The 72,089-nt window shown below is 45.9% G+C and overlaps 1 pseudogene across 1 annotated transcript; it reads left to right on the plus strand.

Annotated features, from left to right (window-relative positions):
• Positions 1-26,145: 26,145 nt before the first annotated feature.
• LOC309617483 (thimet oligopeptidase-like) lies at positions 26,146-51,326 on the plus strand (annotated as a pseudogene). The gene is made up of 8 exons: positions 26,146-26,169; positions 47,909-48,044; positions 48,245-48,620; positions 48,700-48,895; positions 49,890-49,947; positions 50,054-50,182; positions 50,819-50,957; positions 51,171-51,326. The product of its transcript is annotated as a thimet oligopeptidase-like (transcript).
• Positions 51,327-72,089: the final 20,763 nt, after the last annotated feature.

Raw genomic sequence — 72,089 nt, forward strand, 5'->3', positions numbered from 1 at the left:
ACCACAACTTGCAGCGAAGTTCTGTTTCCCTAGCAAGCAGAGTTGGCAACGTAGAAATCCTGCCACCCAAAAGCCGTTTCCTCAAACAGCAGCTTTAAATCTACTGCTAATGGTCACTAATATTCACAAGGACTGCAGGGCTGTAAATGACTCATGCCCTCAAAAAATGTCCTGGGGAAGGGAATGGCCAAAAAAATCCAAACGCAGCAAATTTTTCAAGAAGGCAGTTAGAAGTTGTACGTTTCGCTCAATCTTAAAAAAAAAGTGAAAAGGACACTGATAAACGCAAAACATCAGGAAATATGAGACGCATGCAAATCCAATCTACACAAAGGTAATCACCTCACACCAGTCAGAATGACCATCAGCAAAAAGTCTACAAACAATAGATGTTGAAGAAGTTGTGGAGAATAGCGTAACCTCTCGGTCTAAGTGGGATGTAAACTGGTAACGGCCAATAATAGGAACAGAATGGCAGCGCATTTAAAGGTAAAAATTGAGTCACCATATGATCCGGAAGTCCCACTATTGGGCCTTTCACCTGTGAAAGTCAGAATCAAAAAGACACGGGATGGGGCTTCCCTGGTGGTGCAGTGGTTGAGAGTCTGCCTGCCAAGGCAGGGGCCACGGGTTCGATCCCTGGTCTGGGAGGATCCCGCATGCCGCGGAGCAATTGGGCCCGTGAGCCAAAGCTGCTGAGCCTGCGCATCTGGAGCCTGTGCTCCGCAGCGGGAGAGGCCGCGATGGTGGGAGGCCCGCGCACCGTGATGAGGAGTGGCCCCCACTTGCCGCAACTGGAGAAAGCCCTCGCACAGAAACAAGGAACCAGCACAGCCAAAAATAAATAAATAAATTAATTAATTAATTTAAAAAAAAATCTTAAAAAAAAAAAGACACGGGATGGAAAATCGTGTATTGCAGCAGTATTTACAATAGCCAAGACATGGAAGCAAACAAAATGTCCATCAACAGATAAATGGACACAGAAGAAGTGGTACACATACCGAATGGAAGAGTAGCCTCGGGAAAAAAATGAACAATGCCGTTTTCAGGACTACACATGAGCCTAGAAATAATCATATTAGCTTAAGTAAGTCAAGAGGGAATGATAAATATCCTATGATATCTTGTATACATGTTAGCCTAAGGTTGCTACCAATAAACATATTTTCACAGAAAAAGACACTCACAGACTTATAAAACAAACTAATGGTTAGCCAAAATGAAAGGTGGGAGGATGGATAAATTAGGACTATGGGGCTAACATAGATATACTAATGTATGTTAAATGTATATAAACATATAACATATAAACCATATGAATTATATACTCACCAATACATATAAAATATATAAAGACAAAACACCTACCAAATACCAAGGGAGGTCTACTCAACATTCTGTAATAACATACAAGGTAACAGGATCCGAAGATGAACAGACATATGTATGAATCATTGAGCAGATTCTGTACAGCCAGAAAACCACAACACTCTAATCAAATTTACTCCGATAAGAAATAGAAATTAAATTTAAAAAACAAACATAAGTAAGGTGACATAAACTTCTGGGGGCTTGTCCCAGCACATTCCACTCTAATTTACAACCTTGGAACACTACTTTCAGGAAGACTCTTTTGCACTAGTAACAAGCGTTGAGAACGTAATAATGCTGCCGCCTTGTGGTTGTTTCCCATAACAGCAGCTTTAAACCAAGTGCTAATGGTTGCTTAATAGTCACAAGGACTGCAGGGCTGTAAATGACACCTGCCCTCAACAAATGCCCTGGGGTAGGGAATAGGCAAGAAAATTCTACACATTACAACTTTTTCAAGAAGTCAATACGAAGAGGGAAGTTGTAGTCACTCTTTAAAAAAGAAGGAAAAGAAAAAAGAGGACATGCCTAAAGTTCAGTATAAGGAATTATTAGCCACATGCAAATCCAACGTGAAAACGTTTCAGCTCACACCAGTCAAATGACCATCAGCAAAAAGTCTACAAACTATAAATGCTAAGGGCTTTTAGAGAACTCTGTAATTTCTAGATGCTGGTGGAATGTAAAGTGGTAACAGCACTAACGAAAACTGAACGGAGCTGCTTTAAAACGTAAAAATTGAGCTACCATATGATGCGGCAGGGCACCTTTTGGGCCTATAACCTAAGACCACAAGAATCGGAAAGACAGAGGCAGGCAAATGTGCACTGCAGCAATACTGAAATAGCCAAGACATGGAAACACAAAAAAGGTCCATAATCAGATGAATGGACAAAGAAGAAGTGGTAATATGGACAGAATGGAATATCCGTCACGGAAAAAAATAAAAGAATGGCATATGCAGCACCACAGAGGAGCCTAGAGATAATCACACAACGTGAAGTAAGTCAGAATGAGAAAGACAAATGCCCTATGATGTCCCTTATGTTATCTGAAAATTCATAAAAATGAACATATTTCCATAGAGAAAGGCAATCTCAGATTGAGAAGACAAACTTATGGTTAAGCCAAAGAAAACGTGTGAGGAATGGATAAATTAGGATATTGGGGTTAACACACATATACTAATACATATAAAATATATAATCCCCAAAGACCTATGGAATACCAAGAGTGGTCTACTCAACACTCTGTAACAACCTACATGGAAAAGGACCCAAAGATCAATAAATATAGGTATATGTGTAAATGAACAAGATCCTGTACTCCTACAAAAAAAAATTTTTTTTCAATCAAATTTGCTCTGATAAAAACTACAACTTAAAGAGACAGACAAGAATTACGGAGGTTAAACTTATGGGGGTTTGTCCTGGCACATTCCACTCTAATCTGCAACCTAAAACCACAACTTGCAGCGAAGTTCTGTTTCCCTAGCAAGCAGAGTTGGCAACGTAGAAATCCTGCCACCCAAAAGCCGTTTCCTCAAACAGCAGCTTTAAATCTACTGCTAATGGTCACTAATATTCACAAGGACTGCAGGGCTGTAAATGACTCATGCCCTCAAAAAATGTCCTGGGGAAGGGAATGGCCAAAAAAATCCAAACGCAGCAAATTTTTCAAGAAGGCAGTTAGAAGTTGTACGTTTCGCTCAATCTTAAAAAAAAAGTGAAAAGGACACTGATAAACGCAAAACATCAGGAAATATGAGACGCATGCAAATCCAATCTACACAAAGGTATCACCTCACACCAGTCAGAATGACCATCAGCAAAAAGTCTACAAACAATAGATGTTGAAGAAGTTGTGGAGAATAGCGTAACCTCTCGGTCTAAGTGGGATGTAAACTGGTAACGGCCAATAATAGGAACAGAATGGCAGCGCATTTAAAGGTAAAAATTGAGTCACCATATGATCCGGAAGTCCCACTATTGGGCCTTTCACCTGTGAAAGTCAGAATCAAAAAGACACGGGATGGGGCTTCCCTGGTGGTGCAGTGGTTGAGAGTCTGCCTGCCAAGGCAGGGGCCACGGGTTCGATCCCTGGTCTGGGAGGATCCCGCATGCCGCGGAGCAATTGGGCCCGTGAGCCAAAGCTGCTGAGCCTGCGCATCTGGAGCCTGTGCTCCGCAGCGGGAGAGGCCGCGATGGTGGGAGGCCCGCGCACCGTGATGAGGAGTGGCCCCCACTTGCCGCAACTGGAGAAAGCCCTCGCACAGAAACAAGGAACCAGCACAGCCAAAAATAAATAAATAAATAAATAAATTAATTAAAAAAAAAAATCTTAAAAAAAAAAAAGACACGGGATGGAAAATCGTGTATTGCAGCAGTATTTACAATAGCCAAGACATGGAAGCAAACAAAATGTCCATCAACAGATAAATGGACAAAGAAGAAGTGGTACACATACCAAATGGAATAGTAGCCTCGGGAAAAAAATGAACAATGCTGTTTTCAGGACTACAGATGAGCCTAGAAATAATCATATTAGGTTAAGTAAGTCAAAAGGGAATGACAAATATCCTATGATATCATGTGTACATGTTATCCTAAGATTACTACCAATGAACATATTTCCACAGAAACAGACACTCACAGACTTATACAACAAACTAATGGTTAGCCAAAATGAAAGGTGGGAGGATGGATAAATTAAGACTATGGGGCTAACATAGATATACTAATGTATGTTAAATATATATAAACATGTAACATATAAACTATATGAATTATATAGTCACCAATACATATAAAATATATAATGACAAAACACCTACCAAATACCAAGGGAGGTCTACTCAACATTCTGTAATAACATACCTGGTAACAGGATCCGAACATGAACAGACATATGTATGAATCATTGAGCAGATTCTGTACAGCCAGACAATCACAAAACTCTAATCAAATTTACTCCGATAAGAAATAGAAATTCAATTTAAAAAGCAAACATAAGTAAGGAGAAATAAACTTCTGGGGGCTTGTCCCAGCACATTCCACTCTAATTTACAACCTTGGAACACTACCTCCAGGAAGACTCTTTTGCACTAGTAACAAGAGTTGAGAACGTAATGATGCTGCCGCCTTGTGGCTGTTTCCCACAACAGCAGCTTTAAACAAAGTGCTAATGTTTGCTTAATAGTCACAAGGACTGCAGGGCTGTAAATGACACCTGCCCTCAAAAAATGCTCTGCGGTAGGGAATACGCAAGAAAATTCAGCACAAGACAAATTTTTCAAGAAGTCAATAAGAAGAGGGAAGTTGTAGTCACTCTTCAAAAAAAAGGAAAAGAAAAAAAGGACATGCCTAAAGCTTAGTATAAGGAATTATTAGCCATATGCAAATCCAATGTCGAAAAAGGTTTCAGCTCACACCAGTCAAATGACCATCAGCAAAAGTCTACAAACTATAAATGTTGAAGGGGTTTTAGAGAACTTTGTACCTTCTAGCTGCTGCTGGGATGTAAAGTGGTAACAGCACTAACAAAAACTGAATGGAGCTGCTTGAAAAGGTAAAAATTGAGCTACCAGATGATGCGGCAGGGCACCTTTTGGGCCTATTACCTAAGACCACAAGAATCGGAAAGACAGAGGCAGGCAAATGTCTAAGTCTGTATCTGTTACCATGTTACCATGTTACCATGTCTTTAACGAGGAAATGTCAGAACTGACTTACCAAAAAAAAGTGTTTTGTTTGTTTGTTTTAATTACAGTCACGGTGAGTAAGACGTAGCTCAGAACAGCTAATGTGACTTAGTGATTCTCTCATCAGGAAATACAGTTTCTACTTCCCTGTTTATTCTCCACATCCTCTAGTAAGCAAAGTTTCAATGAAAGATAAATCTACAGGGCGAAAAGAAAAGAAAACTTACATGTGTTGATAAGATCATTTTGACAGGTTGTACCACGTATGTTAGTGTTTCTGGGGGTGGACACAAGCCAGAGCTCCTTACTCTGACATTTTCACTGATGTCATTCCCTTTGATCCTCAATTTGAAAGTGGATAAAAATGTTTTCTATGTTTTCTTCTTTAAGAAATTAAATAAAGAATGCTTTCTAGACATGACTCTCTAATGATTTTCAGTCAGTGGTCACCAACGGAGGTAAAGCACAGAATCTCATCACCACAGAAGGGTGACATTCAGTCAGGTAAGAAAATTCTACCCGAAATCAGAGCTTCATCTTTAACATGAAATCAAAGGCTTTCACAGGTTCTTCATCATTCTGCACTCAGCCCTACCATATGGGATTGGCTCTGAGAATCTCACATCAGATGACTGACAAACATGTCATAGTACACTGATCTGGTACCAGATCCTACCTCTGTTAATGATCTCCTGCAGGGACATTGGAATATTCTAGGATATTTCCTGGAGCCCTCTACTCTATACAGGTACACTTCTAAGTAGAAACAGAAGCTTTGATTTTCACTGGGACCCCTGCTCTGTCCAACCAACCTCTCTAGAAATATGATGTTCTAATGTCTCCTGATTAGAACATTTCAAGGTCTCTCCCTGTGCTAATTTAGTAAAGGTAAAAGAGAAACAAGAAAGAGCAAACGGGCTTCCCTGGTGGCGCAGTGGTTGAGAGTCTGCCTGCCAATGCAGGGGATGCGGGTTTGAGCCCTGGTCTGTGAAGATCCCACATGCCGCGGAGTAACTGGGCCCATGAGCCACAATTACTGAGCCTGCGCGTCTGGAGCCTGTGCTCCGCAACAAGAGAGGACGCGATGGTGAGAGGCCCGCGCACCGCGATGAAGAGTGGTCCCCACTTGCCATAACTGGAGAAAGCCCTCGCACGGAAACAAAGACTCAACACAGTCATAATTAATTAATTAATTAATTAATTAATTAATTAATAACGTGAATTTCTTTAAAATAAAAAAGAAAGAGCAAATTATGCAGGGAGCAATATATAAGATTCCTTTACTTAATGTATTTACCTGATATACCCAAATATTGAGAAATATAGATTCATTTCATAATGGTCAAGAAAAGAGGAGGAGGAACCTCCATGCCAACAGTATATATAAAATGGAATCAATATTGCATAAGCTCCAGCTTAAGCTTAGCTACGAGGTACTAACTCTTCTCATAAAGAAACAATAGTTCTCCATCATTTGAAGCACACTGAGGACTCAGACAGCTGGACACTGAGGGTGTAGTCTCCTCACTCGAATTCTGTACCTGCATCACAGAGCCATGAAATATTCCCAAAGAATTATTACGGATGAGGTGGGGGGCCGAAATGAAAAAGATGAACCCATAGTCTGCCCTACCATCTGTTCTGCTGGATATTACCACCATCTTGGCCCAATATGACCTTCCCACTTCTCTCTGGGCCTCCCTACTTTCCACCTCCATCCTCTCATTATATCTTACCTACACTTGGAAACGACTCTAGTTTTTCCACTTATCTTTATCAACAAGTAATCCAAATAGCAACTGTGTATATAACTCCTTAGAAACCTCAGGTCTGACTCACTAATACATGACCTTCGAAGTCCACAGTTTTCCTAATTCCCTTTATTATTTTTTTCTAATTTCCATGTACTTACACTCTCAGGACCTTCACTGTTCTCAAGTTCGTCTTCCCTGCAAAATCTGTCAACCTAGACATAGACTTAAGTACCACCATCTAATTATCTCCTAGGGAATCCAGTTTTTAAAAAAGCCTCAGCAAGCCTTATGGACTTTATTAAAGACTCTTTAAGATAACCCATGGGAGATAGCAGTGTACCCATAGATATCTATTTAATACACCCTCAGAGTAATTTTTTTTTATAAAGTCTCTTCTGGCCAATGAAGACTCTCAGTTCTTCTTCTTCAACATATGCAGGGTCTCACCCTTCTGATTACTCTCTGCTCTACCCCAGGTCCACTCCCTTTCCTGATATTACATTCTTTCCCAATTGTGTATGTTGGTAAAATCAAATAACATAAAATATAACATGTTAATTATTATAAAGTGCACCGTTCAGTTATATTAAATACATTCATATTATTGGGTGATCAACATCACCATTTATCTTTCTAATTCTTTTCTACGTTTTAAAACTGTAACTCTGTATCCTTTAAACATAACTTTCCTTTTTGTTCCATAACCACCTGAAAAGCATCATTACCCCCCCAATTTCTATGGTTTTGACTACACTAAGTACCCCATATAATTGAAATAAGTAGTTATATTGTTATGACTCACTAAAAGTCACAAAAAATGGCATTTTTGGTAGCTCAATTTCCTCAAGATTCATCCATGTTGTAGCATATTCCTAGATCTTTTCCTTCTTAAGGCTGAATAATATTGTGTTATATGGTTATACCACACTTTGCTTATCCAGGAACTAGTGGATGAACACTTAGGTTGCTTTCATATTTTAGCTACTGTGATTATTACTGCTCTAAACACTGGAGTACAAATATTTAAGACTCTGATTTCAATTCCTTTGGGTATACCTCATAGTAAAATTCTTGGATCATGTAGTAATTCTATTTTTCAATATCTGAAAAATTGCCATATTCTTTTGCAAAGCAGCTGTATCATTCTACATGCCCACTGACATAGCACAATGGTTCCAACTCCCTCACATCCTCACCAATACTTGCTTTCTGCTTGTGTATGTGTGTGTGTGCTTGTGTGTGTATGCATGCACACAAATATATAAACATGCATTTAGTGATATGGAGCATCTATTCAAGTGCTTAGTCATTTGTACATCTTTTTGAAGAACCATCCATTCAAGTCTTTTATCCATTTTTGAATCAGGGTGTTTGCTTTTTGTTGAGATGTAGGAATTCTCTGTATATTCTGAATAGAAATCTCTTGTCAGATACATGGCTATCAAATATTTTCTCCCATCTTGTGGGTTGCCATTTTATTCTGTTTACATTTCTTTGATACACATTTTTTTTTTAAATTATGTACTGCACATTTTTAATTGTTTTGTTAGCTGTACCTTTGTTGTTCCGTCGTTTCATATTGAGGAAAACACTGCCAAATCCAATGTCATAAAGCCCTTGTCCTGTATCTTCTAATAAGACTTTTTATTTTATTAGGTCTTATATTTAGTTTCTTGATACGTTTTCATTAATTTTTGCATATGATGTTAGGTATGGGTCCATCTTCCTACTTTTGCATGTTGACAACATGACTTCTCAGCACCATTTGTTGAAAATACTATCCTTTCTACTTTGAAAAGTCTTGGCAACTTGTCAAAAATCATATGGCCATATATCAGGGTTTATTTCTGGGTGTTCTATTCTATTCTATTGGTCTTAAATAAGGGAGAAAATAGTATAACCTATCCAGGTTGATGAAGAACATAAAGAAAGACCAGGACTGAGAATTAGGAGGGCAATATAAAACAGCAGGGAGTAAAAGACAGTGTGAGAGAAGGTCTTGTATTTGCGAGTTCATGGAAATAGGATCATGCTAAAACCACTAAACGCCTGACTTTGAACAATACGGTAAATGTGCTAGCAAGAAACATAACACTTACCCATCTCTGGGAAATATAGTATGGGCATAAAGATAAACTACACACAAATATATTAAACAGGGAAGGGTTTTCATGGTGTGAAAATACTGTGGGATTTGAAATACAATTCACTTCTGTTCTACCATTGTCTCTAAAATTTATCAAAGTGTATATACAAGCAATTCCAATTCTAGTAATGTGCTTGACAGGTTTATATATGAACTCCAGCAGACCACTAAATGTACATTCATAGTAGGACTCTTCCCTAAACCAAAAAACAAAACTCAAAAACTCGAAAGACTAGAGTTCACTTTGTCAACACACATACAGATGCAATGATGGTTAATGGTCCAAAAAAAGAAAGTGAGCATGGGTGCAAGAGGTTAATCCCCAGGCTGGGGTGGGGTGCAGAGTTTGAGGGTAACACAGGTAGAAAAGGCTTTTGTCCTATCCTTGATTTTTGAGGTATGGAAATTCACAGGTCACTACCTTCATTTCAAAATGAATGAATGCACTATTCAATTTCTTTAAACAGGCGAAGTAAACATGAGTGATAATAAATTTCAAACTGTCGCTAATCAAATAAGATACTAAGAAAAATTAAATAATATGATTTAAGAATGAAGTGGACAGATTGTCCAATATGGTAGCATTCAAAGACCCAGAGCTTGATGCCTCTCATGGGCACACCAAAGTCACAACAGTTTACAGAACAGCAATTGATGAAAAAAACCGGGACCTACCGTAAAAGATGTTTTACAGCTAAAGACATAAGGACGGCACCTCGACAAGACAGGAAGGAAGGGCAAAATCTCAGTAGAGTCAAGACCCATACCACCAGGTGGGTGGCCCACAAATGGGAGAATAATTACAATTTCAGAGGTGCTCCCAGGTAGCAAGGGGTATGAAGCCAACATCAGGCTCCCAAGCCCAGGGATCCTGTTCTGGAAAGAAGAGTTCCTCGAAAGTTGGGCTTTGAAGACCAGTAGTACTTATTTTCCAGAGAGCCAGAGGGTTGTGGGAAATAGAGATTCCACTCTTAAAAGATGCTCACAAAATCCCACATGATCCGAGAATCAGAACAGAAGCAGTCATTTGAAAGGATCCCGGGTCACACCTACCTCCTGATCTTGGAGAGTCTCCCAGAGAGGCAAGAGGCAACTACAGCACAGCCTCAGGGACAGAGACACTGGCAGCAGCCATTCGGGGGAGCTCCTTCTACCTCGTGGACACTGGTACCAGCAAGCATAATTTCAGAATCCTCCCTCTATCTTTTTAGCCTCAAGACCTAGCCCTACCCATTTCCACCAGACTAGAGACACAAGTACTAGGATGCTGCAGGCCAAGCAACTAACTGAGCAAGGGCATAGCCCCACCCACCGGCAAACAGGCTGCCTTCAGACCCTCTCAATGCACAGCTGCCCCTGGACATGGGCCCAGCCACCAAAAGCCCCAGGACCAGCCTCCACACCTCAGTGGACAGGCACCAGCCCCAGAGTCCCTGGCCCCTCTGACAAGTGAGCCTACTCTGGCCTTGGAGTCAGCCTCACCATCGGCAGGTGATAACTGCACAGGGACTGGATGGAGCTTGGACCTACCCAACAGCAAACCTGCTCTAGCATTGGGATCAGCCTCATACACCAACAGGCACACACCAGCTCCAGGAATACCACAGCTCAGCAGCCTGTGTGACCAGAACACTCACTTGCAGGCCAGAAGCAGCCATGGACTCAGCTGGGTCCTGACCCTGCCCACCAGAATGCCAACACAAGATTAGGGATACCCCAGACCCTGGAGATAGCTGTGTCAGGAACAGTGATCCAACACCAACTTTGCGACTCCTGGGCCCTGCAGCCAGAACTCAGGACCTGTCTCTTCCTCCCAGTAGCCAGCATAGCCCCAGGACCAGTGACTGGGCACTAGCCCTGATTATCACCTGGACTGCAGTTCTACCCATAAGTGAACCAGCACTAGATTTGGTGTCCCCCAGAGTTGTGCAGCCAGCTGCCTTATGATTTAGTCTCACCAAGCAGCACAGACAGCCTCCATACTAGGCAGAGCCTGGCAAACGAGCAGTCTGGGGGCAGCCAAGCCTACCAGACCACCCACAGTAGTCAGCCCACCACAACAGAAGAGCCCAAGCAGCCCACATAGGGGGTACACCTAGAACATATAGTTCTAGTGACCAGGGGACACTGGGTTGCTGGGACACATAGGACCTCTCCTACAAAAGGCCACTTCTCCAAGGTCAGGAAATGTAACGAACCTACTACATACATAGCAATAAAAACAGCAAGTTAAGAAAAATGAGGTGACACAGAAACACGATCCAAATGAAGGAACAAGATAAGAACTCAGAAGAAGATCTAAGTGAAGTGGAGATAGCCAATCTACTCAAGAAAGAGTTCAAGGTAATGACGGTAAAGATGATCAAAGAACTCAGGAGAAGAATGGACGACCAGAGCAAGAAGTTAGAAGTTTTTAAAAAAGAGTTAGACCATTAAAGAACAACAAAACAGAGATGAGGAATGCAATAACTGAAATGAAAAATACACTAAAAGGAAACTACTGTAGACTAAATGATACAGAGGAATGAATCAGAAAACTGAAGGACAGAGTACTGGCAATCACTGAAGATGAACGGTAAAACAATAGATTAAAATGAAATGAGGAAAGTTGAACAGACTTGTGAAACAACATCAAGTGTACTAATATTTGCATTATACTGGTCCCAGAAGCAAAAGGGAAGAGAAAGCAGTGTAGAACCTACCTGAAGACATACGAGCTGAAAACTTCCGTAACCTGGGAAAGAAAACAGACATCCAAGGCCAGTAAACACAGTAAGGCCAAAACAGGATCAACCCAAAGAGGACCACACCAAGACTCACTGTAATTAAAATGGCAAAAAAAATAAAGATAAAAAGACACTATTAAAAGGAGCAAAGGAAAAGCAACAAGTTACAAACATGGGAACTTGCATAAAGTTATCAGCTGACTTTTCAGGATAACCTCTGCATGCCAGAAGGGAGTGGCATGGTATATTTAAAGTCATGAAAGGGAAAAGCCCATAACCAAAAATACTCTACCCAGCAAGGCTCTCCTTCAGATTTGATGGAGAGATCTAAAGTTTTACAGAGAAGCAAAACTAAAAGAGCTCAGCATCGCCAAACCAGCTTTATGAGAAATCTTAAGGGGGCTTTTCTAAGTGAAAAAGAAAAGGCCACGACTGAAACATAAAAATTAGGAAAGGAAACTTACTAAAGGAAAAACCTCATTGGTTAAGGCAAATATTCAACAAAGGTAGTAAATCAACCATGTACACAGCTAATAGGAAGGATGAAAGAAAACAGCAATAAAACCATCTATATTCACAATAAGAAGTTAAGGGACACACAAAACAAGTAGATGTAAAATATAAGGTCAAATTCAGTAACTGTGGGGGAGGAGAGTAACAATGCATGGTTGGTAGTGTCCATGTGAAATTAAGAGCTCAGCAACTTAAATAATCACACACATACACACTCACACAAAACTGAAAGAAATCCAAACATAATATTAAAGATAGTCCTCACGTCACAGATGAAGGGAATAAACAGGGAAGAAAGGAACACTGAAGAAATTAAAGAGGGATTCTAAAAATACCCAAGACAAATGAAAATGAACACACAATGATCCAAAATCTATGGGACACAGCCAACGCAGTTCACGGGGGAAGTTATAGTGATACAAGCTTTTTCTTAGGAAACAAGAAAAATATCAAATAAACAACCTAACACTACACCTGAAGGAATTAGAAAAAGAAGAAAAAACAAAACCCAAAGCTGTCAGAAAGAAAAATTAAGAAAACTATGCCATTTGCAATCACATCAAAAAGAATAAGATACCTAGGAATAAACACACCTAAGCAGGTAAAAGACATGTGCTCAGGGCTTCCCTGGTGGCGCAGTGGTTGAGAGTCTGCCTGCCAATGCAGGGGACACGGGTTCGAGCCCTGGTCTGGGAAGATCCCACATTCTGCGGAACAGCTGGGCCCGTGAGCCACAACTACTGAGCCTGCGCGTCTGGAGCCTGTGCTCCGCAACAGGAGAGGCCACGATAGTGAGAGGCCCACGCATCGCGATGAAGAGTGGCCCCCGCTTGCCGCGGCTGGAGAAAGCCCTCGCACAGAAACGAAGACCCAACACAGCCAAAAAATAAATAATAAATAAGTAATAAATAAATTAAAGAAATCACTATAAAAAAAAAGACATGTGCTCAGAAATCTATCAGCCATTGGTGAAAGAAGTTGAAGGCAACACAAAAAGATGGAAAAACATAGCATGTGCATGGACTGGAAGAATTAATACTCTTAAAATAACCATACTACCAAAGACAGTCTTAATGCAACAGATTTAATGCAATCCCTATCAGAATACCAAAGCATTTGCACAGAACTTGAAAAAGTAATTTTAAAATTTGTATAGAAACACAAAGGCCCCAAATAGCCAAACAATCTTGAGAAAGAACAGAGCTGGAGGCATCACGCACCTTGACTTCAGACTATACTGCAAAGTGACAGTAATCAGAGAGAATCGTACCAGAGCAAAAACAGACACAAAGATCACTGGAAGAGAACAGAGATCCCAGAAATAAGCCCACACACTTATATTTAATTGATTTATGACAAAGCAGGCAATATGGAGAAAAAACTGTCTCTTCAATAAGTGGTACTAGGAAAACTGGTCAGCTACATGGAAAAGAATAAAATTAGATTATTTTAGAACACCATATATAAAATAAATGCAAAACTGAATAAACACCTAAATGTAGGACCAGAAACCATAAAACCCCTAGAGGAAAATATAGAACATTCTTCAACATAAATGATAGCAACAGTTTTAAGTTCAATCTACTAAGGCAAATGAAACAAAAGCAAAACTAAAAAAATGGGACTTCACTAAACTTAAAAGATTTTGCACAGCAAAGGTAACCAAAGACAAAATGAAAAGACAACCTGCTGAAGGAGAGAAAATATTTGCACATGATAAGAGGTTAACACCAAAAAGATGACTAAGCAAGGGTTCATAGCTAAACTACAGAAAGAGCACATACAACTCAGTATCAAAAAACACCCAAAATCTTTTTTTTTAAATGAGAAGACCTAAATAGACACTTTTCCAAGGAAAATATACAGATAGACAGCCAGAACTCACAAAGATGCTAAACATAGCTAATCGGCAGTAAAATGCAAATCAAAACTATGAGATATATCACCTCAGTCTTGTCAGAATGGCTGTCATCAAAAAGATCACAAGTAACAAAGGTTAGTGAGGATGTGGAGAAAGGGAAACTCTTGTACACTCTTGATTTGAATGTGAATTAGTGCAGCTACTGTGGAAAGCAGAATGGAGGTTCCACAAAAAACTAAAAATAGAACTACCATAATATCCAGCCGTTTCACTCTTGGGTATATCAGAAGAAAACAAAAACACTATTTCAAAAAAATAACTGCACCCCAATGTTCATAACAGTGTTATTTGCCATAGCCAAGATACAGAGTCAAAGTAAGTGTTCATCAATAGCTTAGTGGATAAAAAAGATTTTTTATGATGACTTCAGCAAAAAATGAAATTTTGCCATTTGCAAGAACATGGATGGACTTGGAGGGTATTATGCTTAGTAAAATAAGCCGCAGAGAAAACAAGCATGGTATGTTATGAGAAAAAAAGCATGGTATGTTATGAGAAAACAAGCATGGTATGTTATCATTTACACGTGGCATCTAAAAATTTGAATACAACACAAACAACAACAACAAAAAAACAGACTCACAGATTAAAGAACAGACTAGTGGTTACCAGCAGGGAGAGAGAGGGTGGAGGAGCAAAATAGTGGTAGGAGATTTTGAGGTACAATCCACTATGTATAAAATCAATAATCTACAGTGGTGTACTGTATAGCATGGGGAATATAGCCACTCTTTTATAATAACTATAAATGGAGAAGAACCTAAACATTTATGAATCACTGTTGTACCTCTGAAACTAATATAATAATGTAAATTAACTATAGATCAATAAAATATAAAGTAAGAAACAATAAAGGGGAGACAGATTATTAGATAGAAATCAATTAAATAAACACAAGTTTTGGAAATCAGGAATTAAAACACAACATGTAAGACACAACATTGGCATTTAAAGTGTACAATCTATTCATTTAAAAGAAATCATTTAAGTGGTAAAAAATGGTACCCATTCTCACAATTTTGTATATCTAGGATAAATTATTATCTACAAAAATATGTTACAAATATTCACTCAAAAAGAAAGAGAAAATTTGGATAAACCCATTTCAGTATACAAATTTAATATCAAAGTCTCTAGGTAAAATTGATTTGAATAAGTTCTGTTAGCCACTTCTAGTTTCTTTGTGATGTAAAATCTTTTAAAGCATAAAAATCAGCCTTTCTACATTATTCCACTAGACATACATGGAAGTTAAAAGAAATGAGAAGAGAGAACAATCAACCAGGAAGGTGAATTTACTGAGAAACAGTCATTCTTTCTCCCTCCTCCTTTTCTTTTCCTCCTTTTCCAGGTCTCTTTCGGTTCCAATCAAGAGAAGTCTTGAGAGTTCTGAGAATATTTCTTTGACGGCTTCAAATCACCATACCTACATCCTCTGACACAACTACACACACGGGAACAAAAATAAACCTCTGCTATCTACTCATGTAGGAGGGATTCATGCAAAATTAACTCCTACATGGAGACCAACAGGTGAGTTTTCTACCTGTTCTTTATAATGTCCTTCCATTATAGTAAATCCCACACATTATGAGGCAGAAGTGGTTACGTGAGCTTTTCCTTGAAGTCAAAAATCTTGCATTCATTCCAAGCACCTGGTGATCATAGGGTACAGCCAGGGAAGGTGCCATCCCCCCTGGGGGTGGGGGGTGGCGGTGAATGGGCTCCCACACCCATGCACCTCCTGATGTACAGATTCTGGAGAAAAGAAGGGCGATCATACCGCAGTCAGCCTGTCAGGCTGTCGGGCCACTGGGCGACCCGACCAGCCTGGAAGTGTCCCATCAGTTGCTGAAAGCAAAACTCTGCCCCCCCCCCTGTGACGTCAGGCAATTTGGGCCAGAGAGTCAGAGGATAATCAAATCAGAGAGTCAGAGGATACTCAGAGGTAATCAACTCCTCCTCTCTGCTCACCTCCTTGGGGTTACAGCAACCCCATCTCCAAACCCAAATCTGACCCTGGAGTGCCAAACTGGGAGTGGCAGGTGGGCTCTGCCCGTGCTTCAGCGCCCTCTGGAGGTTGTCTGCTCTAAAGCCAACTCTCAGCCCTTCCTTCTCCTTCCCTAGTCATGAGGGCTGCCTTGGTCTCCTGCAGCTGCTGGCCTGATTTCATTCTTCTTTTTTCTCCAATTACAATGAAGTGTCTTACAGAAGTTTGGAATCTCTTGAAGAAGGAAGATCTTTTAGTCAATACACCTTAACTGTGAGAAGTTGGTATCAAGAATGAACCTGAAATACTGTATTTTTCTCCTGATGATTCCAAGGAGAGACAGCACAAGTTTTCTAAATCATAAGAAGAACCAAGGTAAATATGATATTCTGAGCCAGAGATGAAAAAGCAGTTTCTAGCACCCCTTCCTCATGTCATTTAACTGGGATTTAAATCAAACAACTGCCACTGGTTTTTAAATCACATGACCCAACTTTAAATCAATCAGCTGCTTCCCTGTAACTCACGTGACTTGGCTTTGAATAGTAAGAAATTCAGAGGTATAAAAAGGATGTTCTGAACAATAAATGGAAAAACAACATTTTAGAAAGTTTTTTTCTTTTCGAATGGACAATTCATTGCCTACAGAATAAAGGATTCTCTTGTGGATTTCTTGAACTATAAACACATACAATGTCTCCATTGGCTTGATTGACTTAGATTTGGGTTTTTTTGTTGTTGCTATTGTTAACATATTTCTTGGAGTATAATTACTTTACCTTGTTGTGTTAGCTTCTGCTGTATAACAAAGTGAATCAACTATTCGTATACATATATTCCCATATCCTCTCCCTCTTGTGTCTCCTTCCCACCTTCCCTAACCCACCCCTCTAGGTGGTCACAAAGCACTGAGCTGATCTCCCTGTGCTGTATGCAGCTGCTTCCCAATAGCTATCTATTTCACCTTTGGTAGTGTATATATGTCCATGCCACTCTCTCACTTCATCCCAGCTTACCCTTGCCCCTCCCTGTGTCCTTAAGTCCATTCTCTACAGCTACGTCTTTATTCCTCTGCAGTGACTCCTGCTAGGGATGGATACTTCCTTTTATGCTCAGGGAAAGCCCCTAGTTTGAATATGACTTGAATTTGATCCTGTGAAACCATCAGAACTTCCCACCAGAGATAAATGAGGAGATTCTGGCCTTTATTAGTATGCACGATGAACACGGGTGTCCTGGCTGTACTTGCCAACCCTCCTATTTACCCACCTATTTTTATCCACCTTCCTCCCTGTGAGTACCTTTGACCAACCCTGAGCTCAGACTCCTGACCTATTCCAGTGACTTTGTCAGTCTTTCTTTAAAAATGGACAGGTAATGAAATGAAATTAACCTAGAAGCAGCAGCTCAGTAAGGGAAATAAAATCATCAGAAGTTATCTAATCACAGCCACAGCCATCCAGGGCTCTGTCTTATCTCCTGGGTCATAAGAATGGTACCTTCCTAAACTTGAAGGACATCCAATCAACTAAGCAAAGGTGTTGCTCACCTCTGGCTCTTGGAGGGATTGCTAGGCACTCTACCCAGTGTATACTAACTGCAAAACACTGTCATGGTTGTGAAACACCTATGATCCAGGAAAGCTTTTTGGGGTGCATGGGGAAGGTTTCTTTTTGACATCAAGCAAAAAATAAATCACCAAGCTCTTTGAGCACAGGGGTTCTTAAGAGGGCAGTAGAAGGAAGAAATGGGCAGAAAAGATGATCTCCAATGAAGTTAAGGACATTTTCCCAAAAGAGTAGGATTTAGTCTCAGTTTAAGGAGAACACTTTTAAATAGCTGGGACAGCTCCAAACTGCAGTTTAGGGAACGAGTGCTTCAAAAGAACAGTGCTTTAAAAGTCCTGGCAAGGCAGCAAGAGGATGAAGAGTTGGTTTTGCATAGTTTTGAACACAGGAGTAAAGAAGCAGAGGCATCTCTGACTAAAAGGCCCTGAGATCCTATGGCATCAATGGGTCAGTTGCAGGGGCAGGGGTGTGGGGGGCGATATTTCTCTCTCAATGACTCCCAGGGCAGCCACCCCTCCCGACCCTAACCCCCAGTCCCTTCACCCTTCCTCCCTCCACTGTTGGGTCCCCAGGGACAGCACTTCTTACGCTGGAGTGCTCAGGCACCATTTCTGCAGTCTGGATTCTTCCTGGAGCCTGGCAAGTTCTGGGACAGGAAGACAGGTCTGCAAGCCCGCTGCGGTGCAGTCGGACCTGGAGGCCTGGAGAGGAACTGGAGCCCTGAAGCCCACCCACGTCCTTGAAGCTGAAGGAGGAACACATCCTCCTAACAGTACTTCTCAGGGGTGAGCGTGCTCCCCACCCGACGGTGATCCATACTCACTTGAGGCAGCAAGCACTGCCTCTAACTGGCCCCCTGGATTCCGCCTTAAGGGTCCTCGCACACGTGTGATAGCGCAGGCCCCGGATCTCTTTAGTCAGCTGAGGCCAGTGCTGCCGGGATCGCTCCAGTCCCATCCCCCAGCCCCTCCCTCTCGGACTGTATGTAATAGAAGAAAGAGCACAGAGGAATAGGCTGAATCAAGGGATCTGGGAGCCTGGGTATGAGTTTGAAGACCGAGAACCTAAGGCGCAATTACATATTACTGAAAACTCTTGTGGGGTGTGTGAGGGGAGGTTAGGGGGCTGAGAGGCTGAGTCAACCTGGTGAGTCCAGCCCCAGGACACCACACAGCCCCGCCCCCCTTTCCTTGCCATCAGACAAGGGTGACGCAACTCCAGCTGGGACTCTGCACTTCCCCCTCCCTGATTCTCCAGAAGAGCAGGTGGCCCCCCTCTGAGGGCAGGGGCAAGACCACGGACCAAGTCCCCCTGCACTAAGGCACTACTGGAAGCTCTTCCTGAACAGCAGTCCTGGCTTGGAGCGAACCCGTGCACCGCCAAAGCTGGTCTCGTCTTGCAGCTGAGGGACGCAGGCTTTAAGTCAGCTGCCTTGGCTTTAAATCAATCAGTCCCCCCTTTAAGTCAGGTGACCTGATTTTAAATCACTGTATGCCCCTCAAGCCTGCAACTTCAAAAGTTGGGAACTTCACTTTGATCCCAGCACCTCACACAGCTGAATGCACACTGTAGTCACCCCCAACCCTGGCTTAGAGGCAGGATATAAGGTAAGGGGATGGGCGTGCACACATGGTGATGAGGGTGTACTTCATGTACCAGAAGGGTCCAGGTACTCTGGGCACAGCAAGCAGTGCACGATACAGCAGCTCCCTGGCAAAGCTGGTGATGCACAGGGGGAGCAGGCACACCCAGGCATGCAGAGGTTCCAGGGCGGGAGCTAGGGCACAGCCAGCCGGGAGGGTGTGAAAGAGGAGGATCTGAGCCTTCTGGAGAAAGGCAGACACAGAATATGGATGAGAAACAAAGACCAGATGAAACATGGATTTGAAAAACACACCATGCTCTTGAAATTGGGGTGGGGGGCACCCCAGATTTGAGTCTTCTTACTCCCCAGTAGCTAGTGCTTTGGCATTTGCCCAATTACTTATAAAATGTGACTGATAATATCTAACCCATAGAATACAGCATTTGGAGTGGTTTGCGTGTTTATGTTTCTATAGGGGAATAAACTTTTCTACAAGAAAAATGTATATTTTCTGAAATAAATTAAAACCCCTTTTTAAAAAGTACTATATTGGACTTCCCTGGTGGCGCAGTGGTTAAGAATCTGCCTGCCAAGGCAGGGGACCTGGGCTCGAGTCCTGGTCAGGGAAGATCCCAAATGCTGCGGAGCAGCTAAGCCCATGTGCCACAACTACTGAGCCTGGAGGCCACAACTACTGAAGCCTGCGCGCCTAAAGCCGGTGCTCCACAACAAGCGCAACAAGAGAATCCACCACAATGAGAAGCCCGCGCACCGCAACAAACAGTAACCCCCGCTCACTGCAACTAGAGAAAGCCCACACGCAGCAACGAAGACCAAACGCAGCCAAAAATAATTAATTTTTTTAAAAAACTACTATATCCTTCTATACATCTTCTTGGGGAAGAACAGAGGGAAGGAGTGGGAGAGTGAGAAAGACCAATACTTAGTGCACATCCCTGATGCAGGTGCTCTGCTGGCTCAGATAGTTTTATCCCCACTTTACAAAGGAGGAAGTAAGCTCAGAGAGGTTTAGTAATTTTCCCAAAGCCAAACAGCTATTGAGTGGCAGAACCAGGATCTGAACCAAGTCTGTAACCTTCAAAGCCTAAGCCCTCATCACAACAAAACTCAATTAATATTTACATTTATCAAATTACATTGCAACCTGGGGAGTTCTTGGCACAGTCCTGAATAAGAGTGAGAAAGAAAGAAATAGCGTTGTTCATCCAGTCAACCAAAATTTTTTTTTTTATTTTTTATTTTTTTAATGCTATTCTTGTCTGCTTACATTCTTTTTATGTATGTATGTATGTATGTATGTATGGCTGTGTTGGGTCCTCGTTTCTGTGCGAGGGCTTTCTCTAGTTGTGGCAAGCGTGGGCCACTCTTCATCGCTGTGCGCGGGCCTCTCACGATCGTGGCCTCTCGTTGCCAAGCACAGGCTCCAGACATGCAGGCTCAGTAATTGTGGCTCACAGGCCGAGTTGCTCCGCGGCATGTGGGATCTTCCCAGACCAGGGCTCGAACCCGCGTCCCCTGCATTGGCAGGCAGATTCTCAACCACCGCACCACCAGGGAAGCCCAACCAAAATTTTTGAAGCAGCTGCTAGATGCCTGGCCCTGTTTGGAGTTCAGCAGTGATCAAGACAGGAAGAGTCCTACTTTCATGAACCATGTAGTGGGGAGGAGAGACAGGTGCAACTTAGGTGAGGGATTTCACCTTGCTGGGCCTCTGTTTTCTCATCTGGAAAATGGGATGGGTGTTTCTCATTTTCTGGGATTGTCCAGCCCTCACATTCTCTGATTCCATAAGAAGCATTTGTTTTCCTGTTTCTTTAAAATTCAATCAGGCCATGAGCTGTGATGAATGTCGTTAGCTGCTCCCCAAATCACTCTATTTCCACCCATTTCCTGTGATCAGGTCTATCCCCCAACATGACTCAAAATCAATCAAGTCACAGAAGCTAAGGGGCACCCAGCAGAAGAATTCCAACCCTGGCTTCTCAGGAGCTCTGCGGTCTACCTGGCCAGGTAAACTTCACGCACCTGGCACAAGGTGGCCATCCCTGGTTTCACATCAACATGATCTCAGGCACAAACCTCCTTGTTTTTCCATTTTGTCTTTAAGTTACTTGCTGAAACAACTGCACAAATATGAAAAAGATATAAAAATCAGGCATCCTCTGCCCTCACTGCCTACTAATAAATGATTTTCTGCCACTTTAATGATAAAGATACAACATTTCAGCATTCCGTTGCCCTTATTATTTTTCATTTTGTTGATATTTCTACTGAATACATCTTTCAATATTTTAACAATGGAACATGTATTTAGGTTGTTCCACACACAGCCTTTGGTGGTAAGGGTTTTGTTGTTATATTTCTATTATGTTTCCTTTAAAAATCATTATCCTGTTTAAATGGATTACGTCAACTTTATAGGCATTTATCATATGATATTGATGAAATTAATACATAGAGGGCAGTAGTACAAATTGATTGGAATTGAGAGCCTCTATTAGCACAGTTAAATATAAATATTTATATATATATATATATATATATATATATATATATATATATATATATGCCAAATTACATGCTGAGTGAGATTCTCCTACTCTTTTTCACTCTCTGCCCCTCAAGCCTGTAAGAAATGGAATATTTCTTGCCATATCAGTAAAAAAAGGATGTCACAGTCATCAGCACTTGCAGCCCTCCAATGTGAGCCGGTGGGCCCTGAGGAACTCAGGATATGCAAATACAGAATGCTGGCCCCAGAGAGCTGAGGTGCATATCAAAGGAAGGATTTCAGTGAGCCCAGACGCTTGCATCTTCCCATACAAAGAAAAGCGCTACATTCCTCACCTTGGGAGAGCTGGTTTTCCTTAGTTAACAATCACCTTTTGATGTTCCCCATTACCTGCGCCATTCCCCTCCCCTGTCCCCTCCCCCCAGTACTTTAGCTCAGGGAGGAAGGAGCGCAGAGAGACTCGGCTGAACAAGGGACCTCCGAGCCTGGGGATGCGTTTTCAGCCGCTTTCCCCGCAGTCAGGAGGAGGGGCGCTGACGCTCCAACCGGACCCTGCGCCTCCCTTTCCCCGTTTCCCCTCAGGACGCTCAGGCCGACCCACTCCCCACGCCCACCAGGCCCCGCGAGCCAGGCCGAGGGCAGGGGCGAGAGAAGGGACCGACGTTCCCCGGGACCAGAACGCTAGGGGCTGCTCTTTCTGCACAGCAGCGGTGGGTGGCAGCGAACCCCTGCCCCTCAGAAGCTGGTCTTGCACTGACGCCCGGGCACCAGACCAGGAGGAGGGTTGGCGCCCACTTACCCGGCCCGCGGTCCCCAGGACTGTCGCGGCTTTGGCGGCCGGGGCCCCTCCAGAGCCGGCAGCCTCAGTGAGGCCGCCCTCCCCTCGGGCTCCGGGGCACTTTAGTGACGGCGGAGGCAAGAGACCCCGAGCCGGGAGTTCCAGCTCTGCGGAAACGCGGGATCGTTCTGGGCGAGGAGGTGGGACCGCTCTGCCCCCAGGCCTTCCGGGAGGGAGGGCGGCGCCGGGGGAGGAGCCGCCTGGAGCCTCCAGGAGCCCTTCCGGGGGTCCTGGAGGGGCGGCCCGGCCTGGGGGCCCCGCCCACTGTGGCCGCAGCCCAGGCCTTTTTCCTGGAATCCTACACAAGAAAGAAAGATACAGTCTATAGTAAATATTCACAAATGATTGTTGCTGCTGTGCTTACTATTCTATTAAAGGTGTAAAATCCATAAAACACTTTAAGTTCAAAGCTAAATACGAATTTTTACCTTTCTAATTATGTCTCTGCTATTCCCAACTGTGGTTAATGAATCAGAGACTGTGGCATCACTAGTTAAAAATGAGCTTGAGGAAAAAATAGAACTCAGGCCCACCAGACCTACTGAATCACGATCTGCACTTTTACAATCTCCCCAGTGTACTTGGGTACCCATGAATAGTTGAAAGGTACATTTCTACCTCGACATGTCTTTTCTGTCTGAGAAATACACACATTTTATCCAGTTTGATATAAATAAAACACTCAAAAATGCATATGCCTGTGTTGAAACCATCATTTTATCATTTCTTTTCCAGATAAGTATAGTCTCTACACTGGTTTTGTGGATCACATGCCATACTCTTTTCTTGTAGTTACAAATAAGGTAGAGAAAGTTACTTTGTAAATATATATATATTAGTGGATAATTGAAGACAGTCTTCTAAATTAAAAGCACTTCTCTTAACTTGCTGTTTTCTTCTTGGGTCACATTATGAACTCTTCCCGTGGCCACATGGCATGTGTACTTTTAATTTCAGGGACTGCTGCCATTCCAGGATGTGGCCATAGATTTCTCTCAAGAGGAGTGACAATGCCTGGACCAAGATCAATGGGAATTGTACAGGGGTGTGATGTTAGAGAAGTATAGGAACCTGCTCTCCTTGGGTGAGGATACCTTCCTTCCAGAATTCCTTTTCCAACCACAGGGTTTAGGGTCCTTCATTTGTAGAATGTCTCCTGGAATCTTCTGCTTCCTACAATAGGGTTTCAGATTGCAATGTTTCAGGAAAGACTAGGAGTTTGTGGGTATAATTTATCTTATTTTTTTAAAATCGCAGTCTCCCTTTTAATATACTTTGTAACTGCTTGGGATGTGTCTATATGAACTGTGTACTATATGCTTCTGTTATAGTCCTTACAATATTTTTTTGTCTTATTTTCTGTAACAATTTTCCATGGATTCTTTGGGCTTAAGGTATATTAAAAGGGAGACTGCGATTCTGGGACTTCCCTGGTGATGCAGTGGTTAAGAATTCGCCTGCCAATGCAGGGGACCCGGTTCGATCCCTGGTCTGGGAATTTCCCACGTGCCACGGAGCAACTAAGCCAGTGGGCCACAACTACTGAGCCTGCGTGCCACAAGTACTGAAGATGGTGTGCCTTGAGCCCATGCGCCATTTATTTTTTGGAGAATAAAACTGCCTCTGAGTGATTAAAATCTAGACCAGCTAGTCAAAATGCTTTATCACCTGTTCTTCTAAACCACTGATCAACGGAACAAGTTTTACTAGGGATAACAGAGTAATTGTATTCTGGAGTTCATATCGGCAATATGTTTTATGACCTTGATGCTGGATCACGACATTTCAATGGCATAACTGCTATTAATTGTCTGTTTGTTCAACGATTAAAGTCTCACGTGATCTGAGTTCAGACTGGAGTCATCCTGGTTGGTTTCTGTCTATTGCAGATTTCTTCCAGTATGAAAGGACAAGAGCAATACGGCTTACTTTACAAAATGTCTTCAAACCAAATGATGATATAATCTACATTCAGTTAATTTATACATACCCTACTGTAGAACAGGGTTTGTTACGGTGGCAGAGCCCGGTAATTAGGTAAAACTGAAACATTTATCTGCAGTGGTTCAAGTTCTCTTCCTAAGAATATGTTTATAATCAACATTCTTTCACAAAGTACCCAATTTAATTCACCATAGCAGTCCTCATATTAACTAAATGGAGAATCCTAGGCTATATACAAATCCAGAAAGGGCCAAAAGTCATCAGCCCCTATGGATTATTACAACCCATTACTGAGACATTCAAATTATTTCTTAAAGAACCACCATGACCATCAACATCATCAATTTATATATTATTGCCCCAATGCTAGCCTTAACCATGGCTCTCACAACATGAATTCCTCTTCCCATATCTTATCCACTAATTAATATAAATGTAGGCATACTATTTATGTTAGCCATATCAAGCCTAGCCATTTATTCCATCCTCTGATCTGGTTGAGCTTCAGATTCAAAATACTCACTCACTGGAGCTCTACGGACAGTAGCACAGACAATCTCATATGAAGTCTTGCTGGCAGTTATTCTATTCTCAGTCCTAATGCTAAATGGATCATTTACACTTTCAACAGTAATTATTACACAAGAACACCTATGACTAATTTTCTCCTGACCCTTACCCAGAATTTGATTATCTCCGCAGTAGCAGAAATCCAATGAAGCCCCACTTGATTTAACAGAAGTAGAATCAAAACCTGTATATGTCTTCAATGTAGAAAATGTAGCAGGCCCATTCACCCCGTCCTTCCTAGAGAATATGTCAATTTCCTTATAATAAACATTTTCACAACATTCTATTTTTAGGAGCATTTGACAATCCCTACGTGCCAGAATTATATACAGCCCAAGTCATCATTAAAACACATCTAACAATCTCCTTTCTATGAATTCAAGCATCCTACCCACAATTTTGATATGATCAACGTATACATCTCTTATAAAAATATTTTTTACTACTAACATTAGCCCTATGTATATGAGAGTTTTCACTACCTGTCATCATACCAGGCAACCCACAGCAAACTTAAGAATTATGTTTGACTAAAGAGTTACTTTGATAAAGTAAATGATAGAGGTTTAAATGCGCTTATTCCTGGAATTGAACTTATTTCTAAGAATTTTACATTCTCCATGCTACCACATTACACCACAATGCTATATAGTAAGGTTCTCTAAGAAAGCTTCAAGGCCCATACCCCCAAAATATTGTTGTATATCCTTCCTGTACTAATAAACTCTCATTGTTTTTACTATCATTCTACTGACCATTATTTCAGGAAATATAATTGTAGTAACAAGCTCACACTGGTTAATGGTATCCCCATTCTAATAAAAAACATGAACCCATAAGCTACAGAAGCATCCAACAAATATTTTCTAAAACAATCCACCACATCAATACTACTTATAATGGCTATTATCATTAATCTAATATACTCTGGTCAAAGAACACAATGAATTACAAAAATCTTTAATCCAGCAGCATCCACTATCATGACAATCGTCCTTGTCACAAAAGTAGGACATTCCCCATTTCACTTCTGAGTGCCCGAAGTAACTCAAGGCATTCCATGAACAGCAGGCCTGATGCTATCAACATGACAAAATTGCACCCCTATCAGTTTTATACCACATGTCACCATCCATCAACCTAAACATACTGTTAATCATAGTGATATTATAAATCATAGTTGGACGCTGAGGCAGACTTAGCCATACTCACCTGGAAAAAATTACAGCCTCCTCATCAGTTGCCCATATAGGATGAATAACAGCTATTATAATGTATATTCCAAGTATAACAATCCTAAACATACTAATTTATATCATAACAACACTATCTTCTTCCTATTTATACCCAGATCATGTACTACAAGGGTATCATTATCACACACATGAGATAAAACACCTCCCATCAGGATCCTTATCCTCAGCATTATAGTGTCATTAGGAGGTCGCCCACCATTATCAGGGTTTTGACCCAAATGAATAATTATCCAAGAGATAACAAAAATGATAACATCATTCTACCAACACTAATAGCCATCACAGCAGTCCTCAGCATATATTTCTACTTGCAGCTAACATACTCCACATCACTAACTATATTCCCTTCATTAAACAACACAAAAGTACAACAATTTGAACATACAAAACAAATAACTTTCCTATCATTACTCATCATAATAGCCACACGGTTACTACCCATAACACCCATCCTATCAGTGCTGGACTAGGAATTTAGGTTAGTTTAGACCAAGAGCTTTCAAAACCCTAAACAAGTACAATTTACTTAATTTCTAAAAATAAGGACTGCAGGACTTTCTCCTATATCAATTGAATGCAAAGCAAACACTGTAATTAAGCCAAATCCTTACGAGATTGATGAGTTTTAACCCCAGGAAATTTTAGTTAACAGGCAAATCCTCTAGTCAACTGGCTTCAATCTACTTCTCCTGCCTTTGAGAAAGAAAAAAGAAGAAAAAAAAAGGCAGGAAAATCACCAGCAGAATTGAAGCTGCTTCTCTCAAGTTACAATTCAATCTGTTGATTCACCACAGGGTTTGCCAGAAAGAGGGCTCAATCTCTGTCTTTAGATTTACAGTCGAATGCTAGCTCAGTCATTTTACCTCTGTTCATACACTGCTGATTATCTTCAATAAATCACAAAGATATCGGCATTTTATCTTTACTATTTGGTGCTTGAGCTGGAGTAGCAGGCAGCGCCTTAAGTATATTAATGCTGGCTGAGCTATGCTAACCTGGAGCGCTACTTGGAGATGCCCAAATCTGTAAGGTAGTCATAACAGTCCCTGCACTTGTAATAATTTTCTTTATAGTTGTACCCATTATGATTTCAGGGTTTGAAAACTGACTTGGGCCACTAATAACTGGGGCACCTGAGGTAGCATTTCCCCCAATATATCATATAAACTTTTGACTACTTCCCCCATCATTCTTACTCCTACTCATATCACCAATAGTAGAAGCTGGTTCTGGTACAAGTGGAACCCTATATTCAGCTCTAGCCTGCAATCTGGCCCATGAAGGAGCCTCTGTCGACCTAACCATTTTCTCCTTACATTTAGCAGGTGTCTCTTCAATTCTTGGTGCTATTACTTTTATTACTATAGTCTTTAATACAAAACTAGCAGTCATATCCCAATACCAAACACCAGTATTTGTTTAATCTTTCCCAACTATAGACATATTACATAATTACCACTCTCAGTCTGAGCAGCCAGAATTGCCATATTGTTAAGAGATAGAAATCTAAACACTACTTTCTTTGACCCTGCAGGAGGAGACTGAATCCTATACCAACAGCTATTTTGACTCTTTGGTCACCCTGAAGTCTGTATTCATGGCCTACCAGGCTTTGTTATAATCTCACATATCATTACATACTATTTAGGACAAAAAGTGCCTTTCAGCTATTTGGGACTAGTATGAGTCATGTCCACTGGCTTTTTAGGATTTCTCTTGTGGGCCCATCATATGTTTACCATAGGGATAGCTGTTGACTCAGGAGCATACTTTGCATCAGCTACCATAATTACTTCTATCCCTACAGGAGTAAAAGTATCTAGCTGATTAGCAACTCTTTATTTAAGTTTTCTTTCTCGTTTCTTTTTTTTTTGGCTGCGTTGAGTCTTGGTTGCTGCACGTGGGCTTTCTCTGGTTGCGGTGCACGGCCTTTTCATTGCAGTGGCGTCTCTTGTTGCAGAGCACAGCCTCTAGGCGCGTGGGCTTCAGTAGTTGTGGCTTGCGGGCTCTAGAGGGCAGCTCAGTAGTTGTGGTGCACGGGCTTTTTGCTCCGCGGCATGCGGAATCTTCCCAGACGAGGGCTCGAACCCATGTCCCCTGCATTGGCAGGCGAATTCTTAACCACTGTGTCACCAGGGAAGTCCCTGGTTAGCAACTGTTCACGGAGGTAATATTATATGACCTCCCACTATACTATGAGTTTTAGGCTTTAGTTTTTCTTTTTACAGTAGGTGGTTTGACAGGAATCATCTTAGCCAACTCATCCCCAGACATTGTCCTCCAGGATACATACTATGTAGTAGCACACTTCCATGACCTAATGTCCATGGGAGCAGTCTTCACTATTATAGGAGGCTTCCTACACTGATTCCCACTATTCTCAGGTTATACAGTTAACTCAGCATGAGCAAAAATTCACTTCACAAGTATATTTGTAGTAGTAAATATGACTTCCTGCAGCACTTTCTTGGCCTCTCAGGGATGTCACTACATTAGTCTGAGTACCCTGAGGCACACACAACATGAAATATTTTATCTTTAGGCTCATTCATCTCAGTAGCAGCAGTAATGCTAATAATCTTCATACTTTGAAAAGCATTTGCGTCTAAACAAGAAGTCTTAGCAGTGGAAATTGCTACTCCTAACCTAGAATGGTTACACGAATGCCCTCCACCATATCCTATGTTTCAACATCCTACCTATGTAAATGTAAAATAAGGAAGGACTCAAGTCCTTCTCAACCAGTTTCAAGCCAACACCATAACAATTATGTCTTTCTCAATAAATGAGATAAAAGTAAAAAGTGATGTAGCTTTGTCAAAGTTAAATCATAGGCTAAAATCCTGTATATCACTAAGGCATATCAGTTTCATCTAGGCTCTCAAGATACAACATCACCGATTACGGAAGGACTTTTACATTTTCATCATCACACATTAATAGTGATTTTTAAAATAAGTTCTCTAGTCCTCTATATCATTTCACTAATATTGACATCTAAACTAACTCATATGCATAGAATAGATGCACAGGTAGAGAAAATGTGAACAATTTACTAGCCATTATTGTAATCTTAATTGCCCTATCATCATTGTGAATCCTTTACATGACACATGAAATCAATAACTCTTCCCAAACCATAAAAACTATGGGTCAGTAATGATACTGAAGCTACAAATACACAGATTATGAAGATTTAAATGTTGACTCCTCTGTAATCCCCACATCAGAGCTAAAACCAGGAGAATAATGACTAATAGAAGTCAACAACCGAGTAGTTAGAGATAGTCATTGAATATCAGTTTCATCTGAAATTGTTGTACACTCCTGAGTTGTTCCTTCTCAGGCCTAAAAAGAGCTATCCCAGGATGCCTAACTTAAAGAATCCTAATACCAACAGGACCAGGCCTATGTTGTGGACAAGAGAGCTCGTTTTCCTGAGTTCAAAGACAGGACAGAGGGATATGGCTGAGATATGGGGTGAATCTGGAGCCCATGGGGATGCACTTTCCAAACTCCAGGATAGGAATGGGGCCTCTAGGGTCCCAGGCCACCCACCACACCCTCCCGAGCAGGATCTGGACAACATTCCCTGTCAGTGATGAGGCAGCCCTAATACTGGTCATGCCCCGATGTTGTGTCCTATGTGGGCCCCATGCTCTTGGGACCACATCCCACACTCTGCAGGTCCATGCTACAGGGTCCTTCGTGCCTCAGGAGTACAGACCACACAATAAGCAGTTCCCTCCCCAACCAGCAGGAGGAGGGGAGGAGAGCAGGGGCACCAGGGGAATCTCACTCAGACAACAACACCCCAGGGGTGCCAGCGGGGACAGTGATGATGCAGATGAGGCACAGACCAAGAGATGGGACCAGAGGACACAAAAGGCAGCTGGTCAGGTCCTGGCTCATCTGCACCCAGGACACCTTTGTCCCATACACCCCCTTCCTCATACACCCTCTCCTTAAATGCAGATTCTTCAGATGCAAACAGGCAGAGCTTCAGACTGAAAGTCAGCTCTTCCAAAATGACCCATCAGCAAACACTGCAGGATTCCACTCCCTGTGCTTTGTGGCTGCTTCCCACTAGCTATCTAGTTTACATTTGGTAGTGTATATATGTCCATGCCACTCTCTCACTTCATCCCAGATTACCCTTCCCCCTCCCTGTGTCCTCAAGTCCATTCTCTATGGCTGAGTCTTTATTCCTGTCCTGCCCCTAGGTTCTTCATAACCATTTTTTCTTTTTTTTTAGATTCCATATATATGTGTTAGCATACGGTATTTGTTTTTCTCTTTCTGACTTACTTCACTCTGTATGACAGTCTCTAGGTCAATCCACCTCACTACAAATAACTCAATTTCATTTCTTTTTATGGCTGAGTAATATTCCATTGTATATATGTGCCACAGCTTTATCCATTCATCTGTCGATCCTGCCAACACTTTTACTTTACTCAACTGAGACCAATGTCAGACTTGTAAGGTAATAAATTTACGATGTTTTGAGTCACTCAATTTGTGGTAATTCGTATGAAAGCAATAAAAAACAAATACAGAGGTCCTACAAGAGCCAGGCTATATATTTATATTTAAGTATTTCTAAAATGAATTTAACCCTGTGATTCACAGCAGCAGCAGCTTCCAAGGGATCCCACCACACACCTGAGGCGAAAGCAGCCTAATAAAGAAGCAGTGACAGCAGCAGGTCACTGCCCCACACTTGGGGTAGAGGGGGATTTGATCTACTGTAGCAGCAGCATAGCCTGAATGGGAATGCATCCTCCTGTGGCACTAGTCCCATCAGCATTAGTCTAATCTGCTAGCATCTGCTGTGCCAACAGGCCCAACGTATACAAACCCTCCAACTCAGTAGCATTAAGTGAGCCAGGCTCAGTGTTTCCTGAAACTCATATCCAATGGCACTGGAAAGCCCAGATATCACCTAGTGTTATGAAAACATAAAAAAAAAAACAATAACAGAAGACTGGCAACTTCAGAAAGAAAAGGGGAACAATGGAATGGGTGAAAACAAGTGGGATAAATATAAGAGACTATCATTAGTCTCATGAGTTTCTTAAATTCCCTATGATGGTCAAAGCAAAAATTATGACACCATCTGATGTGGTTCCCAATGTATATAGAGGAAATACTACAGAAAATCATACTTTAAAACTGGGGACTATTAAGAGACCTAAATGGAAGTAAAATTTTGAAACTTCACTTGAAGTAATAAAAGACAGATTCCAGTAGGCTATGATAAGTTACATATGTATAGTGTAAGGCCAAAAGCAACCACTAAGAAAACTATACAAACAGTATACACAAATGATTATAAATAAATTAGATTAAAATGGACTTACCAAAAAATGTTTAAGTAACCCACAAGAAGGCAAAATAAGAGAAACACAGGATTGAGAAACTAAGGTAAAAGACAAAACAAAAAATAAAATGGTAGACCTAATCTTTAACATAGCAATAATTACATTAACTGTAAATGATCTAAATAACCAAGTCAAAGACAGAGATTGGAAGAGTAGATGAAAAAATCACAAGCATGATCCAACTCTATACTGTCTATAAGAAGCTTACTTTAAACATCATGATATAGGTAGTTCAAAGTAAAAGGATGAAAAAGGTATATCATGTGAACATTCATCAGAAAAAGCAGGAATGGCTATATTAATATCAGATAAAGTAGATTTCAGAGCAAAGGAAATTATTAGGGGCAAAGAGGGTCATTACATAAAGATAACAGGAATAATCCACCTAGATGACCTAGTGATACTAAATGTGTGTGCACCAAACAACAGAACTTCAAAACACATGAAGCAAACACTGAAAAAGGTAAAAGGAGAGAATTTCAAATCCACAATTATTATTTGAGACTTCAACACAGCAATTTATAGAACTCCCAGAGAGAAAAATCAGCAAGGGTATGGAAGAACTGAAAACATCATCAATCAACAGGATATAACTGACATTTAAAGAACACACTCAATAAAAGCAGAATACATATTCAAGTGTCCATGGAACATTCACTCATATACCATACACTGGGTGATAAAAAAAACATTAGCAGATTTTAAAGAATTAAAATCATAGAGAGTATGTTCTCTAGCCATAATGGAACCAGACTAGAAATCAATAACAGAAAGACAACAGGAAAATCTTCAATCACATGAAAACTAAACATCACAATTCCAAATAACTCATGGGTAAAAAGTCAAGGAAAAATGTTTAAATGCATAGAATAAAAGAAAATGGAGATATAACAGATCAACATTTGTGGAATAAAGTGAAAGCAATGCTGAAAGGGAAGTTTATAGCACTAAATTGGGAAAGAAAATATTTCAAAGAAATAGTCTAATTTTCTATATTAAAATAGTAAAAACGGAAGAGGAAAAAACACTAAACAAGCAGAAAGAAGGAAATAATAAAGATGAAACAAAAATCCATGAAACTGAAAACAGGAAAATGGGGGGGGAGGAAATCAATGAAACAAAAGGCTGGTTCTTCAAAATAAACAATCTCATCAAGAAAGATGTAGCAAGACTGATCAAGATAAAAAGAGAGATGGCACAAATCACAGATATCAGAAATGCAACCAGGGATACCATGACATATCCTGCAGGTTAATAAGGGACAAGTTATTATGAACAAGTCTACACTATAAATTCAAAAATGTGGATGAAATGGACCAATGCGTCTACACCCAAAACTACCAAAACTCAGCCAAGATGAAAGAGACAATCTCAATTTTCCTGTAACTATGAGAAACACTGATTTTTCATTTAAAAACTCCCAAAAGAAATATTCAGGCTTAGATGTTTCACTTTTACCCAAGACTTAAAGAATTAACACCAATTTTACATGACTTGATAAGAAACAGAAGTAGAGGGAACAGTTCCTAATTAATTTTATGAAGCCAGTATTACCTTGATACCAAAACCAGACTGGGATAGTATAGAAAGAAGAAAACTACAGGCCAGTAGTTTTTATGAAATTGGCTGTAAAAATCCTCAGCCAAATATGAGCAAATTAACTCCAGAAATATATAAAAAGAATAATATACCATGACCAAGTGGTATTTATTCCAGTTATGCAAAGTTGGTTAAATATTTGAAAATCAAACAATGTAATCTACCATATCCAATAGACTAAGGGGGAAAAGTCATGTGATCCTAATCATTAATGCAGAGAAAGCATTTGACAAAATCCAATCCCATTCATGATTTTAAAAAAAGAAGAAAAGAAACTCCAAGCAAACTAGGAATAGAAAAGGAACATACTGAAACTCATAAAGATGATCTACAAACAACCTATACCGACATTATATTTAACTGTGAAAGACTGAACGCTTTCTCTGTAAGATCAGAAACAAGGCACCGATATCTGCTCTCACCACTTTTATTAAATATATTACTGGAGGTTCTAGTAAGAAAATAAAGCAAAAATAAATAAACAGATAAATTTAAAAGTTAAATTTTTAAAAAGTTTATTTAAAAGATGAAAGAACTATTCCTACTATGTTGAATAGGAAGGAATATATCCTCCTGAATGTTGAATAGTAATATATCCTATTATATTGAATAAGGAAAACTAAAACTGTCTGTATCTGAAGATGAGATGATAATCTAAATGGAGAAAATACCAAGGAATCCACATAAAGCTTGAGAAATAATATTAGTTTGTAAATGTTTTAGAGTACAAGATCCACACAATTTTATCAAATTATATATTAATAACAAATGTGTAGAAGCTTAAATAAAAATATGTGATGCCATTTACAACTGACCTAAATAAATACTTAAATAGAAGCCCAATAAGACATTTATAGGACCTCTATACTGAAAATTACAAAATGCTGATGAAGAAAATTTTAAAAGTCCCAAACAAATAGGGAGACATACCTTGTTCATAGATTAGAAAACACAACATAATAAAGCTGTCAATTCTCCCCAAGTTAAGAGGCTTAACACAATTACTCTTAAAATGCCCTCAAGGTTTTTGTGGATATAGACAAGCTTATTCTAAGATTTATATGGTAGGAAGAGGCTGAAGAACAGCTAAAACAATTTGTAAAGGAAGATTAAAATGGGAGGAATTAATCTACCCAATTTCAAGATTTCGCAGTAATGATGGAGGGTAGATACATAGATCAATGGAATAGAACAGAGAACCCAGCAATAGACTGACACAAATACATTTAACTTGGTTTTGACAGCAGTGCAAAAGCTATCAAGGAAGAATAGACTTTTCAAAAAATGGTACTGAAACAGTTGGACATCCCTCGACAAAAACAAACAAACAAACAATGAACCTTAACCTAAACCTTACACATCTTACACAAAAATTAAATCAAAGTGGATCATAATCTTAAATGTAAAAGCAGGACATTTTTAGAGAAAAAAAATAGGAGAAAATCTTTGGCATCTACAACTAGGTGAATAATTCTTAGACTTGACACCGAAAGTATGATCAATAAAAGCAAAAACTGATCAATTGGATCTCATCAAAATGAGTTAAAAATGCTTCATAGAAGATCCTTTTAAGTGGATGAAAACTCAAATTACACAGTGGGAAAACATATTTGAAAATCCCATAGGAGACAAATGACTTGTATCTATAATATACAAAGAACTCTCCAAACAACTTAAAAAAATCCAACTAGAGAATAGGCAGAAGACAGGAACAGACATTTCATGGAAGAGAATATACACATGGCAAAGAAGCACATGAAAAGATGTTCAACATCGTTAGCCATCAGGGAAATGCAAATTAAGACCATAATGAGATATCAGAGAATAACTAAAATTAAAGTATAGTGACAACATCAAATGCTAGCGAGTACGTAGAAAAATTATATCACATCACTGGTGGGAAAATAAAATGGTTTAGCCACTCTGAGAAACAGCTTGACAGTCTCTTTTAATCCTAAAAGTAGATTCACCCTACAATGCAGTAATTGTACTCTTGAGCATTTATCCAAAAGAAACAAAAACTTAATGAAGTTCCCACAGAAACTTACACATAAATGTTCATAGCAGTTTTATTTCTAATAGCCACAAACTGGCAACTCCCCAAATGTCTTTCAATGGGTGAATGTTGAAACAAATTGTGATAAAATCTTATGATAGAATACTACCGAGCAACAAGGAACAAATTATTAATATATGCAAAAATTGAAATGAACTTCAAGGGAATGATGCCGAGGGAAAAGTTTTTAAAAGCCAATCTCCGAAGATTAAGTAATTCATGATTATGTTTACATATTATTCTTAAAATAACAAAACTGTGGAGATGGAGAACAGATTAGAAGTTGCCAAGGGTTAGAGATGGGGGTAGAAGGTACAGCGGGGGAACTTTGTGAGGTTTTTGTGGTCCCAGTACAAATAATACAGCAATCTTGGTTTTAATCCCTAAAGATTTTTAAAAGCAATTCCTAGTAAGAGGTGTCCAGATATTTAGCAATGGCAGCAGATTAGAGGTATAGCTCCCCAACATGACAACTTCGAAAGAGATCTATACTATCAATACTAATTTAATGCATATGTTAATTTTTAAAAGGCCAGTCACAATACTTAAATGGTACATATCTTAACGATATTACTCTGGGTATCCAGCTATACCAGATGGACTAGCAGGATTTTCTGTCCATTCAATCTTATTTAAGACAGTAAATCTTATAATAAGACAGTTAAAAAAAGAAAAAGAAAAACAACAAACCTCAACTACAGTTGGATATTCTCACAGCAAGATGAGGTGAAAATACGTAGCAGCGGTTCAAAAGCTTAAGCAGTGGCACCTAAATTTGGCTGCACATTAGAATCCTCTGAAGCACTTTTTAAAAACCCTCACACCGACGGTTGGTCATGCTAGACCAATACTATCATTTTAACTCTCCTCAGACGATGCCAATGTCTAGCCAGAACGGAGAACCAGCGGACTAAGCAGAAGGGGATGTTTCTACAAAGATCTCTTAACAATAAGTCCTCTCACCCAATCAAGATTTACCTCCCCGCAAAAGGGTAAAGAAGGCTAGATGTTGTCCATACTTGCTTAGCTTTAATTAGCACTTGTGACTTGCCCAAAACCTAGATCATGTTTCCCCTAAATTTCATGTTATTCCCTAAGTTTTTCAAACCCAAGGCTAAGGGGTTTGCCAGGATGAGATTTTAAGCGCTCACACAGGGGAAGTCCCTGGCAAACCAGGACAGCGGTCACTCTACACTGCAATGTAAAGCATCCTAAATAACCCTGCCACTGCTCCCAGATACTAGTCTGTGCCAACCAGTGGAGAAAAGGCATTCTCCATTACTACCATGGCAAATGCTACTGTACTTACCTTGGCTAGTCCCTATCTTTTCCAGGCGCCACTCCCCTTCACCTGCTGGTGGACGCTTCGGCCAGCTGACAATGCAGATATTTTCAAACTTTAAGGTGAATAAAAATCATCTGGAGGGCCTGTTGTAACAGAGATCACTGAGCCCCACCAGAGTTGCTGATTCCATAGGGCTGGGACCAGGCCCTAAAACTTGAATATCTAACACATTATCAGGGGATGCTGGGAAAGCTGGTCAGGTAATGGTAAAGCTGGCCAGGAAAAAGAAACCCGACGTGTCAGATCATAAAGTACGGAAGGGCAAGCCCGCCGGCAGTCCAGGCCGGGGGAGGGGGGGACCTGGGTCCCCAGCCCTACAGGGCCAACGGCAGACCGGCTCGGGAGCACCTCGGAAGCGCGGGGTCCCCGCGGCCGAGTCTGTGCCCCCGGCCGGCCCCGGCTCCCCTCTGCCCACCCTGCGCGCGGGGGCTGGAAACGGCCGCGGAGAACCAGGCAGGGCGGGAAGGGGGGCTCCAAAGAGGGTCTGGCGACTCGAGTCGCTCCGTTACTCGGTGGGCTCAGCGCGCGCCGTGGGGGAAGAGAGGTGGAGGTCCGGGAAGAGGGGACGGGCGGCACTCACGTAGACCAGCAGCAGCCATGGGTAGACGGCGGGCTCGGCCACCACGGGCGACTCCAGCCTCAGCTTCTCCCCCACGTTTTCGCGCGCGGCCCCCGCACCAGGCTAGTCTGGCGGTTGGGGGAGGGGCGGGGCGCCGCCGGCGGGGGCGGGACAGGCGGGCGGGCGGGCGGGAGGCTGAGGGGAGGGAGCCTGGCCTGGGCCTCAGCCGGCGCCGCCGCCGCCGCCGCCGGCCTGCTCCCGTCCGGCCCCCGGCTCCCTCTTTGTGGTCACAGGCCCGGGGCCTCCAGCGCTGCTGCCAACTGGGGCCGGCGTGAGGCAAGCACAATGAGCCGGGGCCCGGCTGAACCACTCACTCGCGGCGAGCGCCTCCCGCCCCGTGGACCCGCCCCCACGCACGCACGTACGCACGCAAGCACGCACGCACGTCTTCAGCTGCCCCCCCCGGCCACACCCACCGGCCCGAAGTGGAGACCCGGGGAGACCCCTCGGGGCCTGGGGTGGCGGGTTCGACTCCCGCCCTTGACGTACCGTGACACCTCCCCCCCAATATGTTTCTAGGTATTATATGTATATATGAATATACTATTATATACACACTTGCGTATGAATTTATATGTGTATGTACATGCGCATATTTACATATAGGGGTGTGTGTGTACACATTGTATATATGTATGTGTATATATCTTATATATATGATATATGTATGTATATATACGATGAATTTCTATATACAGTACATATATATTTTTATGCTATATGCTTTTATATGTAGGTGTATATGTGTGTCTATATGTACGTACGTGTATGTATTGCATATATTATATGTGTATGTATGTATACTGTCTATATGCACACCTAAATATCTTTGTATGTGTGTATATACGTATGCTATATATGTACCTAGGTGTGTATATTGCATATGTTATACGTATGTGTACATACTGTATACATACCAACTATGCATTTTATATGTGTGTATGTATAGTGTATATGTATGTGTGTATTGTCTATATTGTGTGTATATGTGTGTATACATACTGTATATATACAAACTGCATTTTATATGTGTGTATATATGTATGTGTGTATTGTATATACTATATGTGTATATGTGTGTACGCATACTGCATATGTACACAGCTGTATATTTTTGTATGCTTGTACATATGTACATGTGTGTGTATATACACACACACCCCATATGGATTCTGTTTGTCTGGAGAACCCTCACTGATACGGACACTTATGACAATTGAGTACCTGCTCTTTGCCAGCCAGGGAGCCAAAGGCTTGTCTTTTGGTGTCTCCCTTAAGTATCACGAGTCCCAGGAGGGAAGGTGATGCTGCTCCTACCAGTTGAGGTGCCTCAGGGTCAGTTAGGTGGACAGGGCGGGGGGCTGGAGCCTGGTGGAGCCCAGGTGGAGTTCTAGCAGCAGTACAGCCTAGCAGTCCCACTTCCCCGGGTGCTTCTCACAAAGACGCCGAGGGAGAGTCGGGACCTGAAGGAGGGAATGAGGAAGCTTCCGTGGGTCCGCAAGCCCAGACCAAGGCTGACTCGTCAAGAGTGTTAGAGGTCAGGACTGTGGTTACCCTGGGGGTGGGCTTACACAGAGCCATTCATATCCTGAAAAAGTATCCATTCTGCTCTTGTTTGTATGGTTACCCCCCTCCCCCAAATCTTTTAAAAACAGATTCTCTTGGTTGCTGGGAACACACACGGGGAAGTTGTGTGTGAGGGGGTATGATCCAGGGGACAGGGAGGATAAGCCCCCCACTCGTAGGGCAAGGAGTGGCTCAGCTTTGTGAGCTGAGGATGGCCCACGAGGTTCCAGAGAGAAGGGTCCCTGCTCCGTTCCTGCTCTGTGCACCCCATTCCCAGCCTGAGAAGCCCAGAGCCACCCACCCCCCCGCAACACACACACACCAGGGAGGAGAGCCAGTCACCCTGGCTCCCAGCCTCCGGCTCCAAGGCTCCCGGCACTAGGAGCTATTTTCAGCTTTCATGCCCTAGGACACGGCCAGAGCTATTGTCTCCGGAAACTCTCTGTCTGTCTCTCGCCCGGCCTCCCTCCCTTCCTCCCTCCCTCCTCCGCTTCTTCCCCTCCAGCTCCATCTGTCCTCCCCTCCACCCTGCATTTCTACCCAGGATGGCTCACAGACAGCTGCTCCCCGTGCCCACCTGCCACCATTCCATGGATGTCAAAGCAAGCCCTGGGGACTTCCCTGGAGGTCCAGTGATTAAGACTCCGAGCTTCCACTGCAGGGGACGCGGGTTCGATCCCTGGTCAGGGACATAAGATCCCACATGCCACACAGCACGGCCAAAACAAAATGAATAAATAAAGTTATAGTGATGAAACAGCCCTAGTGGTGCAAGGATGGGACGTATAGCTCTATGGTATAGAAAAAAGGTCCAGAAACAGATATATGAGAACTTGATATGATAGAAAGTGGGGAAATTAAGGAGTTTTCAATAAATGGCATTAGGACAATTGCATATCCATGTGGGGAAAAGTAAATTAGAAAAAAAAAAAGCAAGCCCTGGTCAGGTGTGACCTTGGGCCCAGGGCCATTGGCACAGGTTGTCATGTGGGATGTTCTTCCTTAGACTCCTCCCTCCCTCCTGTGTCACTGTCACTTCCTCCAGAACCTTCCTGGACTCCCCTCCACAAGCCCGGGGTGTGCCCTCACCCGCCCTGGATCACCAGAATTCCAATCCCGGCCCACCCTTCCCCGCCAGGTAGAGAACTGTGCATGGTCAATAAGACCGTAGAGGTCATTGGCCATTGCTATTGCAGCTGGAATTGTTACTGTGTTTAGATAGGGTGACCAACACCCGCCCCCAGTTTGCCCAGGACCGCTCAGGTTTGAGCGCTGGAACTCTGGGGAAACTCTCAGTCCCGGGGAACCCCAGAAGGCTGGTCAGCCTATTTAGGACAGATCTTTCACTTGATCTCCCAACCCCCGAGAGCCAGAAAGGGAATCTCCCCCCTCCTTCCATTGTAACCTTCATTCATTCATCCACTCATCCCTTTATTCAACTCCTTTATTCAGCAAGTATTTATGAAGCATCTACTACACAGCAGACACTCTTCTAGGTGCTGGGGACATAACAGCATCCCTGTCCTCAAAGAGCTCACGTTCTAGCGAGGGCAGCAAACAGTAAACTGAGAAGGTGTGATTTATTACATGGGGATGATGTCTCGGAAACCACTGCAGGGCAGGGGAGGTGGGAGAGGAAAGGGGCAGTTCTAAATGCAGGCGATGACGGGATTGGGGCAGACCTTGCCCTGGGCCAGGCTGGTTGCTTCAACACAGCTGTCCTCGCCCAGAGCCATCCTGCCCCCGCCTCACCCAGTTCTTCCGTGATGTGTGGGGAAAATCTGTGGTTGTCACAACTGGGAGGGAGGGCCCCTGGAATCAAATGGGTGAGGCCAGGGATGCTGCTAAACCCCACACAGTGCCCAGGAGGGGCCCTCAGCAGAGGATGACCCGCCCCGAATAACCCCAGTGCCACGGGGGAGACCCTGCACTAATATTATTCAGACCGGCTGGTGCCCCGATTCCTGCACAGGCAGGGACTCTAACCGGCTCACCTCTGTATCCCGAGGTGACCTAGAGTGGGGCAGCCACGAGGGCTGAGATGAGTATCGGGGGTGAAATGACAAACCTCTGCACCCACTCTCCCCTCCGCACCCCAGGGGCGATGGTCTCTATCTCCTCCCCGTGCAGGTAGCTTTTCCCTGAGCCATTTCTTCTTGTCAAGGTCCCTGTCGCAGGTTGGGTTCCCCGAAGATGACGTTGAGAGCAAGGATTGGAGTGCAGGTGGTTGATGTGAGGCGTGCAGGAACAGATACAGCTGCCATAGGGTCCCACAATTCCACTCCCGGGCATAGATCCGGAGAAAACTCTAATTCAAAACTATACATACACCCCTGGCATTTCCCTGGTGGTCCAGTGGTTAAGAATCCACGCTTCCAGTGCAGGGGGCGTGGGTTCCATCTCTGGTCAGGGAACTAAGATCTCACATGCCGTGTGACAATAAAAGAAGAAAGAAAAAAGAAAGAAAGAAAGAGAGAAAGAGAGAAAGAGAGAGAAAGAAAGAAAGAAAGAAAAAGAGAGAGAGAAAGAAAGAAAGGAAGAAAGGAAGAAGGAAAGAAGAAAGAAAGATACATGCACCCCAACGTTCATTGCAGCACTATTTACAGTAGCCAAGACATGGAAGCTACCTAAATGTCCACTGATGGATGAATGGATAAAGAAGATGTGGTACATATATACAATGGAATATTATTCAGCCATAAAAAGAATGAAATAATGCTATTTGCAGCAACGTGGATGGACCTAGAGATTATCATACTAAGTGAAGTAAGTCAGAAGAGAAAGACAAATATCATATGATCTCACTTATATGTGAAATCTAAAATACGACACAAATGAACTCGTCTACAAAACAAAAACAGACTCACAGACATAGAGAACAGACTTGTGGTTGCCAAGGGGGAGAAACAGTGAGGGAGGGTTGGATTGGGAGTTTGGGGTTAGCAGATGCAAACTATTAAATATAGGATGGATAAACTACAACGTCCTACTGTCTAGCACAGGGAACTATATTCAGTATCCTGTGATAAGCCATAACGGAAAAGAAAAAAGTTTTATTTATAGGTTCCATCCCTAACTGAGCTGGCCCATCGCCTCCCATGGTTCTAAGTGCAGCCCGAGGCTGCAGACTTCCCACCGTGGTCTTCAGCTCCAGAGCAAGCCACCTGCGAACCACCCACATCTTCCCAGCGGCTGGCAACTCTCCTTTGCTACTGATTCCAAGACACATCCAAATAGCAAAAATGTGACCATGAAAAGAAACTCAGGCATGTTCAAATCAGGGAAATAACATTCTTAGCTCTGTTCAGTACTCGCTTAATTTTACAAGAGCTTAGAGTTACAAAAAAGTTGCAAAGATCTGTACAGAGTGCCGTGGACCCTGACCCAGTACCCCTATTTCCAACTCGTTAGTACCTTAGTACGAGATGTTTATCCAACTAAGGAACCAAGATGGATACATTGTTATTAACTAAAGTCCACACTTTATTAGAATTTCCCTAGTGTTCCCCTAACATCCTTTTTCTGTCCCAGTCTCCTCTGGGCTGTGACATTTCTCAGACGTCGCTGGGTTTTGATACCTTGAAAGTTTTGAGGACTGGTCAGGTGTTTTGTCCCTCAATTTGTTTGTCTGTTTGTTTTCTGGTGTTTTCTTATGGTTGGTCTGGAGTTACGGGGTTTGGGGCGGAAGACCCAGACAGAGATAAAAATGCCATTCTCCTCAGGTCACATCAAGGATACACACCATCAACGGGACTTATGACAAACGATTTTACCCTTGATCACCTGGCCAGTATCGTCTTTTTTTTCTTGCTGCGTTGGGTCTTCGTTGCGTGTGAGCTTCAGTAGTTCTGGCTCCCAGGATCTAGAGTGCAGGCTCAGTAGTTGTGGCCCACGGGCTTACTTGATCTGCGGCACCTGGGATCTTCCCGGACCAGGGCTTGAACCTGTGTCCCCTGCATTGGCAGGCGGATTCTTTTCTTTTCTTTTTTTCTTTTGCAACCAAAACTTTAATCCCAAGGATTCTCACAAAACATATTACAAATGACAGCATGAAAAAAAAAATTGCACAGTAACTCAAAGTTCAGCTCTATAATATACTCTTAATCTGGCAGGACATTGGTATCTTGATAATCTCAAATTTCCAAAAAATATTACAAAGAGCTATGTATTCATGTACAGCAATCACAGAGGGGATGTATGACCTAACTCAAAGGTAAACTAACTTCCTTGAAACTTCTTAGATTTTAAACTCCCTGGACAACCTCTTGTCCGGTGTGAAGACTAGTGGAATTTTTAAACCTCTAATCTAGGGTAAGGGTGCGGCTTTCATTTTTACCTGCTGGCTTGGGTTCACAGCACCTTTTAAAGACTGCTTGCTTAACTACAGCTGCATACCATATCCCAGCTACAGAAAGTCTTTTCAATGTTTGCCAGTGTTGTTTCCATAATAGTAAACATCACACTTTAGGTGGGCAGGAGTTAGAGTTTTATTATCAGTCTAGGCAAGACCAAAAATTCAAAGCAAGTTCAATTTTGCTTAAGGGAACATTGTAAGGTAACAATTCTTCATATTACATGCCTCACAGGACCCATTTCAAACCATAGAGAATGACACCTTTATGTGTCACTCTCCCAAGAGACAAACAAATGTGAACAACTAAAACATTTAAAAAGTGCACCAAGCTTCGGAAGTCTCAAACAAAACTTGAATTTTCTGTACATACTCCTGCCAAATGAAGTTATTGCCTGTACACCACTCCTCTTGCAAAGTGGTCTTCTATTTCCTTTCATCTGACCTAGATCGGCTAGGAGACCTAGAGAAAGATCAGGACGGCTTGTGATTTCTCTCTTGGGACAGGGATCTCTCTCTTCTCCTATATCTAGAAAGGGACCTGCTCTGGCTGACGGAGAAGGCTCTCCATCTTGGAGATGTGTGGGAGGTGGAGGACTCCTCCTCCCATAATCATCTCGAGGGCGACGACCCCAAGAAGGAGGCAGTCACGATTTCGACTTCTCTTTTCCCATTCGACAGGTCCACTCTTACTCGGCAGCCACATAGTGTTCTCCCATCTAGTTCTCGGACAGCATCGGCTGCATCTCGGGGATCTTCACATTCAACGAGAGCGAAGCCGGGAGGGTTTTTAGCAACCCACACACTTCAGAGTGGTCCATAATAGCCTAAAGCTCGTTCCAATTCAGCCTTGTTACCACTGTTTCCAAGATTCCCTACATAAACTTTACAGTCCAACGGACAGGAATCACGTTGCAAGACTCTCGTGGCTCCTGGGTTTCACGGGCCACAGGGTGGTCCCGGGCCTCTAGAATCTGGTAGCTGAATCTGCTCGCACAAGCTGTCCTGTGGGGATGCGTTTCCCCCTATGTGTCCAGCCCGGGGCCCTGCTGTCTTGGCCCGGCCTCCCGGGTGAGAGGGTGAACCCCAGCTCCCTGGAGCAGACACTCAGAGCCCTGGTGACCGGACTCACGGCTGATGGGGCTGGAGCGGTGGCTGGATGCGTGTGGCCAGCCTGGTGGTGTTTGGCCCCGTCTGCAGTTCCAGCTCCAGCTGAGAAAGAGCCTCCCTGTGTTACTTTCTCCTGGTTGTGTAAGGATCCCCGGTGTCATTTGACAGAAATGTAGACGGTGTGTTCTTTCTCTCTTTTCTCCCTGCTTCCTCTCCTCCCTCTCTGCCTCCCTCTCTCCCTGTACCTCTTTCCCTGTTCCGCTCTCCCTCTACCTCTTTCCCACTCCCCCTCTCTCTCCCTCTCTGTCTCTTCCTCTATCCCTCCCTCTCTCCCTCTCCCTCCCTCTCCCTCTTTCCTCTCCCTCTCTCCCTCTCCCTCTCTCCCTCTTCCCTCTCTCCCTCTTCCCTCTGCCTATTTCCTCTGCCTCTTTCCTCTCCCTCTTCCCTCTCCTCTTTCCCTCTCCTTCTCTCCCTCCCCTCTCCCTCTGGGAGGGAGTGAGGGAGATGGAGAGATGGAGGGAGCGGGAGAGTTAGACGGAGAGTGAGAGGGAGAGGGAGAAGAGGGAGGAAAGGGAGGGAGGAAACGTCTCTCCCTCCCTCCCTCCCTCTCCTCCCTTTCCCTCTCCCTCCGTCTCTCCGTCTCCCTCACTCCCTCTCAGAGAGGGAGAGACGGAGGGAGAGGCAAAGACAAGAGAGAGGGGGAGAGGGAGAGAGGGAGGGGGAGAGAGAGGGGGGAGAGAGGGAGAGCTCTCTTCCTCCCTTCCTCTCCCTCTCTCCTCCTTCTCTCCCTCTCTCCCTCACCCTCTCTCCCTCTACCTCCCTCCATCACTTTCCCTCCTTCTCCCTCTCCCTCTCTCCCTCCCAGAGAGGGAGAGACAGAGGGAGAGGGAGAGGGGGGAGACAGGGACACAGAGAGGGAGGGAGGGAGGGAGGGAGGGAGACAGAGAGGGAAGCAGGCACCCTCTCGCCTTCTCCCTCTCCCTACCTCCTTCTCCGACTCCCCCTCTCCTCTCCCTCTGTCTCTCCCTCTCCCTCCCTCCCTCTAGGAGAGGGAGAGGGAGAGGAAGGGAGGGAGAGGGAGAGAGGGAGGGGGAGGGAGACGGAGAGGGAGAGACGTGTCGCCCTCCTTCCCTCTCCCTCCCTCGCCCTTTCCCTTCCTCTCTCCCTCTCCCTCCCTCTGTCTCACCCTCTCCCTCCCTCTGTCTCTCCCTCTCCCTCACTCCCTCCCAGAGAGGGAGAGATGGAGGGAGAGGGAGAGACGAGGGAGAGGGGGAGAGGGAGAGAGGGAGGGGGGAGAGAGGGAGGGGGGAGAGAGGGAGAGAAGGAGGAGAGAGGGAAAGGGAGGAATAGACCTCTCTCTCTCTCCCTCTCTCCGTCTCTCCCTCTCTCTCCCTCTCCCTCTCCCTTGTCTCTGCCTCTTCGTCTCTCTGTCTCTGGGAGGGAGTGAGGGAGATGGAGAGACGGAGGGAGAGGGAGGAGAGGGAGCGAGGAAGAGGGAGAGAGGGAGGGAGGGAGGGAGAGAGGGAGGGAGAGAGGGATAGAGGGAGGGAGGGAAAGATGTCTTTGTCTTTCCCTCCCTCCCTCTATCCCTCTCTCCCTCTCCCCCCTCCCTCTCCTGCTCCCTGTCCCTCTCCCTCCCTCTATCCCTCTCTCCCTCTCCCCCCTCCCTCTCCTGCTCCCTGTCCCTCTCCCTCCACCTCCTTCCCTCTCTGGAGAGGGGAGGAGGTGGAGGGAGAGGGAGCACGAGAGGGAGAGAGGGAGAGGGAAAGAGGTATAGGAAGAGCGGAACAGGAAAACAGGGACAGGGAAAGGGGGACAGGGAGAGAGGGAGAGGGAAAGAGGGAGAGGGAGAGCAGAGCAGGGAAACAGGGACAGGGAAAGAGGGAGGCAGAGAGGGAGATGGAAACGGGGAAAGGGAGGGGGGACGGATAGAGGGAGAGGGAGAGAGGGACAGGGAAAGAGAGACAGGGATGGAGGGAGGGAGAGAGGGACAGGACAGGGCAAGAGGGACAGGGAGAGAGGGAGGGAGAGAGGGAGGGAGAGAGGCAGAGGGAGAGATGGAGGGAGAGTGAGAGGCAGGGAGGTAGAGGGAGGGAGGGAGGGAGGGAGACAGAGACGAAGACAGAGAGGGAGACAGGGAGAAGGGCTGATGGGGGCTCCCTCCCCCTCCCATCCTCTGCCCACTGCTTTCTCTTTTTTCTGCTTCAACAAACACCAGGCGCCTTTCAGATCAGCCCTGAAGTCAACGTTGATGCTTGGGACGGCCTGACCTCCCCGCTACCTTCCAGCCCAGGACCACAGCTGGGAGATGAAGTCTGCGGGGCCCTGGGGGGGGGCGGCGGCGGCGGAGGTGGTGGAGGCAGGCACCTCCTCTGACGCCCAATCTCTCCTCCTTTACGAGGCAGCCGCCAGCTCCCCTCCCTGACTCCCCAAGATTTGGGGCCATTTTAATATGTGTCGATAATGCCATGAGCTACTATTTAACTTTTCCACGAGGACCCATCTCCCGAAATGCAGTGGTTTTCAGGCTTGGCTGCACTAGAGAACCCCCAGGGAAAGGAGAGACGTCTGTACCTCCCTCTCTCTCCCTCTCCCTCCGTATCTCCTTCTGGCTCTCTCCCTCTCCTTCTGGGGTGATGCCCGATGAGCTCAGATTCGCAGATGTTCCCCCCATCCCCTCTCTGTGCCTTGCGTGGGGCCTGGGCCTTCTCACTGTGGCCCGGGAACAGCCTCGACATTCAGACATCGGTTCCTGCAAGGACACTTGCGTTTGGTCCATACCGCATGTGGCTGCAGTCTGTGCTTCTCCCGTTTAGCATCTTCAGTAGATGGGGGCTGTGCATGAGCCCTTCATCTTCCCCGCAGACACCACTGGTGCTTGCTCGGCCTCGCGGGTGATGTCCACGGGGGACAGACCTGTGTCCCCACCTTCTTGGGCTGCAGACAGGCCACATTGGTCCTGTGGTGACTGGGGGCTCCCAGGAGAACCCCACCGCAGACCCAGAGAGGTGGCCCCAGAGAAGGTGGCGTACGCCTGGGGCCAGGCCTCACCAGCCAACCACGGGCCACCTGCAGCAACAGGTCTCTCGCCGTCCAGGGGCTGGGTGTTCGGGCGCCGTGGGGATGAGCTGCTGTCTGCACGGCAGCCAAGTTTGTATTGTTGAGCCCGGGGAGGCCCCTGGGTGGCTCCTGGAGAGCCTGGTCACATTTCTTCCTGCCCTTGGCCTTAGAGCTCATCATGGTTCATGCCGTTTCTGGTTCCAAAAGGACCTGTGTTCATAAAGACCACATGTTAGGACAGCACCAAAGTGTCTAGAAATCCAGGCCAGGAGGAGGAGGGAGGGGGTTTGGCTGTGCCCGCCAGTGGCCTGAGAGCCCTCCCACCCACAGAGACCTGGCCCGGGGCCTGTGGGGAGGGCGTGGCCCACGGTCCCCAGCGCTGGCTGTCTCTGGGTTCCAGGAGAACTGCGCGATCCTCGGGGAGCTGGTAAGGCTGCAGGCTCAGAAGTCCCGCCTGCTGGGATTCAGCACGCGAGCCGACTCTGTGCTGGAGATGAACATGGCCAAGACCAGCCAGGTGGTGGCCACTTTCCTAGGTAACCCCGCCTCCCCGAGTCCCAGTGGGGACGGGGGTCAGGTGGACCTTGACTGGACGTGGTGCTGCCTGAGACCCCACTGTGTCAGCCCTTGGGGGTCGCCTTCCCCAACCCTTCATTCTGCCTCGAGGGGCGTGGGGTGGGGGGCGGCTGGGCGGCTGCCACAGGGACATAGCTGAGCCTCTCCCCTCCGCCCGCAGATGAGCTGGCCCAGAAGCTGAAGCCCCTCGGGGAGCAGGAGCGGCCGTGATCCTGGAGCTAAAGAAGGCTGAGTGCCAGAGGCGGGGCCTGCACTTTGACGGGCCCATCAACGTCTAGGACCTGCGCTACTACATGAACCAGGGGGAGGAGACGCGCTACCACGTGGACCAGTACCTGCTCAATGAGTCCTTCCCCATGCAGGTGGTCACGCGCGGGCGGCTGGGCATCTCCCAGGAGCTGCTGGGGCTGACCTTCGACCTGGAGGAAGGCGCCAACATGCGTCACGAAGATGAAGATGTGAGGCTCTACACGGTCCGGGACGTGGCCTCGGGCAAGGTCATCCATCAGCAAGTTCTACCTGGACCTCTACCCTCGGTGCATGCGTGGGGGAACCTGTCGGCCGTGGGCCGGGGCTCCTCTGTGGTAGCGGGGCCTCACCCGCGTCCCTCCCCAGGGAAGGGAAGTCCGGGCACATGGCCTGCTTTGGCCTGCAGCCGGGCTGCCTGCAGCAGGACGGGAGGCGCCAGATTGCCATCGCGGCCATGGTGGCCAACTTCACCAAGCCTACGCCCAACCCGCCCTCCCTGTTGCAGCATGATGAGCTGGAGACCTACTTCCATGAGTTCTGGCAAGCGATGCACCAGCTCCGCTCCCAGGAGGGTGCGGGCGAGGGGCTGAAGGCAGGGGGCGGGGAGGGCCCGGGCTCTCCCGTGGTCCTCAGGCAGGCCCTCGCCACGGGATTCTTCCGCTGATGTCACCCCGCACGAGGAGACGCTCTCGGTGTCAGTTTCCATCATCAAACCCCACGCACTGGGCGCGTAAACGACGGAAGTGGATGTCCTCGAGACTCTGGAGGCTGGAAGTCCCAGATCAAGGAGTCAGGACTGGTTCCCTGCATGTTAAATACAGGTATTCAAGAGTTGCCTTTAAAAAAGACAAAATAGAAGAAAGGAACGTTGCATGCAAGGCTGGTGACAGGCAGTGATGAGAACCAGAGGTTAGGCTCTGGGGCCGGGAGCACCACGCCCTGTGAGGTCCTGGGGCTGCTGCAAGTCTCGGTGGAGGCTCAGCAAGTCCCAGTGACTTCCCAATGGGGGGGTCCCCAGCTGAGCGTCTGGGCCCAGGACCCAGTGCTCGTTCAGTCTTCCTGCAGTCAGCCCTTCGTCCTGAGAGCGATGCTCTCACAGACTGCAACCGGAGCGCGTGGGGACACTTTACTGAGCTGTGCAGCCGTCACTACTGCCCTGTTCTGGAACATTTCCCTCACCCCAAAAAGGTCCCTCACGCCCTTAGTTATCATTCCCTCCCCTCCCCTGTCCCTGACAACCAGGAACCCACTCTGACTCTGTGGATCTACCTGTTCTGGACGTTTCCCCTCAGTGGGGTCACACCCTGTGTGTCCTTCTGTGTCTGACTTCTCTCGCTGAGCATCGTGTTCTCAGGGTGCATCCACGTGGCAGCGAGTGGCAGGGCTTCACACCTTTGCGTGGCTGCGGGCCGGAAAAAAGACAAACGAAAAGAAGGGCACGTTGCCTGCGACTCTGGTGACAGCCGGGGATGAGAACCAGAGGGTAGGCTCTGGGGCCGGGAGCGCCGCGCCCTGTGAAGCCCTGGCGCTGCTGCCAGTCTCGGCGGGGCACGGGCAGCGCCGTCCCCCAGGAGCTGCTGGACAAGCTCATCAAGTCCCGGCTGGCCAACCCCCGTGCGGCCGGGCCGAGGGAAAGGAAAGGGGCTCCCGGACCGCCCGGCTGGAAAGCGCGGCCTGGACACAGTGCCAGCACCCCCGTCTCCTTCCTCCCGCCCTCCAGGCCTCTTCAACCTGCGCCAGATCGTCCTGGCCAAGGTGGACCAGGCCCTGCACATGCAGACGCCCTCGGACCCGGCCTAGGACAATGCCCGCCTCTGCCAGGAGATCCTCAGGGTCCCAGCCACGCCAGGTAGCCAAGCACACGCCGGGCCCACCTTAGCGGTCGGTTGGCGGCTACTGCCCAGTTCAAGAGGATCCTCTGGTGGTGTGTGAAGGGGGACCGACTGACGGGCTCTGGTCGAGGCCCGCTGACCTCTGGCCTCTTCCTGCCTGGGTTCCTGGGCTGGTCCCTCCAGCTGTGGCGCGCGGAGTCCGAGGGTGGGCTGGGCCTATCTGCACGTGCTTTCCGGAGAGCCTGGAAGAGGCAGGAGAGGGCTTCATACCCCGGACGGAACGCGTCGACGAGGTTTGCCCGTGCGTGTCGGTGCGGAGACGCAGTTCACTCCCTCGTGAGCGCTTTAACCCGCGCTCTCCCCGTGCTGGAGGGCGAGCCCTGACTCATCCCTCGGAGCCTCGGGCAGCTGTCCCTGTAAGAGGCTTAGGGGTGAACCCTCGTGAGCTTCAGCAGAAAGTCGGCAAAGATTGAATTGTGTCCCTCCACTGAGTTGCCAGCAAGGTCCCCGTTTTCTAGAAGTGTTGGGCCAATACTCCCTCTAGTGGCAGGGGACTCAGACAGGGCTGCTTTGAGGCCCCAAGCTCTGGGCTCTGGGGAAGGGGCACGGAGAGGCCAGGGGGCCGGGCAGGAGCCTCTCCGCGTGTGTCCCAGGGACCCACCTGCCTGCGACTTTCGGCCACCTGGCAGGAAGCTACGACGCCCAGTCCTATGGCTACCTGTGCAGCGAGGTGTACTCCGCGGACACGGTCCACACACTCGTTTCAAGCAGGAGGGCGTCCTGAGTGGCAAGGTGAGAGGCCGGCCTGCCGTGCAGACCAACACGGAGGTCCTTGGCCTGGGCCTAGATGCTTGTGCCGCCCGCCTGGGCCTGCCAGGCTCTGAGGGCCCTGCCCAGAACCCCCTGCTCCCCTGCCCTTTGTTGAGTCACAGCAGAGGTGGCCACACCCACACCCTCCGTGAAGGGGGTGCTCCACCCTCCTGCAGCCCCGCCCCCTCTCCTCAGGTTGCCATGGACTACAGAAGCTGCATTCTGAGGCCAGGGGGCTCCGAGGATGCCAAGGGCATGGTGAAGCTCTTCCTGGGTTGTGACCCCATGCAGGACGCCTTCCTCCTGAGCAAAGGGCTGCAGGTTGAGGGCTGCAAGCCGCCGGCCTGCTGACGGCACGGGGTTTTGCCCCCCCCCGGGCGGGCCGGGTGCCTTAGCGCCCCGTCGGGGCGGGGGAGGGGCCGTGTGTCCTCCCAGCCCCCGAGTCCCCGGCGGCCGGCCTAGGCCAAAAGTCTCCACCTGGAAGTGTCTGGAAAGCCTGGCATCAAGGCTCCCCCTTGTTGCACTAATGCAATCCCTTCCTGGGGAGCTTTCCTGGTAACAAAACGGTTCTTTGAAAACGCAGCCATTAATAAAAAAGACTCTACTCCTGGTCTCTGCCTGCCGTCCCTTCCACCACAGGAGTGGCATGGGGGCCGTCACACTGGGGGGAGTTCTGACCTTGGTCGGGGATCAGCCCTGGGGCCGTGGTGACGCGTCTGGGTCACTGGGAGACGGCTGAGCTGTGGGGTGAGTTCAGACGGGGATGGTGCCCCGCACCCCGACCGGGCAGGCTCTCCAGTGAGGGGGTGTCAGTTTCCTGCCGGCCTCTCGCCCGTCACTGTTTGGCATCTCGGGGGCTGTGACTGGCTGGAGCTGGTTCTGGCGGTGGGCACAGCTGCGGGAAGCCCGGCTGTGGCTGTCCCTGTCCCCGTGTCCTGTCCTCCTGCTCACGGCCGGCCGGCTGGCTCCCTCTGGTCATCGGCAGCTGCTGAAGTCTGGACCACAGCAAGGGGCCGCCTTCCTGGGTCCTAGCAATTCTTCCCAAAGGCCTTAGGGATGTGTTTTGGTGGCAGTAGGAATTCAGAGAGGGTGCTGCACCACTGGAGCGGTAGGGTGGCTCTGGACCGTCCCGTGTGTCCTTCCCTGGCCTTTGAGCTCCTTGGGAGCCCTGCCTCCACAAAGGACGCCAGGCAGCGGAACGAGGGCGCGGGCGGCGCCCCGACCTTCTCCCCGTGGCCCAGGCGGGCAGGCCGTGCCACGCTCTGTCCTCCCTTCAGCCTGCCCGCCCGTTCTGTTGTTATTTTACCGAAGAGGACACAGACATTCAGAGAGGCTAGGGTCCGTGCCTGAGGTCTCATATCCAGTAAGTGTCAGAGCCGGGGTTTGAACCCAGACAGCCTGTCCCGGAGACCGCGCCCTTACCTCTACACAAACCACCTCCTGGTTCCCTTTATTAGCACAAGACTCATTTCCCTGACAAGCCCAGGCCCCATAAAGGCAACCCTGCCTCCCCCACGTGACCAGCCCTTGCCAACTACTTACCCCAGTGGCAGAGGGACGAGCCACACAGGGGACCCGCCCATCTTGGCCATGGGGACACAGACACCCACTCACACCCAGAAGGACCTCCTCTTTACCTTAGGCCACACGCCCATGCCGAAGGAGCTGCTGTCTGCCAGCTGGTGCAGGTACAGTTCTGTCCTGGAAACAGAGAAGGGACCAGAAGTAAGGGAGGACCCACCCACACCAGTGGCCTGGCAGGGCAGGTGGGCATCATGGCACGGGGCTCCACAGAGTGCCCCAGGTGGCCCCGGGGTCTGCCTCAGGCCCTGGCCCTGCCTCCCGAATATTCCTCACTTGCTGCCCTCAATGGGCCCTTCTTAAGTGAAGGCCTTCCAGAAGCTTCCTTACTCCTCAGTTACCCTGCTCTGAAAACTGGGAGTTTCCTCCCTAATCTGCCCTCTCTCCAAAGGGTAAGGTGCCCCTCTGGCCTTAGCCAAGAGGCTCAGGACAGGTTGGGCCTGCCCTTCAGACGGGGGTGGAAGGCAGGAGACAAATGATGGGGGACGCAGAGGCAAATTGAAAATTATCACCCCTCGCCTGGGGTGAGCACTCCCTGGAGCTTCACTAGATAGAACCTTACTCATTCGTTCAACAGATGAGGAAACCAAGGCTCAGAGACAGGGAGCCACATGTCCAAGAATTCCCAGGAGTCAGCGAGGGGCAGAGATGACTCCCTGGGCCACCTCCCCCAGAAGGCCCTCCCAGATGAGTCTTGTGGCTTCTCTGCTGTTCCACCTGGTGCCTCCTCGCCCTGAGCTACCTCAGGTGCACCCAAGGCTCTCACAGAGTTTAGGAGCTTCTGGAAGATTTGGGGTCTGCTGTTCCTTGCCCACCTCCCACGCTGCTGTCAGAACCTGTACCAAAATGTCACCGTCACAGCAGACACCCACCACCACCCCCCAGCGTGTATAAAGAGCCATATGTGAATTATCTCACTTAATCCTGTAAGGTCAGCAGTCAAGGTACTATTTCCACTTTACAGAGGAAGAAACGGAGGTTCAGAGCAGGTGACACCTGGCCAGGTTCACCCAGCCCAGGAGCAGTACCAGGCAGCAAGAATCAGAGGCCAGATTCCTAACCACTGGGCTCCACTGCCTCTCACCTCTGGGCAGAGGCAGGGCTGGGGCCCTGGAGAGCGGAGGCCCTTTGTCTCACTGCCCTCGGCTGTCCCTGCTCAGCCCAGTCGCTCACCTGAGAGCCAGGTCCAATCCGGATAGCATCTGGGAGAAAACCTCGAAATTGCCTTCCCCTTCCAGCTGCGGGGCCACGTGGCTCTTCTCCAACAGCATCGTCTGCCAGGGGAGAGGACAGGCGCCGGTCAGCACGAGGCCCCGCTAGGCTGCCCGCACACCCCCACCAACCCCCAGGCCCACTCTTCGAGGCAGCACCTCAGGCCCCAACTTGGCTGGACGCCTCCAAATCAAAACGTGCCAGGCCTTTGTCTCACTGATTCAGAGTCCACGCAGGCAATCAACGAATGCAACGGGCTCATTCCGATGAAGGAATCCAAGGGTACTAACAATTAACCCAGAGCCGCCCTCCAACACACTCTTATGCAACCGAAGCCCTTAATAACTTGACCCACATGGTGATGCACGGTAGACTTTCAGGGCCGGGACAGAAAGGGATTTATCGTGCACCAGCGAGTCTGGGTATTCTCCTAGCTCCACATACAAACAACCCTTCTAATAACCTAATCCTGTTTTCTGTTCAAACAGAATGTTGGTGGGGGCGGGGGGGGGGGAAGGGGAGGAGCCAGGTGATTTCAGAGAGAGGAACAAACAGGCCATGTGCCTGTCACACACGGGCTGCCGCAGAAGGCCAGCGAGCGCCTGTTTAATTTCAGCTTACGCTTTTAAGACCCAGCTAATGAGCGGCTGAATTATGTATCTACTCATGAATATTTCATCCCTGTGATACTCCGAGGCACAGACGAGCTGGCCTGCTCCAGGAGGAGATGTCTGGGCACTGAGTGAGGTGGGGAGGAGCTGGCCTTGGCCTGGGGAGCGATGACCATTTAGACACATTCCAGGGTCCCAGCTGGAGGCGTGGGCCCTGCTGAGTGGGGCTGAGGCTACTGCAGCCCTAAAGAGCCCCCTCTCCCTCCCACCCAGAGGCCTCACCTGGAGCTGGGCGGCCGTGACTCGGCCTGTGGCGTTCAAGTCCAGTGACATCACCATGGAGCACCGGGTGGCACGGCGGCTGTGGCCGGTGAACACGGAGCCAAAGGCCCGGAGGACAGTGAAGGTGGCTCGAATCTTCTCCACTGGTGGGGCACAGACAGGGCATCACCCGTGGCCCAGGTGCTGCCACCCCCACCTCTCACAGGACCCCATTCTGGCCCCAGGCCCCAGCAGGGGCCCCTCCACTCCCCCAACTCAGCTCTAAGCCACACCTCTTCCGCTGCTGGGCTGGCCCTGTGCTGCAAGCAGGGGCGCGGGGTGAGCAAGAGTGAGCCCAGAAGGGGAGATACACACACCTAGGATTGGTACGATCTGAGTGACAAGGGCTGCCCTAGGGCCTCCTGGGCCTGGTGGAGTCTAGGAGGAGGGCAGAGCATTAACATTCTTGGACCTGCTGTCGGGGAACGCCCATCACAGCCAGCTCAAAAAGCCCAGCAGTCCCAAGCTTTTTAACATAACTATTTAACAAGCACCCACTATGTGCTAGGCACCTGGATACAGCCTAGCCTGACTCCCACTCCCCCAACACACACTTTCAGCAGATCTACATTCTGGGAGGGCCTCTCCTTGCTGTATCCCCAGCTCCTCACAGGGCTCTAACCTGGGCCAGGTGCAGAACAGGTGATCAATAAAGCATTGGAATAAGCCCAGTGGAGAAGCAGGATAGTACAATGGTTAAACAAGCTTGAATATGGCCTCTCCCCGTTGTTAGTCACCTGATTTGGAGCGAATAAATTAACCCCCCTGTGCCTCAGATACCCCATCTATAAGATGGGGGTAATAATAGTACTTACTTACCTCATGTGGTTGCCACAAAGACTAAAAGCTTTAATAATGTAAAGTGCTCAGAACATGCTCCAAATGTGGTGGTGTTAGTATTGTTTGTTATTATTAGAAAAGCAATACTGCCTGGGCCATATATTCTCAGCAGGGGGAATACTGCCCCCAAGAGGGCAGAAACTGATTCTTGAGGATGGGGGCAGTTTTCCTTTCTTATGTATAGAATAGAGCACAGATACACACACACACACACACGTCTGTGTGTGTCTGTATATATATACACACATACACACACACTGCATAAACAAATATATGGTGAATCTATGGCATTAACTTTTCATGGTGGGAGACGATTAGGAGAAAGAACAACTAAAAAGGCTCCTCAGAGGGGCAACAATACATTGAGGACACTGGCCCAGGGGTAACAGCTCTGGAGCCAAACTGTCTGTGTTTGAATCTCGGTGCTAGGATGTATGAGCTGTGTGGCCTTGGGCAAGCTGGTTAACCTCCCTGCGTTTTAATGGCCTCATCTATAAAATTCAAATAATAATAATGTCTACCTTATAGGGATGTTTTAAATAATAAATAAGTTAACCTGCTTGGAATAGAGCCTGGCGCGTAAGTCCTCAGCAAGCATTTACCACGATCCCCATCAATATTGTAATTATTATCACCAACTGACACTATTTTTTATTGAAGTATAGTTGATTTACAATGTTGAAACTCTTTCTTTAATGCCCAGCTCAAACATCATTTCCTCAAGGAAGCCCCCCGGCCCCTTCTCTGTGCTCCCTCCGCCTCTCCCCTCCCCAGCTCGGCCAGCAAGCGGTGCAGAGCACTGGAGTCTGGCACAGATGTGCAGCTGAGTCTCCCTTCCGGCTGTCAGTGCCTCCTTGTCTTTGTTTTTACTTATCGGGTCCTCTGCACAGTCCAGTGGGCTGTGCGCTGCACAAGGACACCACACCTAAGGGCACAGCATTTATATCAGATAGCCATAGGCCTGTATACTTATTAGGATGATGGCCCAGAACGTGGTGGTCAAGTGTTTGGTTCTAACAATGTCAATGCGTGACGACGGTTCCACATGTGGCAGTGAGTGTCTTAGGCAAGGAGTACCTGTTTCTAATTCACACAAAAGTACCCAACAGACTAGGGGTGGCCCTGCCCAGAAGCCAGCACAGGGTCTGCACACAGGTGCTCAGTGAACGCTAGCTGAGCAGATATAAGAAAGAGCCGCCCAGCACCCCCTCTGACTCTCCCTTCCCTTCCCCCACGCCACCGCCCCCACCACGTCCCAGCTGCACGTCACCTGGAGACCACTGTACCTGAGACCCTGCCATCCACACTGCCTGCCATCCCCACCAGGTGCTCCAGGACCTGCTCGCAGCAGGTGGTCTTGCCAGCACCGCTCTGGCCCAGGGCCACGATGCTCTGGTCCCTCTGCTGGCTCAGCAGAGCCCAGTACGCCCGCTGGGCCAGGGAGCCAACGTGGGCGGGTAGGCCATCCCAGCAGCTCCTGGGCACCTGCAGGAAGAGCGCCGGCATCAGCCTTCCCACCCAGCCGGGGCCCAGGGAGCACTCCACAATGCTCCAACCCGGCCTCAGGCCCAGATCCACGTCCATGCCTCCCATCCTACTCCAGCCTTGTCAGAGACGTCGTGCATTTTTCTGGGGAGAGCCCAGCCTGGAGATCTAGTCCTGCCACTGGCTCGCTGTGAGTCCTTGGGCAGCCTTGGACCCTGCTCTGAGCCTGGCCTCTTCTTCAGCCAATGAGAGGCTTGAACTAAAGCTGCATTAGCTCATGGGGCTCATCTCACTTGCTACACAAAGGACTGGATCGTACCTGTCTGAAATGAAGCAGGTGGATAAAATGGCTCAATTGATGAGTGACGTCTGCCATGGAAACAGAATGGGGCATGGGGGAATTGGCGGTACGTGTGCTATGTATTTGCTATAACAGATTTAGATACCGGAAGCCCCTTTGACTTCATTCATTCATCCATCCATACATCCATTCACTCAGTAAAAAAAAAAAATTCATTGAGTGTCTACTACATAGCAGGCACTAACCCAGGCACTGGGGGCACAACACTACTCAAGGCGAATAAAGGAAATCTCTGCCAACCGTGAGGAGATATCATTATACACCTATTAAGATGGCTAAAAAACCGGTTTTTAATTTTTTTTGACACACTACCAAGTTCTGGTTAAGATGCAGAGCAAGTGGAATTCTCCCACAATGCTACACAATACAGCCACTCTGGAGAACAGCTTGGCAGCCTCTTTTACAGTGATACGTACACTCGTCATACAACTGAGCAACCCCACTCCTAGGTATTTACCCAAGAGAAATGGACATTTGTGTTCACCAAAAAACCCTCTGTCACTGGTTATATTGAGTAGGTATTCAAAATCATCAACAACCTAGAAAGAACCCAAATGTCCCTCAACTAAAGAACTAAGATAACCAACCACCCTGGTTTTAGCACTGAAAGTCCCATGTCCCAGAAAAACCATTCCCTCCCACGGAAACCAGGACAACTGGTCCCCCTCCGAACAGATAAACAAAGCTGTGCAATAAAATACAATAGAATAAAAGAACTAACGGCTCACAGCTGCAACAATATGGGTGAATCTCAAATGCGCTGTGCATTGTGATAAGTGGAAGAAGCCGATTCCAAAGGTTACACGCAGTACAATCCCATTTATATGACTTTTCAGAAAAGGCACAACTAGGGAAAAGGGACAAAAGAACAGATTAGTGGCTGCCCAGGGCGGGACATGGGGGAGGGGATGACCACAAGGGTATGGAGAACTTTTGGGGGTGATGGGAACTGTCCTGTAATTGACGGCAGAGACAGTTTCACAACTATACGTGTTTGTCAAAAACTTACAGAAGTGAACACTAAAAAGGGTGACATTAACTGTATGTAAATTATACCTTAATAAACCTGACTTAAGACAAAAAAAGCCCTGCCTGTAGAGCTTGCTTTCCTTTGGGAGAAGACAGATGATAAAAAACCAACTAATTAAATTATACTGAACGGGAGTCATTTGAAAGCCATGAGCTTGGATGAGATCACCAAGGAAGTGGGCGTTTAAAGAGGGAGACAGAAGAGGTGTAGGGATGGGGCACCCAGACTTGGAGAGATCAGGGACCAGCAAAGGAGGCTGAGAGGGAGGGCCAGCGGGACAGAAGGAAAACCAGGAGAGCGGAATTCCTGAGCTGCGGAAGGGAGTGATGGCAGGAGGAGGGAAGGACCAGCCCCTGAAGTGCTGCTGAGGGTCAAGTCAGAGGAGGCCGGAGAATTGTCCACTGGGCTTGGCAGCATGGAGGTCACTGTGACCTTGACAAATGTCTGCTTAGCGTGGTTTTCAGGGAGAACGGAAGAGGGCGGTGGAGGTAGTGAGGGCAGTAGAAAGGCACCAAAGGGAGCAGGGAAACGGGCCTGGCTGGAGGAGGACCTTGGAAGCCCAGGATGCTAAGCGGGTGACAAGTGGGCTAGCATCCACCCTCCCAGTGGCTTGGCAGGACCAGGGGCACAAACTCCGGTGTGGCGGCCCTCCCCCTCCCCGAACCCCCAGCCTGGGGCTAAGGAGCACCCCCAGTGCACTGTTGGCCTTTCCTACCCCGAGGCCCCCAGGAACAGCAATGAGTCCCCATCCTGACACAAATCAAAAGGCTCACAGACCTACTAGAGAATGGACCTGAGGATATGGGGAGGGGGAAGGGTAAGATGTGACAAAGTGAGACAGTGGCATGGACATATATACACTATCAAACGTCAAACAGAGAGCTAGTGGGAAGCAGCCGCAGAGCACAGGGAGATCAGCTTGGTGCTTTGTGACCACCTAGAGGGGTGGGATAGGGAGGGTGGGAGGGAGGGAGATGCAAGAGGGAAGAGATATGGGAACATACGTATATGTATAACTGATTCACTTTGTTACACAGCAGAAACTAACACACCATTGTAAAGCAAGTATACTCCAATAAAGATGTTAAAATAAATAAATAAATAAAAAAGGCTCAGCAGGACCCCAAACCTGGCAAAGCAGGACAAGCCGCCACACTGGCTGGACACAGCCTAAGGGAACGCAGCGGGCAGGGGGTCCTGAGGTCCGAGCCTCGGAGCCACCTGCCGCTTTGGAAACATAAAGTTCAAGGGCCAGGCTATCCCAATCGTCAGCCTTCTCAGGCCTGCAGGGGAACAGGGAGGATTCTGCAGACCCAGGCCCCACAGTCACACACAGGTACCCCCTGCATGCTTGCACACGGGCATGCTCAAGGGCACACGCACCCAACAGCTGCAGAGGCCTCTGCACACAGGTGTGCCCATCTACACCCCACGCAGTCACAGCACACTCACCCCAAAAGAGGCCTGCACCCCCAGGCACGCACCCAGCTCCCAGCCACCCGGCAAGCCCAGACCCCCAGTGAGAGAGGCCCCCAGCCCTGCCTGGAGCCCTCCTAGCCCATCTTCAAGGAGGCCTCAGTCCCAGCCTCACCGCAGGTCTCTGCTCCCACCTGGTGGCCATTTGAGGAACCAGAGGGGACTCAGCCAAAGACAGAAGGAAGCTGTGGGTGTGGGAGGCAGCGTGACTTGAGGGGGACCCACGCCCACCGCAGGGTTACAGGGGCTTAGGGGGATCACGGGACTCAAGTTCCTCCTACCAGGTTGGGTCCCAATCCCCGCACTTTTAGGCTCTTTGACCCAGGCCGTGTAGCAGACGCCGCAATCGAGGACAGTCACGGTCGAGAGAACTGGGCTTGCGGAGAGACCTGTGACAAACACCCCTCCCAGGGGCCCCTAAGGAACCAGAGCAGGCTCTCGGGGCCTTGGGCTGCAGTAACAGAAGCACAGCCTGCCTGGCAACGGAGGGGAGAGTGCAGCGTCGCCCTTCCAGGCTAATGAGAACCTACTGTATAGCACAGGGAACTCTACTCAATGCTCTGTGGTGACCTAAATGGGAAGGAAATCCAAAAAAGAGGGGATATATGTATATGTATAGCTGATTCACTTTGCTGTACAGCAGAACTACGCTCAAATAAAATTAATTTTTTAAAAAAGGTGCCTTTTGTTATGTTAATGAGGTGACTTTTGGAAAGCCAAATATATATGAGATGACCAAATATATATATATATATAATATTTTTTTTTCCTTTCTAGATTACCAGTTTATTATAAAAAGATCTAACTCAGGAACAGCCATATGGAAGAGACGCACAGGGCAAGGTATGGGGAAAGGGGTGCAAAGCTTCCATGCTGTCCCACTTGGCACCTCCCTGGGTACACCAATCCAGAAGCTCTCCAAACTCCATTCTTTTTTTTTTTTTTTTTTTAATAATTTTGAAGAACTTTTTGTAAAAATTATTTATTTATTTATTTATTTTAGTTGTGTTGGGTCTTCGTTTCTGTGCAAGGGCTTTCTCTAGTTGTGGCAAGCGGGGGCCACTCTTCATCGCGATGCGCGGGTCTCTCACCATTGCGGCCTCTCTTGTTGCGGAGCACAGGCTCCAGACGCGCAGGCTCAGCAGTTGTGGCTCACGGGCCCACTTGCTCCGTGTCATGTGGCATCTTCCCAGACCAGGGCTCGAGCCCGCGTCCCCTGCATTGGCAGGCAGACTCTCAACCACTGCGCCACCAGGGAAGCCCCAAACTCCATTCTTTTAATTTCACTGAAGCTTCGTTATGTAGACAGGATTAACTGATTCAACCTCAAGCCCCTCTCCCCTTCAAGGGGGTGGGGGGGAGGGTGGAAGAGACTGAAAGTTCCAATCCTCTAATTCTGGTTGGTTCCCCTGGCAACCAGCCCCTTCCTTAGGGGCTTTCCAAAAGTCACCTCATTAACACAAACTCAGGTGTGGTTGAAAGGGTTTTGTTATGAATATCAAAAGACACTCCTATCTGGAAATTCCACGGGGTTTAGAAGTTTTGTGCCAGGAATGAGGGACAAAGACCAAATATATATTTTATTATACCTACTGCCTAATACTAAATCTTACTGCTAATAAGGTAAGTACAATTAAAACGATAGTGAAATACCATTTTCACCTATCCAATTGGCCACATGGAAAAGTTTGATATTACTCTGTGTTGGTGAGGATACTGGGGAACAGGCAATCTCATACACTGCTAGCTAGTGCAAGTATGAAGGGCAGCATCTGCTGAAATTTTCAATGCATATTTCCTTTAATCCAGCAAGTCCACTTTTGTGGGCAATTCAGAACCCTCTCTAGAATAAGGGTCAGCAAATTTTTTTTTTCCAAAAAGGGCGAAAATATAAATATTTTAAGGTTTGGGCCACGTGGGAGATGGCCAAATATATATTTTTGGTCTGAATGACCAAATATGTATTTTTCTTCATAAATCACAATATTGCACCCAGCTCAATAAAAATCTCCAAATGCTTTGCACATCAGCTGGCTTTGACAAGTCTTCACCTCTCCCCCCACCCCCGTCCTCTCTCCCTAAATCATGCTCTGAGTGTTTCTTGAAGAAATAGAAAAATCTTGGCTCCTCCAGCACATTGCCTCTCCACTCTCCATATTTGTGGTTGCCTCACTGACCCAGGTTGGCCACACGTCCCTTGCCAGCCACCTTACAGCCTGGTGAGATCCTGGACCTCCCAGATGGGCCTCCTGGCCTAGGGATGACCAGTAATATTTCTCTCAAATGCTAGCATCTACTGATCTGTAGTTGGGGACTGCCTGGAGTGTTGTATTGAGAAGGATCCTGAGCTATGGCTGAACTAGCAAGAAAGTGTGTGGTGATTGACTAGCAATGTCTGCCATGGGCGCAGGAATGGTTCGGAGTGGTGCCTGTGCCAAGTATTTGCCATTTCCAGCCTGGGGCTTCCCCTGCCACAGTGAGGCAAGAGGCTGGTCAGTCTTTTGCTGGGAGGCTCCCCTCACTGCTCCATCACAGGGCTGTCTTTCTACCCCTGCTCCCTTGCTACCTGGAGTTTTGCTGTCTAATACGGCAGCCACTAGCCACATGGGGCTATTTCAATTTAAATGAATTAAAATTAAATTAAAACCTCAGGGGCTTCCCTGGTGGCACAGTGGTTAAGAATCCGCCTGTCAATGCAGGGGACACGGGTTTAAGCCCTGGTCCGGGAAGATCCCACATGCCTCGGAGCAACTAAGCCCGTGCACTACAACTACTGAGCCTGCGCTCTAGAGCCGGTGAGCCACAACTACTGAAGCCCACGCACCACAACTACTGAAGCCCGCGTGCTACAGCCCGTGCTCTGCAACAAGAGAAGCTACCACAGTGAGAAGCCCTCACACCACAACGAAGAGCAGCCCCCGCTCGCCGCAACTAGAGAAAACCCGTGCACAGCAACGAAGACTCAGCGCAGCCAAAAATAAATAAATAAATAAATAAATAATTTAAAAAACACACACGTAAGATGATTTTTTTAAAAAAGATCTGTATGTAGAACACTGAGCACCTAAGGGCTCGATTATGGGCTGTTATCATTCAAACGGGACTGATACAGAACTTTTCAAAGCTTCTGCTTCTGAGGTTTACACGTGCTGCTATGCGTAAGCCGGAAACTGATCATCACCATCTTTACATCACTTTGTGAAGTCATAACAATGGTGTTATGCATCTAGGGTTTTACAGGCAGTCCCAATTTCACATATTTAACACATTCTCCTGCCAAGAACCAAATACTTTATTTCAAAAATAAAATTACACTTCAGAACATAATATGGTAACCAGAGCCGAACCTAAGCTCCCACAATAACAACCAGAAAACTGGACAAAGTATATGAAGTAACTGTTTTCAGACACAGAAGGGGCTAGAGTCCCTGAAAGAAGGGAAGCAAACTAGGAGGACCCCAGGCTGCGTCAGCTCTTCGCCTGGAGGCACTTTCTGAAATGTGGTGCTGGGAGGGGGACCCAAGCAGACCATGGTGGTCCTGCCGAGGCAAAGGCACCAGGAGTTCACGGAAGACGAGGTGCCTGGAAACACCAGAAAAATAAATGAAATGAAGAGCTATATAGCTATTATAAGCCAGTGGTGATGACAACTTACTAGGATATACTCAATCCAAAAGAAGACTGGAGAAGAAAAAAGCAACAAGGAAACAAATAATACATACGAGATTTAAATCCAACTAAATTGGTAATTATTCAAGTGTAAATGGTCTAAATAGTCTAATTACAAGGCAGAGGTCAGAGAACAGACATACCATGCAAACACTAATATCAAGAAAGCTCGAGTGATTATAACAATATTAGACAAAGTAGACGTCAGAACAAATATATTATTACCAGGACAGACTTCTCATCATGATAAAAGTGGTAGATTCATCAAGATGACATAACAATCATAATGTGTGTGTACTGGGAATTCCCTGGCGGTAAGTGGTTAGGGGTCCATGCTTCCACTGCAGGGGGCACAGGTTCAATCTCTGGTCGGGGGACTAAGATCCCGCAAGCTGCATGGTACGACCAAAAAACAAAAAAATACCGTGTGTACCTATCACAGGAGATGCAACAATGCCTCTCCTAGGCACTTACCAAAGAGAAATGACAGCATTTGTTCACAACAAGACTTGATGAAAAATATCCATAGCAGCTTTACTCATAATTTCCCTGAACTGGAAACAACCCGATGTCCATGAAAAGTGAAGTGTGTTAATAAGTCCATACATTGGAATACTATTCAGCAATAAAAGAAACAAAAATCCCAACACAAGCAACATGATAATGAACCTCAAGGAAGAACATGGTGCTGAGGCAAAGGGGCCAGACCCAAAAGAGTGCATAGGATTTGATTCTATTGATAGGATGTTCTAGAAAAGGCAAATATAATCTATTGTGACTGGAAGCAGAAGCAGATCAGTGTTTGCCTGGGGCTGGGTGGGATGAGCTATTTAGAAACGGGCCCAGAGTGTACTTTTTAAAGTGATGGAAATGGTCCATATATGGATCGTGGTAACAGGTACGCGGGTGCACACTTTTGTCAAAACTCAAACTCTATACTTAAATTGGATGTATTTAATTGTGAGTGTTTTATACCTCAATAAAATTGCTTTTTAAAAGAACAAAAGCATACAGCATATTTATCAGTAAACAAAGAAAAATTAAGTAACAACTGGATCCTTAGACATGTGGTATCTCACGAGAAGGAAATCAGGCATATTCTGAAAGAGATAAGCTAAAAAGTTAACACTAGAAGAAAAGGGCCCAAATCAATGTTCCCAATAAGCTATCCTATTTCAAGTTCTCTTCCATCACCAATTCTGAACCCACTTCTTGGTTTAAAAGTAGAAGCCACAAAACAAACCTAATTTCAATCTTCTGAAATAGTCATAGATTATATGGTAAGCAAATGAATTCTGAAAGAGCAAACTTTGAAGACAATGAATTAAAAAATAAAATCAAAGCAGTGAAATATTTCCAGTAAGGAAAAAAAAAAAAAGATTTCTTTGGAGAGTAAGTGCCTCTTACAAGGGAAGAAAGAATATGTGCTTCTTGAAGAAGCTGTCCTAGTTGCTCTCACTGTGTTCTACTGTTATAAACAGTCTCTTTGAGGGACTAAAGCAATTCTCTCTGCCCCCACCTCCATCCACACTTTGCTGGGATTTCTCTTGGAAACCACCAAATCACAAGAATCTTCTCTGTTCATCAGCGAGCAGAGTTGGGACAAAGCTCTGAACTCTAAGGCTGACCTAAAAGCATCACGCAGAACACAGAGCGGGTGTGACAATACTCTTCAGCAGACGGCCCACTGTGCAAAGCAAGCAAGTCACCTTAATTCCGAGATGCATGAACACAGTCATCGCCCTACACCCTCAGGCTCTTGCCTGAGCCTTTCTTTCACCTTCTGACCCCAGCTGAACCCAAGCACATGGTACCCTGCAAGCCCCTGTGCCTCCCACCCGCTTTTGTACCACAGCACAATTCACTGCAAATCTATCCTCCCATCTTCAGATGACTTCTCACCACCTCCACTGCTGGCCGCTGGTCCCAAAGCCGGGATCATCTCTTGCTGAGCGCTGCAGCATCTCCTGCTTCTTGCTTCCACAGCACCGAGACGATGCTGCATGAGCACTTGAGTCAGGGTGTGCCGCCCCAGTGCTCAAACTTTCCTGTGCCCCATCCCAGGACCAGTAAAAGTGGAGATCCTCGTGATTGCCTAAAAAGCCTCGCCAACCACCCCCCACCTGTCTCGCGGTCCCTCGCACTCAGCCCCTTGGCTGCAGCCACCTTGCTCTTCCTCCACCACGTGGTTCCAGTCTTAGGGTCTCTGCCCTGCTGAGCCCTCTGCCTGGACCCACTTCCCCCCAGTACACAGGGGCTCAGCCCTCACACCTCCCCAGGACGCTGTTCAACCGTCCCTTTATAAGTGGTGCCTTCTCCAAACACCCTTTTGAAACTGCCGCACATACCGGCAAGCCCTGCCCCCCTCTGGCCTCTACAATTCTCCACAACATTTACTACTGTGCGGACAGTGTGTATTCGTTGGTCTGTCTCCCGCCCCCCCCCAACCCCCCGGTAGAATGTTAGCTCCAGGGACTTCCCTGGTGGTCCAGTGGCTAAGTGCAGGGGGGCCCGGGTTCGATCCCTGGTCAGGGCACTAGATCCCACATGCCACAACTAAGAGTTCGCATGCTGCAACTAAAAGATCCCACGTGCCACAACTAAGACCCAGCGCAGCCAAATAAATAATTAAATAAATATATTAAACAAAGAATGTCAGCTCCATAGGGGCACCCATAGCAGTACTACTCACGGATGCATGGTACACAGTGAAAGTCACTGAACGAATGACGGAATTTTTAGTAGATTTCAAACAAAGCCCGAGAACCACCTCATAGCATATCTCTACATTTCCTGGTCTTGACTTTGACTAGAAGTAGGAATACTAAAATAAATCAAAAATAATGTATAAAACCCTCAGAAAAGGTATCTCCCAAAGAGCTAAAACCAGGGGATATTAATGACAGTGCACTGCCACCTGGAATTTCAGGCGTTTGGGGCTCCTAAAGTCCTAAAACCGCCCAATCATCCCTCTACTGTCAGTTCAAAAAGCTGACGGTCAACTTTTCCAGTAGAGGTGATGTTTCCTGGGTCCTTAGAACTCTCTAGGAATATATATTAAGACCCCAGCTTTGCTAATATTGCTAGAGCATGTAGCATTTTCCCTTAATTATGTGGACCCAGGCAACGAGACAGCTACAAAGTTGAGTCAGTTGCAGATGTTGGCTGATTGGCTAGACTTTCCTTTTGGCTAAGAGTGGTTTCCCCACACTTGCCGTGGGATCTAAACTCATGGCGCTGAAACATCACCAGTAGCCCCTTCCAAGAATTTCGGAGACTTCTGGGCAGTAGTAAACACTCCTTACAGCTGTCTGATACTGGCATGCCAGAGGTCTGTGGGTTTCACATCCATCCTTTTGCAGAGTGAGCTGGTGGCAGGTGGAAAGTCCTCTGTGGCCTGACGCTGTTCTAGTCTCCCCTATGTGCTGTTTTGTTTAATAAGACATTTCCAGTGGAGCACTTAATATATATTAGATTCTCAATGTCTCATTCAACAAAGCACATAAAGCAGAGACCTGTGCACTGCCCCCAAATTCTGGATTTTAGTATCATGATATATTAACTAGGAATTGTATAGTTTATATGCTTTTTTAAAAAACAAACTCCAGCACTACTTACAATAGCCAAGACATGGAAGCAGCCTAAATGTCCGTCCACAGATGAATGGATAAAGATGATGTGGTATATATCAATATATACACAATGGTATATTATGCAGCCATAAAAAAGAATGAAATAATGCCATTTGCAGCAACATGGACGGACCTAGAGATGATCATACTAAGTGAAGTGAGTCAGACAGAGAAAGACAAATATTACATGGTATCACTTATACATGGAATCTAAAAAAATGATACAAATGAACTGATTTACAAAACAGAAATAGACTCACAGACATAGAAAACAAACTTATGGCTACCGAAGGAGAAACGTGGGGAGGGATAAATTAGGAGTTTGGGATTAACAGATACACACCATTATATATAAAATAGATAAACACAAGGACCTACTGTATGGCACAGGGAACTACATTCAGTATCTTGTAATAACCTATAATGGAAAAGAATCTGAAAAAGAATATATATATGTATAACTGAATCACTTTGCTGTACACCTGAAACTAACACAACATTCTATCAACTATACTTCAATTAAAAAAAAACCCAGGGCTTCCCTGGTGGCGCAGTGGTTGAGAATCTGCCTGCCAATGCAGGGGACACGGGTTCGAGCCCTGGTCTGGGAAGATCCCACATGCCGCGGAGCAACTAGGCCCGTGAGCCACAACTACTGAGCCTGCGCGTCTGGAGCCTGTGCTCCGCAACAAGAGAGGCCGCGAGAGTGAGAGGCCGGCGCACCGCGATGAAGAGTGGCCCCCGCTTGCCGCAACTGGAGAAAAGCCCTCGCGTAGAAACAAAGACCCAACACAGCCAAAAATAAATATAAATAAATAAATTTAAAGAAAAAAATTAAAAAAAAAAAAACCCGAGGCGTGCTCATTTCCCCACTAACTTTTCCTGGTGACAGACGGAAAATAGCAGTTGTGAAGTGCCTACCTCCTATTCAGGCTCTGCTTTTTGGGGGATGGGCAAACTTGGTCACATTATTTTAACTAGCATAGAAAATACTAGTGCTGTGTTTAGTACACAGGTGGCCATCACTGTCTTAAACCAATAGTAATTCCCATCAACCACGGGCTCAGAAGAGCTCAGGGAAAATTAAATAGCAACCACCTACAAGATCAGAGAGAGAGTTGCCAGCCTGCAGATCAGGGGTCTGGTGGTCACATGCCAGGGTTCCTATAGTTCTAGTGATTAGCAGATGTTAAAGGATTGTGCCATTCCAGCAGAAGTGTAGCTCTTCTGAATTTTTCTGGGAAGAGATAATCATGGCTGATCTTAGAACCTGAATGATGTCTTGTAAGAGGAAAACCGGCCCAAATAAACTGGTTTAAAATAAACGAACAAAAAAGACAACGAAATTTCTCATAGGACTGGTTTAAGCCTTTTTACTCTCTTTGAAAGCTGCCACAATTTTCTCAGATGTCCCCAGTTTTCAGAGCCGCAGAGGCTGCGTGGCAGGGCAGGTGGCGTCTCCAACCCGGGGCGCCAATACCCAGGCTTGTGGGAGCCAACACAGATAAGGAGTCAGCCCAAAGGACTGCCTACCAGTGGGGTTTGGACTCACAGCCTTTCCCTCTTCTTCAGTGTCTTTCCTCTCTAGGCGGCATTTCTGTCTAGAGATGCAAGTTGAAAGTGCAGAATCTGTGTCCATCATTTCTGTGGGTTCCTCACCACCCGTTGCCTGTGGCTGCCTGGCCTCTTCAATTGAAAATCCAATCAGCTGTGCTTAGCCAAGTGTTTACCTCTGCTGTTTGAAAGTTTAAATGGATCTTTAACTCTTTCCCTCACTAGAAGTCTCCACAAAGCCATGGATAATTGATGCAGGGTTGAATGGGGCCTCAGGTTTTCTTCCCTTTTGGGGCTGGTGGCTCTCAGCTGGAGGAAGTTTTACACGTCAGACAGGGTGGGACGGCGGCCATCTGTGACTGTCAATCAGGGAGGCTGTTTGTCTGGGGAAGGCCCTGCACAGGGACACAAACAAACTCTTCCAAACAAAGGTGGAAACAAAAGAGAAAACAAAGCCTGAAGGGGGGTTCCCAGGTTAAGATTTCCCTCTCTACGACCACAAGCAAAAGGGCTCGATGTTCTATCATTTAACTCTGCTCTTCAAGTCAGAAGTTGCACAGAGGTTAAGTATTTGCAGATTTTAGCCACCTACCATGTTTTGAAGCACAAAGCACTTCGAGCAATAATTTTATAATCATAAAATAGGCTGGTAACTTTGTTCCTTGAAACTGACAAAAAAGTAAACCTAAAATGTTTTCCTCTGTGTCGCTTATTTTTTTTTCAGTACTTCTGTGGTCCTGTATTTTGCATATAATTACCAAATTAAAAAAAAGAGGTCTCTATGTCATGTCTGTGTCCATCTTTCTTTCTACAGGCCTGCTTAGAAAATCCTTTTAAAAAGAACTTTGGGGCTTCCCTGGTGGCGCAGTGGTTGAGACTCTGCCTGCCAATGCAGGGGACACGGGTTCGAGCCCTGGTCTGGGAAGATCCCGCATGCCGCGGAGCAACTAGGCCCGTGAGCCACAACTACTGAGCCTGCGCGTCTGGAGCCCGTGCTCCGCAACGAAAGGCCACGATAGTGAGGCCCACGCACCGCGATGAAGAGTGGCTCCCACTTGCCGCAGCTAGAGGAAGCCCTCGCACAGAAACGAAGACCCAACACAGCCAAAAATAAATAAATAAATAAATAAATAAATAATAATTTAAAAAAAAAGAACTTTGTAAGATAGCAATTTGTCTTTCCAATGTATCCTTTTTATAATGAAACATACATTTTTTTTTCAAAGTCCATGGCAAGTATATTTCTTATGCCTTAGCCCCAAACGCCAAATATAATTTATGCATTCTTTCAACCCGAATGTTCTTTGAAAGCATGCTAAATATGTTTGAGACCAACGTTAATAAATATTTAAGAAATTAAAGTGAAAAGTAAAAATCGAAAAGAAAAGGCACCAGACTGGAAAGAAAGGAGTACATTTGTTTTTATTCAGAGACAGGATCTTACATGTAGAAAATCCTGAAGAACTCACACACATACACACATACACAAATCTACTAGAACTAATAAATTAGTTCAGCAAGATTGTAGGATACAAGATCACCATACAAAATCCAATTCTATTTCCATGTACTAGCAATGAACAACCAAAAATGAAATTAAAGAAACAATTTCATCCATAATAGCATCAAAAACATTAAAATATTTGTGAATAAATTTAAGAAGACACATAAGACTGAAAACTACAAAGCACTGCTGAGAGAAATTAGGGACGACGTAAACAACTGTAGAGACATTTCATTCATGGATTGGAAGACTTAATGTTGTTAAAATGACAGTTGTCTCCAAATCTATACATTCAACAAAATCCCTACCAAAATCTGAGTAGGCTTTTTTTTGAGGGGGGGCAGAAATTGAAAAACTGATGCTAAAATTCATATGGAAATGCAAAGGATCCAGAAGAGCCAAAAACAAGTTTGAAAAAAAAAAAGAAAGAAAAGAATAAAGTGAGAAGATTTTTATTTCCTGATTTCAAAACTTACTATAAAGCTACAGTAATCAAGACACTGTGGGACCAGCATAAGGACAGACATATACATCCACAGAACAAAACTAAGAGTCCAGAAATAAGTCCTTAAGTTTATGGTCAATCAATTTTCAACAAAGGTGCCAAGACAATCCAACGGGGGAAGAAAACGTTTTTATCTTCAAACAAAAAAACAAACATTTTTCAGACAACTAGATAGCCACATGCAAAAAAAGATGAATTTAGACCCTTACCTCACGTTATACATGACAACTCAAAAATCAAACAAAGACCTAAGAGCTAAAATGCTAAAACACTTCTAGAAGAAAAAGAGAAAAAAATCTTTGGGGAATTCAGTTAGGCAAAAAGTTCTTAGATAAGACACTAAAATTCATTCCAAAAAGTTGTAAACTGGACTTCAAAATTAAAACCTTCTGTACTTCAAAAGTCACTATGAAGAAAATGAAAAAGAAGCCACTGACTGGGAGGAAGTATTTGTGAATTATACACATGATAAATAACATAAATAAAGACAATCAATTTTTTAAATGGGCATAAGATTTAAATAGATATTTCACCAAAGAAGATATAAGAATGGCTAATCACCACAAACATGTCCAATATCACTAACTGTTAGGGAAATGCAAATCAAGACCCCAATGAAGCACCACTTCACACCCACTAGGAAGGCTAGAATCAAAGACAACAGCAAGTGTTGATGAGGCTATGGCAAACCCGGAACTCTCATAAAATGATGGTGAGAATGTAAATGTAGTATAATTTAGAAAGCAACTAGTGATTCCTTAGAAAGTTAAACATGAATTCACCATACAGCCCAGCAATTCCACTCCTAGTTACATACCCAGGAGAAATGAAAACATACATCCACACTTGTACGTGAATGTGAACACAGCAGCATCGTTTGTAATAGACCAAAAGTGGGAATAATTCAAATGTCCATCAACTGGCGAAGGGATAAACAAAATGTGGTCTATCCACGTAATGGAATATTATTCAGCAACAAAAGGGAACGAGAGACCGGAACACACAACGTGGATCAACCTCCAAAACCTGGTGTTAAATGAAAGAAGCCATGTGCAAAAGACAAACAGTCTACAACCTGTAAGATTCCACTCATATGAAATGTTCAGAAAAGGAAAATTACTATAGAGACAGAAAGCAGATTATTGGTTGCCTGGGGATGGGAGCAGGAAGTGACTACAAGTGGGCACAGGGGGTCTCTTTGACACATGGAAATGTTTTAAAATTAGACTGTGGTGCTGGCTGCACAACTCAGAGTTTACTAAAACTCATCAAATTTACACTCATAGTGAGTGAATTTTATAACATGTAATAGCATGCCTCGATAAAGCTGTTT

Source organism: Balaenoptera borealis, assembly GCF_965194805.1.
Source record: "Balaenoptera borealis genome assembly, chromosome: 1".
Classification (NCBI taxonomy): domain Eukaryota; kingdom Metazoa; phylum Chordata; class Mammalia; order Artiodactyla; family Balaenopteridae; genus Balaenoptera; species Balaenoptera borealis.